This window comes from Pecten maximus, chromosome 4 (assembly GCF_902652985.1).
Source record: "Pecten maximus chromosome 4, xPecMax1.1, whole genome shotgun sequence".
Lineage (NCBI taxonomy): Eukaryota > Metazoa > Mollusca > Bivalvia > Pectinida > Pectinidae > Pecten > Pecten maximus.
Genome location: NC_047018.1, coordinates 32,448,105 through 32,505,273, shown reverse-complemented (window position 1 = coordinate 32,505,273; position 57,169 = coordinate 32,448,105). Strand labels below are relative to the sequence as shown.

General features: G+C 36.0%; 5 protein-coding genes and 1 pseudogene across 6 annotated transcripts; all 6 read left to right on the top strand.

Moving 5' to 3' along the window:
• The first annotated feature begins 3,770 nt into the window (after window positions 1-3,770).
• On the top strand, window positions 3,771-4,664 carry LOC117326507 (beta-1,3-galactosyltransferase 1-like). The gene has a single exon (XM_033883261.1). It carries the CDS (start codon window positions 3,771-3,773, stop codon window positions 4,662-4,664), a length of 894 nt encoding a protein of 297 aa, XP_033739152.1.
• A 5,504-nt stretch (window positions 4,665-10,168) lies between these two features.
• LOC117326506 (beta-1,3-galactosyltransferase 1-like) lies at window positions 10,169-11,062 on the top strand. The gene has a single exon (XM_033883260.1). The coding sequence runs from the start codon at window positions 10,169-10,171 to the stop codon at window positions 11,060-11,062; it is 894 nt and encodes a 297-aa protein (XP_033739151.1).
• Window positions 11,063-16,970: 5,908 nt separating this feature from the next.
• Window positions 16,971-19,491, top strand: LOC117325861 (annotated as a pseudogene).
• Window positions 19,492-25,640: 6,149 nt separating this feature from the next.
• LOC117325860 lies at window positions 25,641-31,901 on the top strand. 2 transcript variants are annotated; one of them, XM_033882358.1, is made up of 4 exons: window positions 25,641-25,973; window positions 26,723-26,880; window positions 27,372-27,448; window positions 28,571-31,901. In XM_033882358.1, the coding sequence occupies exons 1-4, from the start codon at window positions 25,758-25,760 to the stop codon at window positions 29,665-29,667; spliced, it is 1,548 nt and encodes a 515-aa protein (XP_033738249.1). In that variant the 5' UTR covers window positions 25,641-25,757; the 3' UTR covers window positions 29,668-31,901. The 2 variants fall into 2 exon arrangements, with proteins under 2 accessions (XP_033738249.1, XP_033738250.1); XM_033882359.1 differs by having other exon boundaries at window positions 25,866-25,973; window positions 26,701-26,880.
• A 1,441-nt stretch (window positions 31,902-33,342) lies between these two features.
• Window positions 33,343-35,110, top strand: LOC117325859 (beta-1,3-galactosyltransferase 1-like). Its single transcript, XM_033882357.1, has one exon. It carries the CDS (start codon window positions 33,634-33,636, stop codon window positions 34,525-34,527), a length of 894 nt encoding a protein of 297 aa, XP_033738248.1. The 5' UTR covers window positions 33,343-33,633; the 3' UTR covers window positions 34,528-35,110.
• Window positions 35,111-48,692: 13,582 nt separating this feature from the next.
• Window positions 48,693-50,075, top strand: LOC117326505. The gene has a single exon (XM_033883259.1). The coding sequence runs from the start codon at window positions 48,693-48,695 to the stop codon at window positions 50,073-50,075; it is 1,383 nt and encodes a 460-aa protein (XP_033739150.1).
• Window positions 50,076-57,169: the final 7,094 nt, after the last annotated feature.

The following is a 57,169-nucleotide window of genomic DNA, read 5'->3' as shown; positions in this document are numbered from 1 at the left end:
CTTCGTCGCAAAACAAACATGGTTGGCTTGAGTTGCAAGTGGTATGCTGCCGTATTATCCACAGTTGCCGCTAGACCACAAAGAGTGTCAATGGCGTGTAGGGGGTCATCGACGTGTTTCAATCCTATAAAAACTGGTTTTAACACTACATATAACAATTGAAAATTGTGTATTTCTCCAATTTGTTTGGCATTTTTCTAGCATTTTGGTGAGAAAACTTCTTGACCTTCATTTGTCTCAAATCTTTCAGTCTTTCACTGAGCATCTGCGCAAATATCCTAGTTTCGTTTTTAAAGGAAAGCCATGTCTAATTCAGAACAGTTCCTCACATCGGAATGACCATACGAAACTAGTTTGGAAACTCGTTCGTGTAGATAACAAAAAGATTCAATTTCAAATAAACGTGTCTGCTTGTCTTCTAAAGTACAGGTGGGTTCTCATAGCTCCACAAGCGAATTTCTCCTTTAGAACTGGGGTTAATCTTTTTGCCATCTACATATAGTATGTATGTTTAGCTTGACTCAAGTCATTATGTTGTGTTTCATCCCATGCATGATCCCTGGGTTCTTTTCCTCGACAAATTTCGTTAGGTCTTTGGAGGACCTTTCTGTCCGGAACGACGGAATTAACATTGGAATTGTAGGGAAAGCATAGACCAGGAGCCTCCTCCTCTCGTTCAATCTGACCACAAGAGAGAATGATCTGATTTCAATATTTTTTATATGGACTATTTTTTGGAACTTTGAATGGTCGAGATAGATGGAGCTTTCCTTTGGTTTCCTTAATTCTGATCTCTCTACCCTATTCCCTGTACACTTCTGGAATTATGCTGAAATTTCACATCTTGACTGTGTTTTTATCGTCCTGTCGTTTTTCATTTAATGTGTTCAGAGCTGTGATTTTCAACTAGATGTTGTCAAGTAGTTGGAAAAGTTCAATGATGCATTGATACCATTATATTAGAAAAAAAGAAGCAATTTGAATTAAGAAAACGAATCTCGTTTGAAAATAAAATCCTCTTGCTATTCGCTATACAAATAATAATTCACAAATGACTATTCACTAAACTGTGTAGTTCTATTTACCGAACACTATTGCAGAATTAATAATGCTAATGTTTATGAATTGAGGCTTATACATGAACATTTATATGGTTCTACGATATGTAGGCACTCCATATATATCCACGGTAGGGTACGCAATCATAACTGAAGGCAAATGGTGTGTATAGCTAATTACATGCAGTTTTATTTTGGAAGGGAAAATTTAGCGGTACACGTTGGTTTTTTTCGCAAATAAATTGAAAACACATGTACTTTTTTTTACATTTTTTTATCAGGACATGAACAGCTTTATGTTCGACTGTCGTGCAAATCTACAGGTCCATACAATACCAGAAAATGTCTCAAATAAGGGGACAACTTACCGTGTTCTGTCCGCTTCGGTACCAGCTATATCCGGTGTCGGTCTCATACAGTGATCAGCATATTTTATGAGCTTAAAGATACAAAAAAATGACCCATGACCCTGACCTGTGGTCAGTTTACTCAATGTTTCAGTCCGACCAACTGTGTGCCATAATGTCAAAATAAAATATATATTAAAAAGACCAATGTGAATATGGTTATTTAATTTCTGTGATACAGACCGACCGCTTTCCGACAGTTAATTATTCTCTTTAATAGCTTCGAACATACGTTTAGACATGTTATGTTGTTGTAGAAATTGTCTGAGCTTTTAGATCAATACAACCCAATAAGATGATTTTTAGGTGTTCAGTACACTTGTACCGAGGAAAACTTGAGAAATAACCAATGTAATCAATGATGAACCCCTCCACAAATGTTTTGATTTAGTAAATTTGTTAAGGGATAGTTACAGAAACATTTAAAATGGGTAAATTAATATATAAGATAATTTGATAATTGGTCGATAATCAGAATGTACAGAATTCAGAGAGCTGATCTAAATTATTTTTTGTGAAACATTTACAATGATATCATTGTATTAGTGTTTATCTATGTCGTGCCAGACTTGTTTTTGTTCAAATGATCACGATAGTGATTTATTGATAATTTTCATGATAAATACGGCTATTTATATTCATGTTAAACTATGTAAACTCTGATTTGAGCTTTTTCACAGTGTTTGTACAAATAATAAGCTTGTCACGACTTCTGGCTTTACACAGTAAAATACAATTACGTCGAACAAGCTTGAATCGAATACATCCATCGGATGGGTCGATTGTTTTCTTCTGTCCTGTTATTTGCTTTTCATTATCTTAATTAATTTTACACATGTGTTGCGGAAATTGTATTCCAATACAGCGGTTATGTCGGATACATTTTGTCGTCCGTCTAAAGTATACATTTAGATTGCCAATAGATATCAAACATAACATATCCAATCTATCGTACAACAACTATGTTACCATATGTCGCTATCTTCTCGTATTTTGTAATGGCCGACTACCTTTACAGGCTGACGCAATACAAATATTTATCATCTTGATGTAAAATAATAAAACCCGTTTTATGGTCAATATTGAATCCAAACTGCAGATACATTCATATCTATAGAATGTTGTTAATTATTAATAATAGAAAATGTCATTGCTATTTTCATCCTTAAGAATTAGAAAGAAAACAAACATTATTGTTGGGGGTTTTTAATTAGTAAATTAAGCTAACCGAGCTTTTATGTGCTTACACCGTGTATCAGTTGTTAGTGTGGTATTGATTCTCAAATAAAACATTTATAGGACTCTGACAAATGTTCCAATGTACATCTGTAATGTTTCGTGAACGGCTTACTTGTACAATTGTGTTTTATTTTGTTAAAGAAAAAATAAATTCAAATAGTAGTTACGTTTTAATTTTAATGTATTCATTTATGTGTTATGTCGTTTTGATCGTTGTATATCGGATACGTATGCGGATTGACAAGGATACGCTTGATACAAAATTTGTATGCATGACATTTATCCCGATGTCAACACGGCTGCGCGTGTGAATTCACGTGACATGATCATTGCTATTCAAACAACGTTTGTTTTCTTCTGAAGTCTGTACATATATTGGTGTTCAAACGGCATGCTTATGGTGATTGTGTGTGTTTTGGCAGGCTGCGATAGATTGGAGTTAGGCTCCTTGTGATTACTGATGCTGACTTTATGTGCTACCTCACTGAAGCGTACTGCCGCATACACGCAACAGGACACAGCACCTGGTCACATTATACTGACAACTCAAAACACGTACAGTTATATTACATGCCTTTAATATCGGGTAGTATTGACACAAGTAAGAACTAAATATCCACTCTCCCTACATGACTATGTTTATTATGGGATTCTGTGTTCGATATTCCTTTCTCACTGAAACAGCCTATAAACATTCTCTGCATGAGTAGCGCGAAGTTGAAAATACGATACCATCCTGCACGCACTATTTACCCACCTATTCAACTGTGAACTACAGACAAGGTAGAACATCCCGACAATGTGGTCCATCAGGAGAATCGTCTGTGCAATATGTGTAGTGATGGCTATGTATCTAATCACAAATCTTGTTATTTACAATTTTAATTTTAAAATGTCACATTATTATTTATCATCAGACAATGCCGCGCAATTTATATTTTCTGGAACCGAGGATATCAACACCACTGTAGGAAGGAAATCAATCATAACATCTGTTCTAACTATGACTTTAGTGTACCACACTAATATGTCATTTAACAACTTTTCCTACCCACTGGACGTAAATATGGTAAAACTTGTACAGGAATACAGGCGTACTGGATATGTAAAGAATCGTGTCATCAACAAGTTCACATACCGTTACCTTCATAATCCGACCAACAGATGTGCGAGTAATGGTGGAGGGCTTCAAAATCACACGAAGGACGTATTTGTGGTGTTCCTAGTGAAGTCAAAGAGTAGTCATTGGCAACAAAGGAATGCGATTCGGCAGACATGGGGTAATGAACATTATTTCAATAATATTTACATCAGAACAGTATTCGTGCTAGGTACGCCTGTAAATGAATCTCTTAATCCCATTTGGGATGAAATTAAACAATTTAACGACATTATCTTAATGGATTTTCACGATACCTATTTCAACAATACATTGAAAACATCTACCTCATTGAACTGGGTACCAGAATTCTGCCCTAAAGCACGCTTTGTTGTTTTAGTTGACGACGATATTTACGTTTCACTGAAAACTTTGGTTTTGTTCCTTAACCGCCTACCAGCTGGTAGGCGTATCAAGTTGTATATGGGACGAATATACGATGGTTATCAACCCCATCGTAACACTAAAAGTAAATGGTTTGTCCCCATGTCTGAGTACCCATGGGACACATATCCACCATTCGTAGCAGCCGGAACAGTCATCATGACTATGGATTTTGTGTCGGACGTACGGACAGCATTGCCGTATACCAAATTGTTCCGTCTAGACGATGTCTACTTGGGCATCATCGCATACAAACTTGGTGTATCACCTGTTCACAGTTCTAACGTATATGAGTATCGGACTACGTCAAGACACAAATTTGCTCTGACCTCACATGGATTCACGCCAAAGCAAATGAAACTGGCATGGCAAATGCACAAATCTAGAGAACAAAGTAAAAATATAATGATACCCTGAGGATCGAAGAGTTACAAAAAGCCCATATGTTTCGTTTCTGTATCGTTTATACCAAAATCAATTATCAGTTTTGACTCCCTCTGTTTTCTTCAGAGTCTTAGAATATCAATACATAAAATGTCCTCTTTCTGACAATTGGTAATATGTTGGATTCCTGTACATACTGAGTAATAGGAAGGCCGACAAATAGGCCTTGGCATTACCACCTTCAGTTTCCATTTTTTTTTTATTTTTTTTTTTTTTTTACAAATATTGAAAACATTTCTTACAAATTCAATGGCATTGTATTGTATTGTTTTACGGCCAATTTGAGTCATTAAGGGCAACAACAAAAGATAGGAAGGGCGATCACAGAAAGAAAAAAAAACTAAAATGATAAAAGATAGTAATCTAAAATTCATTGATATCTGGTTACAAAGGAAATACATTAGATGGTAGAGTTATCTTGCATGTAAATAATGAAATATAAGCGATGTAGGAATATGATTCTCTAGGGAAAATTCTCATACGTATCGTTAGACAAGGTCTAAAATGTCATACAGTAAGAGGTTAATCAAAGTCATGACAGAAGAGGGGATCCTCTTTTCGTAAAATAAAACTGATGTATGTGTGGGCAGTGTGCAAACACATGAGGACAACTTCCACCAAACGATTAGCTCTATTTTACCACATGTAATGGCTGACTAACTTTCCACAATACAGATATCATGTTAAAGTAAACTAATTCAACCTGTTTTATGACCAATATTGAATTCAAACTGCACATATATCCATATTAATAGAATGTCGTTAAATCTTGGTTATAGAAAATGTCATTACTATTTTCAATCTTTGAGAACTAGAAAATCTTTACTGGCACTATTTCTTAATAAGAAAATCAAGCTAGCCAAGCTTGGATTGGATGTGCTTACACCACGTATCTGTTTTTAACTTGTTCTTGATTCGGCAAATCAAACATTTATATGACTTTAACCATTATACAAATGTATGTTTATTTGTTTAACGACTTACTTATACGATTGTATTTTTATTTCGTTTTAGAAAAATAATACATATAACGTTTCCAGTTTCTTTTAAGTGATTTGTATGTTGTTTTGACTGTTGCTTTTTGGATATGTATGCGGAGTGGTAAGGACACGCTTGATACAAAATGTGTATGCATGTCATACTTGCAGTCGTCCCGATGTCAACACGAGTGTACGTGTGTATTCACGTGATATCACTTGTGCTAATCAAACAACGTTTACATTATGTACAAAATGCATATACATCATACTGAATTAATTAAGAAATCATTTTTATGATAATAAATATTTGATGTCATATATTGTCCCAACTTGTTATAAAGGAAAAGTTACACGGACAACCGTTTAATGTGAGTCATTGATGCCATTGTATTTGTCCGTACGTGGGTCATATAAGGACGGGTGTCAAGGAGACACCTATTGACAAAAATAAAACACATAAATACAGAGCAGTGAGGAAAGAAAGAAATTATTTCAGATCCCAAATTTGACAATCGGAGCAAAAATCTATTTTTGTCTTTTTAAGTATCCCCTAAAAAGAGGACACGGAGAAAATTTTTTCAATTATTCAGGGGGCCACTCTAAGTCGACTTCTACCATCAACATGCTGTGGAATACAGTGGGCTTTATTATGGGGCTTACCACAGTCCCCTGAAACATTCGAGAAGTTCACCGCAACCCTACAGGGGACCCTACCATTACTATTTGCCTTGAGATAGAGTAGGCATATTATTTCTTCGGCTGAAAGCACTACAAAGTCGACATCAGTTCCAAGCTATCACAAGAAAACAAACACTTGATTATCTCAGCCTCTCAAAACACTATGGCCGTTCTGTTCAAGTCTTCAAGGGTCATGGAGGAAGTTCATAGGACTCAAACTAAGATGTGAAAAAGGTAAAAATCTAAACAAAATATCAAAGATATCAAACGAGCTGGATTAAAAGCACACAATAGTTTATAATAGTCATCTACTGCACGTAAATAATCAAATATAACTGATTCAGTATTTTGATAGTCTAAGCATTTCATAGACATTGCGTTCTAAAAAAGGTCTCAAGAGAAGTAGTATACTTCAGATACCAACTGTTGTTGATTACAAGTATCACTGTTTTCAGGAGAAAATAGGCCACCAGGGTAAGGTTTGAATATTTTATGTTGCTCTTCAATTTCTACAATGGGCATCGACCACGTTACAGGCGTAAAAGGTGTTTTCACTGCAACATGCGACATGCCTTCTTGAAGATATGAATCAACAGCTTAGGCCATTTAAGGACGGGCTCCTGTGCGTGTAACTTGCATGAGTGTGGTGAGTTCGTATGTGTTTTGGAAGGCTGTGGTATATTCGTGTCAAGTCTCCTTTTAATATTCCGATATTTTTTCCGATTTATAGTGCTTCCTTACTGAAGCTTTCTTGGTTAGGTATTTATTTGTTTGATTGTTTTTGTTTAACGTCCTATTAACAGCCAGGGTCATTTAAGGACGTGCTAGGTTTTAGAGGTGGAGGGAAGCCGGAGGAAAACAACCGGCCTACGGTCAATACCTAACAACTGTCCCACGTAGGTTTCGAACTCGCAACCCAGAGGTAGAGGGCTAGTGATAAAGTATCGGGACACCTTAACCACTCTGACACAGCAGCCCTTTTTCTCTAAAAAAACAAATGGAAAATAAAATAAATACCAGTGATCATTTATTTGACAATTTTACCACACCAACTACCAAGGATACCTCCCAAATTCATCAAAAAACTATCTACACTATACAGTACACTACATGCCTACTACGTTACCAGCTCCTTTTATACCTACCATTTCAATATACCTGTATTCTAGCCAAAGTTATGGTATATCCCCCTTTTTTCTCCCGCCGTACTGTGCGGCTGAATATAAATTGTATTTTACATCTTTTTATCAAAGACAAGAAAACAGTGCCATCTCATATAGGATGAGTGGCTCGTGTATTTTCATTTCTGTTTTATGACCAATTAGTTTAGTTTAAACATATTTTATTGACATAAAATGACAAAGGGATTGGTCGTGCTACGAAGACGATGATTGGCTGTACTTGAAGTAGGTGGAGGTCGAATTAAAATGTTGATAACACCGGGAAATGAAACATAAATTCGACAAGGGCTGTTAAACGGTAATGCCGCCGCCCGGGATATCCACGATCTACTATGTAGCATGGAAACCTGTCTTCGATGCTATTGAAAAACGTCTTTACTGTACAACAGCGAGCCTCGCAATTGCTCACGTGTGCGAACCGACAACTTCACGTGTAATTTACATAACAATATCATACCTATACAGGTAATACCGCGTATAGTCTCATGAAGGGAATTAACTCGATAGACCTTAAATACCTAACTGAAAGAATACCGTATGAAATCTATTTGATTACGTAACCACTTATACAGTACTCATTGACGAACATAAAAAACAGAGCGGAAAGGTAATTACATGATTTCTGAAATATTATATAATGCTTTACATCTAAACATTCCATAAACAGATCTTATACCTATTCTTACTTAAATATATATATCTATATATGTTTGACCTGTCTGTAATTCCCTGTAATGTATTTAATAACAGTCTGTGCTTTAAAAATGTATAACAATAAACCCGTTTGCAATAAAATTACTAACCACTTTTCAATGCGAGGGTAATTAAAACCTCCAACAAGTAGAAATGTTAACAAAGAAGCTGAAATCTTGTAGTTGTTTCGATAGCGAGTCAATGCGGTGGATGGGTCCAAATTGCCATTTTGTCCGTTGTTCCCAGCAACATAGTTCAATTTTTAATTTGATTGTGGATATATACATATATTTACATCTCTGACTGATCAACGAATTTTTACCCGATCATCTCTGCACAAAAAGAACGTCAAGTGAGAATTTTGTCAAAACCTAAACAGAATATTGCGGAAATGGACGCATATGTAACTTCTCCACGAGACAAGCTAACAACAAATGGCTGAAGCGCACAGTTCCTAGAGAGCACTTGACCACGTCACTAATAAATCTGTGTCAATACACCCTGTGCTTGACAACCATAGTGAATCTGAGACGGAAATTATGGATTGTGAATACATGTTTATGAATAAATTAAAAACATAAAAGGTATTAAACTAAAATGTTGAATTTGTTTCTTATAGTTTTGTTAACAGTACTGGTGTTTTTACGTAGATTCACTGAAATCTTTGAAACCACTGCTGCCGTAGTTACCAACGTCGCAGCACACCCTGAATGTTATTATCTTCGTAATTTATTTTAACGAGTTGCTTGCTGTAAACATAAGGATTGTACCTCATTTTGACTGCGTATACGGTAGTATGCCCGCAGTTGGTAACGAACATATCCTATGGAGCGCTAACCATAGGAAATGTTCCTTGCCAATTGAGGGCATACTACCGTATACGCAGTCAAAATGAGGCACAATCCTTAAATAAATCAGTGGTTTAGTGTTAAAAATAAATTCATCCCACATTCTGTGTGACTATTCGCGATCCCAGAAAACATTCAGAAATGCGAAAAACACCTCAAAGATATGACTTACATTCACTTTCCTTCACAATTGTCGCCATTTTTTACTACAGGCCAGCTTTAGAACAACCGGTGCTTTTTTTTTACCAGTGTGTAATCATACCTAGCAAACGCGAGGACAGTCGTTTTCCAAAAATGGTAGGTTAATGCTTGAATAAACTCTGCACATTGAACAGGAATTAACCTGACGTCAGTTTATACAAAGTAGATTTACTAATGAAAAAACGAAAGCGACTCTGGAATACCCCAAATTACAGAAAAGACTATTTGAATACTATAGATAAACAAGACATTTTCGGAACCAAATTATTGGACATATGAGTGTTGTTTTGTTCATCCAATCGTATAGTGCTTGTCCTTAATAAAAGACTTTTATCAAGTCAACTTAACATCGCACAAATTTTCAAATGCCTTAAAATGCTAAATATCCACTACAGACAAGGATGAACCTTGTAATACACATAATACTGGCTGTCCCTACCTGGCTATGCTTATTATGCGATTATCTAACGATTCGCTTCAGGAAGAAATATTTTTCTTTACACACTGAAACAGCTTGTGTATAAACATCTGCATGAGTCACGAAATTAAACATACGATACCATCCTGTCTTCAATATTTACCTACCCAATCACAAACTACAGACAAGGTAAAACGTCCCGACAATGTGGTCCACAAGGCGAATCGTCTGTGTGATATATGTAGTGGTGGTTATTTATCTAATCACAAATCTTGTTATATTTAATTTCAGATTTAAATTGTCACTGAAGGAACGTTATAGTTCAACATCAAACTGTACCGAACAATTTATATTTTCTGGAACAAAGGATATCAACACTGTAGGAATGAAATCACTCGTAACAGCTGTTCTAACTACGACATCAGTGTACAAAACAGAGATGTCATTTAACAACTTTTCCTACCCACTGGACGTAAATATGGTAAAACTTGTACAGGAATACAGGCGTACTGGATATGTAAAGAATCGTGTCATCAACAAGTTCACATACCGTTACCTTCATAATCCGACCAACAGATGTGCGAGTAATGGTGGAGGGCTTCAAAATCACACGAAGGACATATTTGTGGTGTTCCTAGTGAAGTCAAAGAGTAGTCATTGGCAACAAAGGAATGCGATTCGGCAGACATGGGGTAATGAACATTATTTCAATAATATTAACATTAGAACAGTATTCGTGCTTGGTACGCCTGCAAATGAATCTCTTAATCCCATTTGGGATGAAATTAAACAATTTAACGACATTATTTTAATGGATTTTCACGATACCTATTTCAACAATACATTGAAAACATCTACCTCATTGAACTGGGTACCAGAATTCTGCCCAAAAGCACGCTTTATTGTTTTAGTTGATGATGATATTTACGTTTCACTGAAAACATTGGTTTTGTTCCTGAACCGCCTACCAGCTGATAAGCGTATCAAGTTGTATATGGGACGTACATTCGACGGTTATCAACCCCATCGTAACACAAAAAGTAAGTGGTTTGTTCCCGTGTCGGAGTACCCATGGGACACCTATCCACCATTCGTAGCAGCCGGAACAGTCATAATGACTATGGATTTTGTGTCGGACGTACGGACAGCATTGCCGTATACCAAATTGTTCCGTCTAGACGATGTCTACTTGGGTATCATCGCATACAAACTTGGCGTTTCACCTGTTCACAGTTCTAACGTATATGAGTATCGGACTACGTCAAGAAACGAATTTGCTCTGACCTCACATGGATTCACGCCAAAGCAAATGAAACTGGCATGGAAAATGCACAAATCCAGAGAACAAAGTAAAAATATAATGATACCCTGAGGATCGAAGAGTTACAAAAAACCCATATGTTTCGTTTCTGTATTGTTTATACCAAAATCAATGATCAGTTTTGACTCCCTCTGTTTTCTTCAGAGTCTTTGAATATCAATAAATAAAATTTCCTCTTTCTGGCAATTGGTAATATGTTGGATTCCTGTACATACTGAGTAATAGGAAGGCCGACAAATAGGCCTTGGCATTACCACCTTCAGTTTCCATTTTTTTTTTTTTTTTTTTACAAATATTGAAAACATTTCTTATTGAAAACATTTCTTACAAATTCAATGGCATTGTATTGTATTGTTTTATGGCCAATTTGAGTCATTAAGGGCAACAACAAAAGATAGGAAGGACGATCACAGAAAGAAAAAAACCCAAACTAAAATGGTGAAAGATAGTAATCTAAAATTCATTGATATCTGGTTACAAAGGAAATACATTAGATGGTAGAGTTATCTTGCATGTAAATAATGAAATATAAGCGATGTAGGAATTTGATTCTCTAGGGAAAATTTTCATACGTATAGTTAGACAAAGTCTTCTTGAAATTTAAAGCACTCAATCATAAAATGCCCTACAGTAAAAGGTTAATCAAAGTCATGACAGAAGAGGGGATCCTCTTTTCGTAAAATAAAACGGATGTATGTAAGGGCAGTGTGCAAACACATGAGGACAACTTCCACCAAACGATTAGCTCTATTTTACCACATGTAATGGCTGACTAACTTTCCACAATACATATATCATGTTAAGGTAAACTAATTCAACCTGTTTTATGACCAATATTGAATCCAAACTGCACATATATCCATATTAATAGAATGTCGTTAAATCTTGGTTATAGAAAATGTCATTACTATTTTCAATCTTTGAGAACTAGAAAATCTTTACTGGCACTATTTCTTAATTAGAAAATCAAGCTAGCCAAGCTTGGATGTGCTTACACCACGTATCTGTTTTTAACTTGTTCTTGATTCGGCAAATCAAACATTTATATGACTTTAACCATTATACCAATGTATGTTTATTTGTTTAACGACTTACTTATACGATTGTATTTTTATTTCGTTTTAGAAAAATAATACATATAACGTTTCCAGTTTCTTTTAAGTGATTTGTATGTTGTTTTGACTGTTGCTTTTTGGATATGTATGCGGAGTGGTAAGGACACGCTTGATACAAAATGTGTATGCATGTCATACTTGCATTCATCCCGATGTCAACACGAGTGTACGTGTTTATTCACGTGATATCACTTGTGCTAATCAAACAACGTTAACATTATGTACAAAATGTATATACATCATACTGAATTCATTAAAACAAACATTTTTATGATAATAAATATTTGATGTCATATATTGTCCCAACTTGTTATAAAGGAAAAGTAACACGGACAACCGTTTAATGTGAGTAATTGATGCCATTGTATTTGTCCGTACGTGGGTCATATAAGGACGGGTGTCAAGGAGACACCTATTGACAAAAATAAAACACATAAATACAGAGCAGTGAGGAAAGAAAGAAATTATTTCAGATCCCAAATTTGACAATGGGAGCAAAAATCTATTTTTGTCTTTTTAAGTATCCCCTAAAAAGAGGACACGGAGAAAAAAAATTACAATTATTCAGGGGGCCACTCTAAGTCGACTTCTACCATCAACATGCTGTGGAATACAGTGGGCTTTATTATGGGGCTTACCACAGTCCCCTGAAACATTGGAGAAGTTACCCACAACCCTACAGGGGACCCTACCATTACTATTTGCCTTGAGATAGAGTAGGCATATTATTTCTTCGGCTGAAAGCACTACAAAGTCGACATCAGTTCCAAGCTATGACAAGAAAACAAACACTTGATTATCTCAGCCTCTCAAAACACTATGGCCGTTCTTTTGTACTGCCCAACTATAATTTGAGTCTTCAAGGGTCATGGAGGAAGTTCATAGGACTCAAACTAAGATGTGAAAAAGGTAAAAATCTAAACAAAATATCAAAGATATCAAACGAGCTGGATTAAAAGCACACAATAGTTTATAATAGTCATCTACTGCACGTAAATAATCAAATATAACTGATTCAGTATTTTGATAGTCTAAGCATTTCATAGACATTGCGTTCTAAAAAAGGTCTCAAGAGAAGTAGTATACTTCAGATACCAACTGTTGTTGATTACAAGTATCACTGTTTTCAGGAGAAAATAGGCCACCAGGGTAAGGTTTGAATATTTTATGTTGCTCTTCAATTTCTACAATGGGCATCGACCACGTTACAGGTGTAAAAGGTGTTTTCACTGCAACATGCGACATGCCTTCTTGAAGATATGAATCAACAGCTTAGGCCATTTAAGGACGGCCTCCTGTGCGTGTAACTTGCATGAGTGTGGTGAGTTCGTGTGTGTTTTGGAAGGCTGTGGTATATTCGTGTCAAGTCTCCTTTTAATATTCCGATATTTTTTCCGATTTATAGTGCTTCCTTACTGAAGCTTTCTTGGTTAGGTATTTATTTGTTTGATTTTTTTTCTTTAACGTCATATTAACAGCCAGGGTCATTTAAGGACGTGCTAGGTTTTAGAGGTGGAGGGAAGCCGGAGGAAAACAACCGGCCTACGGTCAATACCTAACAACTGCCCCACGTAGGTTTCGAACTCGCAACCCAGAGGTAGAGGGCTAGTGATAAAGTATCGGGACATCTTAACCACTCTGACACAGCAGCCCTTTTTCTCTAATAAACAAATGGAAAATAAAATAAATACCCGTGATCATTCATTTGCCAATTTTACCACACCAACTACCAAGGATACCTCCCAAATTCATCAAAAACCTATCTACACTATACAGTACACTACATGCCTACTACGTTACCAGCTCCTTTTATACCTACCATTTCAATATACCTGTATTCTAGCCAAAGTTATAGTATATCCCCTTTTTTCTCCCGCCGTACTGTGCGGCTGAATATAAATTGTATTTTACATCTTTTTATCAAAAGAAAACAGTGCCATCTCATATAGGATGAGTGGCTCGTGTATTTTCATTTCCAGCATAATAGCAACATCATCTTACAAATCATTTACTGATGATACAATTACTGCCGTTAAACCCTATCTGTGGACGACAGAAGTACTTCACTACCTGAACGAATGTTGATTGTATTGAATGTACTGATACAACCAGTAATCCGCATCCTACTCGTGCTACGAAGACGATGATTGGCTGTACTGGAAGTAGGTGGAGGTCGAATTAAAATGTTGATAACACCGGGAAATGAAACATAAATTCGACAAGGGCTGTTAAACGGTAATGCCACCGCCCGGGATATCCACGATCTACTATGTAGCATGGAAACCTGTCTTCGATGCTATTGAAAAACGTCTTTACTGTACAACAGCGAGCCTCGCAATGTCCCACGTGTACGAACCGACAACTTCACGTGTAATTTACATAACAATATCATACCTATACAGGTAATACCGCGTATAGTCTCATGAAGGGAATTAACTCGATAGACCTTAAATACCTAACTGAAAGAACACCGTATGAAATCTATTTGATTACTTAACCACTTATACAGTACTCATTGACGAACATAAAAAACAGAGCGGAAAGGGAATTACATGATTAATCTGTGTTATACTTAATATTCTCATGAGACTTCTTATACAACAGTTATCATCGAGTCACTGAGCTTTGGTCAATGTAACTGACACACTTACCGGGGAAGGAAATAATTCCTGGGGTTGACAGTGTCCTCCAGGCCCCTGTTCTCCATTCTCATAAATATACAAATGTATCTTTAAAAGTTCCTTCTGACCTCTCCGATTTGTGTTTTTGACACACTGCACTCAGCAGTTGGGAGTCACTGTCAACCCGAGGCGCGGTTGACTTCCCCAATGTCCTGACTTCACATAATAAAGCTCAACCTGGCCACAGTATAAGCAAGAGTTTGTATTTAATTCCCATATAGATCAGTTACACATGTACTATCAAGATCAATCATCTTGTGCCAAGTCCGGGACTCTTTCAAAGTTAAGTTTACATGTTCAAGGCAGGTCTATGCATATGGTCATAGGGGCTTTGGTCCTCTTCAGTGGATCCCTCCCCTGGTCAGGGGTTGTTAGCAACACAAGATTTTACATGGAAATAATAGATAAATGTTCTTAGCACCTAGTTACACATAGAAAGATTATATAATGCTTTACATCTAAACATTCCATAAACAGATCTTATACCTATTCTTACTTAAATATATATATCTATATATATTTGACCTGTCTGTAATTCCCTGTAATGTATTTAATAACAGTCTGTGCTTTAAAAATGTATAACAATAAACCCGTTTGCAATAAAATTACTAACCACTTTTCAATGCGAGGGTAATTAAAACCTCCAACAAGTAGAAATGTTAACAAAGAAGCTGAAATCTTGTAGTTGTTTCGATAGCGAGTCAATGCGGTGGATGGGTCCAATTTGCCATTTTGTCCATTGTTTCGAGCAACATAGTTCAATTTTTAATTTGATTGTGGATATATACACATATTTACATCTCTGACTGATCAACGAATTTTTACCCGATCATCTCTGCACAAAAAGAACGTCAAGTGAGAATTTTGTCAAAACCTAAACAGAATATTGCGGAAATGGACGCATATGTAACTTCTCAACGAGCCAAGCTAACAACAAATGGCTGAAGCGCAAAGTTCCTAGAGAGCACTTGACCAAGTCACTAATAAATCTGTGTCAATACACCCTGTGCTTGACAACCATAGTGAATCTGAGACGGAAATTATGGATTGTGAATACATGTATATCAATTAATTTAAAACATAAAAGGTATTAAACTAAAATGTTGAATTTTTTTCTTATAGTTTTGTTAACAGTACTGGTGTCTTTACGTAGATTCACTGAAATCTTTGAAACCACTGCTGCCGTAGTTACCAACGTCGCAGCACACCCTGAATGTTATTATCTTCGTAATTTATTTTAACGAGTTGCTTGCTGTAAACATAAGGATTGTACCTCATTTTGACTGCGTATACGGTAGTATGCCCGCAGTTGGTAACGAACATATCCTATGGAGCGCTAACCATAGGAAATGTTCCTTGCCAATTGAGGGCATACTACCGTATACGCAGTCAAAATGAGGCACAATCCTTAAATAAATCAGTGGTTTAGTGTTAAAAATAAATTCATCCCACATTCTGTGTGACTATTCGCGATCCCAGAAAACATTCAGAAATGCGAAAAACACCTCAAAGATATGACTTACATTCACTTTCCTTCACAATTGTCGCCATTTTTTACTACAGGCCAGCTTTAGAACAACAACCGGTGCTTTTTTTTTTACCAGTGTGTAATCATACCTAGCAAACGCGAGGACAGTCGTTTTCCAAAAATGGTAGGTTAATGCTTGAATAAACTCTGCACATTGAACAGGAATTAACCTGACGTCAGTTTATACAAAGTAGATTTACTAATGAAAAAACGAAAGCGACTCTGGAATACCCCAAATTACAGAAAAGACTATTTGAATACTATAGATAAACAAGACATTTTCGGAACCAAATTATTGGACATATGAGTGTTGTTTTGTTCATCCAATCGTATAGTGCTTGTCCTTAATAAAAGACTTTTATCAAGTCAACTTAACATCGCACAAATTTTCAAATGCCTTAAAATGCTAAATATCCACTACAGACAAGGATGAACCTTGTAATACACATAATACTAGGCTGTCCCTACCTGGCTATGCTTATTATGCGATTATCTAACGATTCGCTTCAGGAAGAAATATTTTTCTTTACACACTGAAACAGCTTGTGTATAAACATCTGCATGAGTCACGAAATTAAACATACGATACCATCCTGTCTTCAATATTTACCTACCCAATCACAAACTACAGACAAGGTAAAACGTCCCGACAATGTGGTCCACAAGGCGAATCGTCTGTGTGATATATGTAGTGGTGGTTATTTATCTAATCACAAATCTTGTTATATTTAATTTCAGATTTAAATTGTCACTGAAGGAACGTTATAATTCATCATCAAACTATACCGAACAATTTATATTTTCTGGAACAAAGGATATCAACACTGTAGGAATGAAATCACTCGTAACAACTGTTCTAACTACGACATCAGTGTACAAAACAGAGGTGTCATTTAACAACTTTTCCTACCCACTGGACGTAAATATGGTAAAACTTGTTCAGGAATACAGGCGTACTGGATATGTAAAGAATCGTGTCATCAACAAGTTCACATACCGTTACCTTCATAATCCGACCAACAGATGTGCGAGTAATGGTGGAGGGCTTCAAAATCACACGGAGGACGTATTTGTGGTGTTCCTAGTGAAGTCAAAGAGTAGTCATTGGCAACAAAGGAATGCAATTCGGCAGACATGGGGTAATGCACATTATTTTAATAATATTAACATCAGAACAGTATTCGTGCTAGGTACGCCTGTAAATGAATCTCTTAATCCCATTTGGGATGAAATTAAACAATTTAACGACATTATTTTAATGGATTTTCACGATACCTATTTCAACAATACATTGAAAACATCTACCTCATTGAACTGGGTACCAGAATTCTGCCCAAAAGCACGCTTTATTGTTTTAGTTGATGATGATATTTACGTTTCACTGAAAACATTGGTTTTGTTCCTTAACCGCCTACCAGCTGATAGCGTATCAAGTTGTATATGGGACGTACATTCGACGGTTATCAACCCCATCGTAACACAAAAAGTAAGTGGTTTGTTCCCGTGTCGGAGTACCCATGGGACACCTATCCACCATTCGTAGCAGCCGGAACAGTCATAATGACTATGGATTTTGTGTCGGACGTACGGACAGCATTGCCGTATACCAAATTGTTCCGTCTAGACGATGTCTACTTGGGTATCATCGCATACAAACTTGGCGTTTCACCTGTTCACAGTTCTAACGTATATGAGTATCGGACTACGTCAAGAAACAAATTTGCTCTGACCTCACATGGATTCACGCCAAAGCAAATGAAACTGGCATGGAAAATGCACAAATCCAGAGAACAAAGTAAAAATATAATGATACCCTGAGGATCGAAGAGTTACAAAAAACCCATGTTTCGTTTCTGTATTGTTTATACCAAAATCAATGATCAGTTTTGACTCCCTCTGTTTTCTTCAGAGTCTTAGAATATCATTACATAAAAATTCCTCTTTCTGACAATTGGTAATATGTTGGATTCCTGTACATACTGACTAATACGAAGGGCGACAAATAGGCCTTGGCATTACCACCTTCAGTTTCCATTTTTTTAATTTTTTTTTTACAAATATTGAAAACATTTCTTACAAATTCAATGGCATTGTATTGTATTGTTTTACGGCCAATTTGAGTCATTAAGGGCAACAACAAAAGATAGGAAGGACGATCACAGAAAGAAAAAAAAAACTAAAATGATGAAAGATAGTAATCTAAAATTCATTGATATCTGGTTACAAAGGAAATACATTAGATGGTAGAGTTATCTTGCATGTAAATAATGAAATTTAAGCGATGTAGGAATATGATTCTCTAGGAACAATTCTCATACGTATCGTTAGACAAAGTCTTCTTGAAATTTAAAGCACTCAATCATAAAATGCCCTACAGTAAAAGGTTAATCAAAGTCATGACAGAAGAGGGGATCCTCTTTTCGTAAAATAAAACGGATGTATGTAAGGGCAGTGTGCAAACACATGAGGACAACTTCCACCAAACGATTAGCTCTATTTTACCACATGTAATGGCTGACTAACTTTCCACAATACATATATCATGTTAAGGTAAACTAATTCAACCTGTTTTATGACCAATATTGAATCCAAACTGCACATATATCCATATTAATAGAATGTCGTTAAATCTTGGTTATAGAAAATGTCATTACTATTTTCAATCTTTGAGAACTAGAAAATCTTTACTGGCACTATTTCTTAATAAGAAAATCAAGCTAGCCAAGCTTGGATGTGCTTACACCACGTATCTGTTTTTAACTTGTTCTTGATTCGGCAAATCAAACATTTATATGACTTTAACCATTATACCAATGTATGTTTATTTGTTTAACGACTTACTTATACGATTGTATTTTTATTTCGTTTTAGAAAAATAATACATATAACGTTTCCAGTTTCTTTTAAGTGATTTGTATGTTGTTTTGACTGTTGCTTTTTGGATATGTATGCGGAGTGGTAAGGACACGCTTGATACAAAATGTGTATGCATGTCATACTTGCATTCATCCCGATGTCAACACGAGTGTACGTGTTTATTCACGTGATATCACTTGTGCTAATCAAACAACGTTAACATTATGTACAAAATGTATATACATCATACTGAATTCATTAAAACAAACATTTTTATGATAATAAATATTTGATGTCATATATTGTCCCAACTTGTTATAAAGGAAAAGTAACACGGACAACCGTTTAATGTGAGTAATTGATGCCATTGTATTTGTCCGTACGTGGGTCATATAAGGACGGGTGTCAAGGAGACACCTATTGACAAAAATAAAACACATAAATACAGAGCAGTGAGGAAAGAAAGAAATTATTTCAGATCCCAAATTTGACAATGGGAGCAAAAATCTATTTTTGTCTTTTTAAGTATCCCCTAAAAAGAGGACATGGAGCAATTTTTTTCAATTATTCAGGGGGCCACTCTAAGTCGACTTCTACCATCAACATGCTGTGGAATACAGTGGGCTTTATTATGGGGCTTACCACAGTCCCCTGAAACATTCGAGAAGTTCACCGCAACCCTACAGGGGACCCTACCATTACTATTTGCCTTGAGATAGAGTAGGCATATTATTTCTTCGGCTGAAAGCACTACAAAGTCGACATCAGTTCCAAGCTATCACAAGAAAACAAACACTTGATTATCTCAGCCTCTCAAAACACTATGGCCGTTCTGTTCAAGTCTTCAAGGGTCATGGAGGAAGTTCATAGGACTCAAACTAAGATGTGAAAAAGGTAAAAATCTAAACAAAATATCAAAGATATCAAACGAGCTGGATTAAAAGCACACAATAGTTTATAATAGTCATCTACTGCACGTAAATAATCAAATATAACTGATTCAGTATTTTGATAGTCTAAGCATTTCATAGACATTGCGTTCTAAAAAAGGTCTCAAGAGAAGTAGTATACTTCAGATACCAACTGTTGTTGATTACAAGTATCACTGTTTTCAGGAGAAAATAGGCCACCAGGGTAAGGTTTGAATATTTTATGTTGCTCTTCAATTTCTACAATGGGCATCGACCACGTTACAGGCGTAAAAGGTGTTTTCACTGCAACATGCGACATGCCTTCTTGAAGATATGAATCAACAGCTTAGGCCATTTAAGGACGGCCTCCTGTGCGTGTAACTTGCATGAGTGTGGTGAGTTCGTATGTGTTTTGGAAGGCTGTGGTATATTCGTGTCAAGTCTCCTTTTAATATTCCAATATTTTTTCCGATTTATAGTGCTTCCTTACTGAAGATTTCTTGGTTAGGTATTTATTTGTTTGATTGTTTTTGTTTAACGTCCTATTAACAGCCAGGGTCATTTAAGGACGTGCTAGGTTTTAGAGGTGGAGGGAAGCCGGAGGAAAACAACTGTCCTACGGTCAATACCTGACAACTGCCCCACGTAGGTTTCGAACTCGCAACCCAGAGGTAGAGGGCTAGTGATAAAGTATCGGGACACCTTAACCCCTCTGACACAGCAGTCCTTTTTCTCTAATAAACAAATGGAAAATAAAATAAATACCAGTGATAATTTATTCGCCAATTTTACCACACCAACTACCAAGGATACCTCCCAAATTCATCAAAAAACTATCTACACTATACAGTACACTACATGCCTACTACGTTACCAGCTCCTTTTATACCTACCATTTCAATATACCTGTATTCTAGCCAAAGTAATAGTATATCCCCCTTTTTTCTCCCGCCGTACTGTACGGCTGAATAAAAATTGTATTTTACATCTTTTTATCAGACAAGACAAGAAAACAGTGCCATCTCATATAGGATGAGTGGCTCGTGTATTTTCATTTCCAGCATAATAACAACATCATCTTACAAATCATTTACTGATGATACAATTACTGCCGTTAAACCCTATCTGTGGACGACAGAAGTACTTCACTACCTGAACGAATGTTGATTGTATTGAATGTACTGATACAACCAGTAATCCGCATCCTACTCGTGCTACGAAGACGATGATTGGCTGTACTTGAAGTAGGTGGAGGTCGAATTAAAATGTTGATAACACCGGGAAATGAAACATAAATTCGACAAGGGCTGTTAAACGGTAATGCCACCGCCCGGGATATCCACGATCTACTATGTAGCATGGAAACCTGTCTTCGATGCTATTGAAAAACGTCTTTACTGTACAACAGCGAGCCTCGCAATGTTCCACGTGTACGAACCGACAACTTCACGTGTAATTTACATAACAATAGCATACCTATACAGGTAATACCGCGTATAGTCTCATGAAGGGAATTAACTCGATAGACCTTAAATACCTAACTGAAAGAACACCGTATGAAATCTATTTGATTACTTAACCACTTAGGTAGCACACCACAGTAAGACAGCCTGGCCATGGGCAATTTTTTTGTTAAGCAAATAACTCCTGTATTATGATATGTATAAAAAATGAAAAAATAAATGTACACTATAATTGGTATATCCAGTATGAAGTAGTACATACAGGCTTCACATTTATTAAAACAAAAATCAATAAATTGGTTCCGGATTTTAAATATCCGGATTTTCCGAACGTGTGTTTACACAGGAAATTTAGTTTCGCCTACAGCGCAAAATGGAAGCCCACAGAAAAGGTAAGATAGCGGAAAAACTTAATTTACAACATATGTCCAAACAAGATTAATTCTGTCTTTGGGATAGAGATATTTAATTTTAAATAGGTTTCAGAAAAAAAATTGTGTAGAGAATTGTGCCATTTTGGGTCAAATATCATAATATTTTGCAATTTTTGAGAATTTTTTAAGCTGTTACCATGGTATTCACAGCTCTAATAATCACAGAAAATATCAGTTTACTTATCCTTCAGAGCTCTATTAAAATTGCAAATGTTGTACAGATTTCAAATATATATACTTTATTAGAGGTTATATGTAAGGTTAACTGGCAATGTTTACATATCTAAAGCATGTGCCATATTTTTCAGAATTTGGCATTTTTACTGTACACTGCTACCTTATAAGGGCTGAAAAATGTTATTTTTTGGAAATTGTGCTTAATTATGCTTGATTAAGCTTCATTTTAGTTCATTATTGCTCAAAAATGCATAAAAACAATTTAAAACTTGTTTATTATCAGGCTTGTCATATTAGAGGAATCAAGGGAGGTAACTCGCATATTTACCCATTTTAAGGGTGGGTTAATTAAGCATAATGTTAATGAGTCAGTGTAAATTGAAAAGATATTCTATGTTTTATAACAAACCCAAAATAACTTATTGGGTATCTAACAAACCATATAGACCGAATTCTGGTTTGTTTTACCTGATTTATTACCCCGTATCCATGGAAACTATTTCAGTAAGTGTTATTTTTTGAAATATTTGGTGAAACCATTATTTTCAATTTATTTATACATTGGTAAGCATGTAATTTCAATTGATGGAGTGTACGGTTGATACAATATTGTCAATTATTGTCACTTCCTTCGGTAAAGCAGAAAAAATAGCATTTTCCGCATAAAATGGGATCAGCGGACACTTTCATATGATCATTGGTACATATCTGAATTACCGGGGTGGAAACAGATGACTGTGATGTCATAGGCATGACATTTTGAAATCTTGGATGTCATGTCATGATTTATCAGTTAGAATATTGCATGTGTTGCTAAGCTGAGGTTTGGAAAGGAATTTGGTTATTTATTATGACACCATTGAGTATTTATGACGTCATAGATACCATCTGATGACGTCATAGTTACTGATGACGTCATGGTAACTATGACGTCATATTACAAGGCTAAATTTGATAGTTGTATAGTATTTTTTGCTTGATTACATGCACAGAGACTCAAAGTACCACATTCAACTCAAAACACAACTTTATTCAAGAGATATACAGAATTATGGGAGTTTTCATCTTTAAAATTACCTCCCCTTATTACTGGATTGGGAGAAAAAGTTGTCAAAATACACCTCTCAGGGAAATCAGCAATACTCTGTGACTATTAAAGATACACAGTAACCCGATATGTCATTTTGTTCGTCGGAACATATTCTAGACATTCATGGGGTTTTTAGTAAAATTAGAATTAACGAAAGTGATGTATAAGGTAGCACACCACAGTAAGACAGCCTGGCCATGGGCAATTTTTTTGTTAAGCAAATAACTCCTGTATTATGATATGTATAAAAAATGAAAAAATAAATGTACACTATAATTGGTATATCCAGTATGAAGTAGTACATACAGGCTTCACATTTATTAAAACAAAAATCAATAAATTGGTTCCGGATTTTAAATATCCGGATTTTCCGAACGTGTGTTTACACAGGAAATTTAGTTTCGCCTACAGCGCAAAATGGAAGCCCACAGAAAAGGTAAGATAGCGGAAAAACTTAATTTACAACATATGTCCAAACAAGATTAATTCTGTCTTTGGGATAGAGATATTTAATTTTAAATAGGTTTCAGAAAAAAAATTGTGTAGAGAATTGTGCCATTTTGGGTCAAATATCATAATATTTTGCAATTTTTGAGAATTTTTTAAGCTGTTACCATGGTATTCACAGCTCTAATAATCACAGAAAATATCAGTTTACTTATCCTTCAGAGCTCTATTAAAATTGCAAATGTTGTACAGATTTCAAATATATATACTTTATTAGAGGTTATATGTAAGGTTAACTGGCAATGTTTACATATCTAAAGCATGTGCCATATTTTTCAGAATTTGGCATTTTTACTGTACACTGCTACCTTATACAGTACTCATTGACGAACATAAAAACAGAGCGGAAAGGGAATTACATGATTAATCTGTGTTATACTTAATATTCTCATGAGACTTCTTATACAACAGCTATCATCGAGTCACAGAGCTTTGGTCAATGTAACTGACACACTTACCGGGGAAGGAAATAATTCCTGGGGCTGACAGTGTCCTCCAGGCCCCTGTTCTCCATTCTCATCAATATACAAATGTATCTTTAAGTTCCTTCTGACCTCTCCGATTTGTGTTTTTGACACACTGCACTCAGCAGTTGGGAGTCACTGTCAACCCGAGGCGCGGTTGACTTCCCCAATGTCCTGACTTCACATTATAAAGCTCAACCTGGCCACAGTATAAGCAAGAGTTTGTATTTAATTCCCATATAGATCAGTTACACATGTACTATCAAGATCAATCATCTTGTGCCAAGTCCGGGACTCTTTCAAAGTTAAGTTTACATGTTCAAGGCAGGTCTATGCATATGGTCACAGGGGCTTTGGTCCTCTTCAGTGGATCCCTCCCCTGGTCAGGGGGAGTTAGCAACACAAGATTTTACATGGAAATAATAGATAAATGTTCTTAGCACCTAGTTACACATAGAACGATTATATAATGCTTTACATCTAAACATTCCATAAACAGATCTTATACCTATTCTTACTTAAATATATATATATCTATATATATTTGACCTGTCTGTAATTCCCTGTAATGTATTTAATAACAGTCTGTGCTTTAAAAATGTATAACAATAAACCCGTTTGCAATAAAATTACTAACCACTTTTCAATGCGAGGGTAATTAAAACCGCCAACAAGTAGAAATGTTAACAAAGAAGCTGAAATCTTGTAGTTGTTTCGATAGCGAGTCAATGCAGTGGATGGGTCCAATTTGCCATTTTGTCCGTTGTTCCGAGAAACATAGTTCAATTTTTAATTTGATTGTGGATGTATACACATATTTACATCTCTGACTGATCAACGAATTTTTACCCGATCATCTCTGCACAAAAAGAACGTCAAGTGAGAATTTTGTCAAAACCTAAACAGAATATTGCGGAAATGGACGCATATGTAACTTCTCAACGAGCCAAGCTAACAACAAATGGCTGAAGCGCACAGTTCCTAGAGAGCACTTGACCACGTCACTAATAAATCTGTGTCAATACACCCTGTGTTTGACAACCATAGTGAATCTGAGACGGAAATTATGGATTGTGAATGCATGTATACCAATTAATTTAAAACATAAAAGGTATTAAACTAAAGTGTTGAATTTTTTTCTTATAGTTTTGTTAACAGTACTGGTGTCTTTACGTAGATTCACTGAAATCTTTGAAACCACTGCTGCCGTAGTTACCAACGTCGCAGCACACCCTGAATGTTATTATCTTCGTAATTTATTTTAACGAGTTGCTTGCTGTAAACATAAGGATTGTACCTCATTTTGACTGCGTATACGGTAGTATGCCCGCAGTTGGTAACGAACATATCCTATGGAGCGCTAACCATAGGAAATGTTCGTTGCCAATTGTGGGATCGCCAGATTTTGATTGACAGATCAGTTCGACCAATCGCGTGACGCGTTACAAATAACTTCGGCGACACATGAAACCGCCGCCATTTTGCCCGTCACTGTCGGACTTTTCTGAAGTGTCACAACAATGGTGAAAAGATGCTGCTGGGGTACCTGTAACACGGACAGCAGGTTCCCCGACCGTCTGGAAGGTGGGGTGACATTTATACCCTTTCCTAAACCCGGCAGGAGTTTGGAAAAATGCAAAGAATGGATAAGACTGTGTGGCAGACCACAATCACAACTGAACGAAGAAATCTTGCGTGAGCGTAGTAAAGCCAAACACCTGTTTGTCTGTTCTAAGGTAATATTGATATTTCAATGTCATATCCTCTTTATATAAATGATAATGTAGTAACTACTTTAGATGACTGCCATGCTCACAGAAATAGGTCGTATGTAGCGTATGCGTACATGTGTGTGTGTGTGTGGGGGGGGGGGGGGGGGGGGGGGGGGGGGGGGATGTACGATACCATACGAATTGTAAAGTATTTCTACCGAGTGTTTGAACATGTTTAGCACAGTGCATGTTTCTATAAGAAAAAATCAGCCACAGGGACATGCGTACGCTTGAATCACAAGGACATGTCTAGTCCTTATATACAGCATAGGTAATTCTGACTATTTTTTAATATTAGCTGTTGTTTACATTTTATGACTGTATATATATCCTATTTAAAGATTTATTTTAAAGGCTAAAGCAGTTCAGCTCTATGATTTAATAACAACTAACTCTGGCATGAATTCATTTCAATAACAGAAATATTTGTCAGACATACCGGCACTTGTCCAATCTATAGATCTATCAAAATGAATTACTTTTAGATGGATATGACACCTGAGACAGCATACATGTATTTAAAAAAAAAACAACCAGTAAATGAAATAAAATCCCTCTCTGCATGCACCTTACACATATAGTACCATAAAAATATAACTATTTATTATAATATATTATACTATTTTAATAAAATGACTTTTACCTGTGCCTTTACTGGGAATCAAATTTTGTATTTTTTTTTCATTTAAAGTATCTTCATTTTCTTATTGTAGCATTTTGTTGATGGGAAGCCATCCGATTTGTATCCAAATCCAAGGTCTGCACTTCCCTATGACAGGATAACACCAAGCAGAAAGAGACCAATGCCAAGACCTGATTTGACAAAAAGTACCAAACGAAAAATTCTGGATATCGTGGACGAAAACGATAAGTTAGTAATGTTGATTATTTCTATTTAAAAAAAAAATTAAAACACATACATTTATAAACATAGTTATTTCTACATTCTTTTGTATCAAAACAATTATACAGATCAGGCCTTAATTGAAAAATTGTTTTTTTTTTTTTTTTTTTTCAAACCTGAGCTATGTTTTTTTCAATGGGTAGGTAAAAAAAAAATTTGTATATGGTTCAGGGCCCACATGAGGCATTTTGGCAGGTAGTGTTAAAACACAATATTTGAATTTCACCTTAGTCTGGGTGGGAAAATGGAACAAACCTGGCACATCCTCAAATGAACCTAGCTGTTAGTTAATAGGACATGGTACATATATAACAAAATCAAAATATTGACACTTCCACACACTTTGGAGACACTCTGGACAAGGTGATTCATTTTAATATGTTGCTATGAATTCAACACAATATGTAACTCCAAATAAAAACAAATACTTGTATTTAATATCTTTATTTTGATTACAGCATCGAAATGGAGAGCATTGTGGTGCCATCTGAAGTGCAATTAGACATGCAGAAAGATGACAATTTGCTTATGAAAGGTAACTGTTTACAATACCCCATATTTTACTTTGCAAAATAGGTTTGAAATGGTCAACATAAAAATGGGTCAGTTTTTCCACCAGAGTTTTCATGGTTTCCTTATGTGGAAGGATTCTGTCAATGTTGAAGTCCTGTTTTGTGTAAGTTACAAAGTCACAAAATTGGGCACCTGTGACCAAAAGCTGCCCTTGCACTTGGAACCAGTGCATATGCATATTAGATAATTCATATTTCCCTCCATTTTTTTCTAAGAAGAATTTGTTGCTGTTGGTGCATGCATCTTCAATTGTCATGTCTCTCACAGAATATGGGCACTTGATTTCAACTAATCCAGTAACCATTTTGTCACAGACAATTGCATCTGGGGTAGCTCCTATAAAGGGTAGCTTGGGGTTTATCACAAGGCCAATATCATGGATATGGTTGCCACTTTGTTTGATGTACATTTGTTTGGCTATTAGTTCATTTGCCTTTCCATAAGATGTTGGAGCTGATGTAAAACTTCGCTCCTGAAAAGTGCTCATGAAAGCATCATTTATAATTTTTTTTCGAAGCATTATCCTACCAAAGTTTGATGCAGTGATTCTTTTCTTTCTCTCTGTGAACCACAGTTGTGTATCTGACTGAGAGCGAGTTGACTTTTCAATATCCTGTGCCTCTGTTTGGGTTAATGATACATCCCCCCATTCTGGTGTTGGTGCTGGTACATCAATACAGCTGGGTAGCTCCTTAGGAAATGCTATATCTCCACATTTGTCAGAATTTACCTCCCTTGGTTGAGTGACAGGTTGTATAAGGGGAGCCTGAAATTATAAGGGAAGTCTGCCTGATATTATACAAACTAAAATTAATGTGATCATCACAACACAAATATGTTAAATTGAATAATAAATTAATAATATTATGGATGATACAAGTATTTCATTGAAATAAGAGAAGATACACTGTAATTAAATCAATAATTTAAAGAAAATACTTTTAATTTTTGTTGTTTGATGTATATCATCCTCTCTTATCTTTGATTGAACAGTTGTTATCTGTGTAATATTTGCTATATGTACATAGCAAAAATTGCTATTAGTTTGTGTTTGTATTTTAAACAGATATTTCCTATTTTTCAGAAACACAACCTTTAGACCTACTGGCTCTGGCTGCTGAAAACAGAAGATTAGACCAGGAGCATGCCAAACTTATATCAAACAACGCACGTTTAAGTGAAGGTTATTCCAAAATGATACTTCAATATGAACAGTTATGTCGAAAGACAACTTCCCATGAGGTACAGGGGGATTCCAAGGCCATGTTCAGCTGTAATAATTTGAAACCATCAGATTACCAGTACTACACCGGATTTTCCAGTGACAGATTTCACAATTTGGTCAAGTTTTTTATCCCATCAGAAGAAGAGCCATTTACATTTACAAAAACAGTGAGTGGAACAAAAAATATTTCTTTGGAAGACCAGCTTCTTCTTGTGCTGATGAAGTTACGACAAAATTTTGATTTTGTACATTTAAGTAACCTATTCATGTTTTCTTCTCAGGCTTGCAGCACAATATTTTCCAATTGGATTAATTACATGTTTTTCAAACTTGGTTCACTTGTGATTTGGCCCAAAAGAGAGGAGATAGTGAGGAATATGCCATCGAAGTACAAAGAGGATTTCCCTGACACGATTGTTATCATCGATGGAACAGAACTCAAAATTCAAAAACCAAGTGCATTAAATCGACAGAGTCAGTGCTACTCGGACTATAAATCCTGTACTACCTTGAAAGCTCTAGTTGGTGTTGATCCCAGAGGATCGGTTATCTTTGCCTCAATGCTTTTTTCTGGATCTATTTCGGATAAAGTTTTAACCAAAGAAAGTGGTTTTCTTAACCTTCTGACAGACCTCATTGAGCAACAGAAAATAAACAGAGGGGATGGTATCATGGCTGACAAGGGTTTCCTTATTGAGGATGAACTGAAGGAACTTGGACTCAAGTTAAATATTCCACCATTTGCTTCAAGTGGAGCACAGATGAAGCCAGGGGATGTTTCAAAAACTATAAAAATTGCAAAACACAGAGTTCATGTGGAAAGAGCTATTGCACGTATCAAGCAATTTAAAATTTTGTCTGACAAAATAAGCCTATCTTTATTTGGCTGTATAAACCAAGTTTGGTTAGTTTGTAGTTTGTTGACAAACTTCATGCCATATTTAATACAAGACTGATCTTTTTTGTATTGTGCCTTGTACATGTTCCATTGATACCTCTTTTAGTATACAGTCTAAGATATTTCATGTATTTTATGTTATGCATGGGATATATTGGTTTGGTTTATTTTATTTTACCTAATACAACCAGGGTCATTTAAGAATGAGCTGGAGTACCCAGAGGAAAACGACCGACCTTCCATCCTAAGGTCACTTCCAGGCAGTTGCCACAGGGTTTCGAACTTGCAACCCAGAGGTGAAGGGCCAGTGATAAAATGTTATGATCAGGACACCTTAACCACTTGGCTTCCACGGCCCATTATGCATGTGAAAGATATTTGGTATGATGTTTAAAATCCCTAGAAAATCAAGTGTTTAACCTTATAAATAATAGTTATAAAACAATTACATTTGAATATCATGCAGCATACATACATGATAGCTTAGAGCTGAACCGATGAACTGGGGGCCTAATGGGGTATTAACTGTACTTGTGTCACTTCCATTTTCCACCAAGTATGAAATGGGGCTGTTGCTGAGACTCTTTAAATGAGCAATATCGGATGTCGTCAGGGGCATTTTCCTGCAATGTTAATATATGTGATAAATGATATTTAGGTTGAATTCTCTCAACTGTATATTCACATGTTAAACTTCTGCAGTTTAATTGATGAAATTGAAATATGTACATGAATGTATAAACAACAAAATTAACCAATTTGTCAATCAAAACCTCAAAGGAAGTTCCACTACACTCTGTGTGTTACAAATAAATTAAACGATATATTGAATGGTGCGACTCATCCTACCAAAGGAATATGTATCTCAAAGAGTATCATACTATGTATACCTATTGTCAACAAAAGAGGCAATAACTGGTTTCCTTTTCCGATTCATATTGAGTGGTCTGGATATGACCATCTGCGACACAGGCTCTGGCTTTATTTTATGTCCTCTCGGTTTATCCCACTGCTGTGGTAAACTTGTTGATGAAGGCTGAGAGGGAACTTCTTTCAATCCAGCGATTTTCCACTCCTCAATTATAACTATCACAGCAAGAATGTGTGCACACTGTCCAGATATTCTGTAAATTTTGGTTTTCAATTATTGATCTCTTGCAAACATATCGATGGCAATTGCAGTTGATTGTATTAATATTGACTTTTAAATACATTCCGGTATATACAATAAGGACTGCAAATAAAGAAGGTAAGATCTAAACAAAGATTTAAATGCTGTTATAAAAATGTACAGTAATTAAATTAGTTTTAAAAAAAAAACCAAGATTGATCAGATAAATCGATTTGTAATTTGAATCAAATTTTTATTTTAAAATGTCCTTTAATTCAGTGCCATAATTATTGAGTTACTGAAGTATGTCCACACATATATATATATATACATACCCATTGTTTAATGTTTAAAAATCTGTTTAACAGCTGCATGCATGTTAATATCAGGAACATCAAAATCCGTAAAAAAATCAACTGCTGGAAATGAAAATTTTACTTGTAGAAAATGTAATGTTGTTTCTGATAGGTAAAAGGAATAATCTTGGTTGTGTAGATGGACTGGACTGGGATGATCAGGATTAATTACCAGGTAGCTCAGTCATTAGTGTGTCTGGTAATTATAAGAGTACCGGCTGTCCCAGGTTTGAATCCTTTTTTCATTTGATATCTAATTAGGCTGTCGTGGATGTTAAAAACCTGATAGCCATACATATTGTAGTCGCTATCATGATATGTGTAATGTAGCCTATTTAGGGCCTATACATCGGTACAATATGTTTTGACATATTCCATCATTGCTTTTAAATCATTTCATTTTAAACGATATGCATGCACCATTGCAACACGAATTTAATTTTATGATTTAAAAAGAAATATTTTGTGCAAGGACCCCATAACTTGTTTTAACAGCTTTGGCTTCCATTGGATATTGTAGTGAAAATCCAGGGAGAGCGAGCTGTTTTCTCAACAATATTTTGAAACTTTTGTTCTACTTTGATAGATCTACTGATAGGCCTAATTTGGTTACATTGTTACAGTACTAGTCATCACATCAACTCTACTGTCAATAAGGCAAACAGAACATTCCCTTCTGGAATCAATTTATCTGCTTTGTTGATATCGATCTGTGATATATATTAATATGCTATGTGTACTAAACTGTAGGCCTAATTATTCTGAATTTTAATGTCTGTATTCATGTTGTTTTCACAATTTTTAATTAAAATGATTTTTTCTTAATTTACACTTAATATTGTTCTATTTTCACTGGATCAGAATGGGAGATGCAGTGCCATTTCTATTGCATTTGTGACTCCACTAACGTCATGCATATTTCTTTTTGCCTTTCGTATTCATTCACGTATTCATTCAACGTAACCTTGCACACATAGGCTAACATGTTAGGCCTAATTGATCACACACTGTACATGCACTCAAACAAAATACAAAAAGAAATAAAAACAAACAAACAACAAACAAATCAGAACATCTTAACTAGTTTATTATTCCTACCCAGCTTTACAGCTGCAATGCGCATCTGTGATCTTCCGTTGATCGAGGTCTATATTGATGACAGTTGAGTGAGGGTCCTCCGACTTCCTCTGGCTGCGGTAAACCCGGGCCGATATACACGCATTTCTGCTGCTTTCGCCGCTAATTGTTACACATTTGATGTAGCTACCTCTTGCAAAAGAAATGGCCTTTTGTTTCTGTCGCAAGGTAGGAGTATAAGGCAGGTATGCCGCAGAAACGTCGTCGGGTATGTCGCCGAAAGCGGTCTTGCCCGCCATATTTGTTTACGTTTGATGACGGGCCTTTCCTACTTGACAACCGTCGTTAAGGTGGGCGTGGTTAACTTTGATCTGGCGATCCCACAATTGAGGGCATACTACCGTACACGCAGTCAAAATGAGGCACAATCCTTAAATAAATCAGTGGTTTAGTGTTAAAAATAAATTCATCCCACATTCTGTGTGACTATTCGCGATCCCAGAAAACATTCAGAAATGCGAAAAACACCTCAAAGATATGACTTACATTCACTTTCCTTCACAATTGTCGCCATTTTTTACCAAAGGCCAACAGAACAACAACAACCGGTGCTTTTCTTTTTACCAGTGTGTAATCATACCTAGCAAACGCGAGGACAGTCGTTTTCCAAAAATGGTAGGTTAATGCTTGAATAAACTCTGCACATTGAACAGGAATTAACCTGACGTCAGTTTATACAAAGTAGATTTACTAATGAAAAAACGAAAGCGACTCTGGAATACCCCAAATTACAGAAAAGACTATTTGAATACTATGGATAAACAAGTCATTTTCGGAACCAAATTATTGGACATATGAGTGTTGTTTTGTTCATCCAATCGTATAGTGCTTGTCCTTAATAAAAGACTTTTATCAAGTCAACTTAACATCGTACAAATTTTCAAATGCCTTAAAATGCTAAATATCCACTACAGACAAGGATGAACCTTATAATACACATAAAACTGGCTGTCCCTACCTGGCTATGCTTATTATGTAATTCTCTAACGATTCGCTTCAGGAAGAAATATTTTTCTTTACACACTGAAACAGTTTGTGTATAAACATCTGCATGAGTCACGAAATTGAACATACGATACCATCCTGTCTTCAATATTTACCTACCCAATCACAAACTACAGACAAGGTAAAACGTCCCGACAATGTGGTCCACAAGCTTAAGGCGAATCGTCTGTGTGATATATGTAGTGGTGGTTATTTATCTAATCACAAATCTTGTTATATTTAATTTCAGATTTAAATTGTCACTGAAGGAACGTTATAATTCATCATCAAACTGTACCGAACAATTTATATTTTCTGAACAAAGGATATCAACACTGTAGGAAGGAAATCATTCGTAACAACTGTTCTAACTACGACATCAGTGTACAAAACAGAGGTGTCATTTAACAACTTTTCCTACCCACTGGACGTAAATATGGTAAAACTTGTACAGGAATACAGACGTACTGGATATGTAAAGAATCGTGTCATCAACAAGTTTACATACCGTTACCTTCATAATCCGACCAACAGATGTGCGAGTAATGGTGGAGGGCTTCAAAATCACACGGAGGACGTATTTGTGGTGTTCCTAGTGAAGTCAAAGAGTAGCCATTGGCAACAAAGGAATGCGATTCGGCAGACATGGGGTAATCCACATTATTTCAATAATATTAACATCAGAACAGTATTCGTGCTAGGTACGCCTGTAAATGAATCTCTTAATCCCATTTGGGATGAAATTAAACAATTTAACGATATTATTTTAATGGATTTTCACGATACCTATTTCAACAATACATTGAAAACATCTACCTCATTGAACTGGGTACCAGAATTCTGCCCAAAAGCACGCTTTATTGTTTTAGTTGATGATGATATTTACGTTTCACTGAAAACATTGGTTTTGTTCCTTAACCGTCTACCAGCTGATAAGCGTATCAAGTTGTATATGGGACGAACATACGATGGTTATCAACCCCATCGTAGCACTGAAAGTAAGTGGTTTGTTCCCGTGTCGGAGTACCCATGGGACACCTATCCACCATTCGTAGCAGCCGGAACAGTCATAATGACTATGGATTTTGTGTCGGACGTACGGACAGCATTGCCGTATACCAAATTGTTCCGTCTAGACGATGTCTACTTGGGCATCATCGCATACAAACTTGGTATATCACCTGTTCACAATGCTAACGTATATGGGCATCGGACTACGTCAAGAAACAAATTCGTTCTGGCCTCACATGGATTCACACCAGAACAAATGAAAATAGCATGGAAAATGAATAAATCCAGAGAGAAATTCCAAAACAGAATGATACCATGAGGATTCAAGAGTTTCACAATTCAAATATTTCGTTTCTGTATTGTTTATACCAAAATCAATTACCTTATTTTTTACTTCCTCTCTTTCCTACAGTCTTAAAAACAGATACTTTGACACAATTAAATGCGTCAAATAATATTACTTCATAGCATTTCCTCTTTCTGGCAATTGGCATATGTTTGGTTCCCCGACATACTGAGTAATAGGAAGGCAGAAAAATAGACCTTGGCATTACCACCTTCAATTTTCAAAAATCATTTTAAAGATTCTTTAGGCTGATTTATGTAATTGACATCAATGGTTTTAGCGATGATCAATTTACATTATAATAAATGCCGTTGTGTATTTCATAACAAAATTTGTTTCCTTTCTTTATGTTAGTCATGTATATGTTAGATAAATGACATTGTTTAATATGTTCCCCATCTTCTTATAAAGAGGTTCTGAATATTGTTTTTTCCTCTTGTGTAACATATATCTTTGTACACGTTTGTACAAACAAGTTAAGATGAATTTATGTCGTCATTTATATTTATATTAAATAACACGTAGGCCTAAATAAATGACATTCTTTCGCTTTCAATCTTTGATGTCTGTTATATTTTACCTTTATACAAACAGGCCACATCCTTATATATTTTGATGCAAAGCTAAAACACTTGCTACAAATTCAATGTCATTGTATTGTATTGTTTTACGGCCAATCCGCAATTCGAGTTATTAAGGACAACAACACCAGATTAGAAGGACGTTTACAGAAAGGAAACACCCAAAACTTAAATGGTGAAAGACAGTAATCTAAAATTCACTGATATCTCACGAACTGGTTGCAATGCAAATTATATTTTATGGTAGAGTTTGCATGTAAATAATGAAATATAAGCGATGTAGGAATGGGCAAAAAATATTTCAGACATTTCGTTATACAAGGTCCCACGAGTCTGCTTGAAATTTACATGTATATATGTCATATTGACTTTTTCAAAAAAATTATTGTTGTGATCATAAATGTTTGGTTTCATTTATTGCTTTGGTCCAACTTGTTACAGATGATGTATAACGTAGACAACCGTTTAATTTGAGTCATTCGTGTCATTATATATGTCCGAATGTTTAGTTTTAAGGGGTCTAACGTCCATGCAACAGCCAGGGTCATATACGGACGGGTGTCAAGGAGACACCTATAGACAAAAAAAGCATTTAAAAATCAGACTAGTAAATAATATCCTATAAAACATATGTGTCAAAATATAAAATGTATATAAATTTAAATTAACAAGTTTGTCTGATCATATCTATACACTAATTTGTACATGTGTGTTTGTTGACTCATATCTGATATTTATATATATATTTATTTCTACCACAATACACTCAAGCCATTATATAAATGTGCCGACTGTTGGATATATATATGTTATATTCCACTAGTGGAATAGATCTTCCGGTCTTTTGATTGGTCAAGAATTCGAACTTTGACTCGAGCTGCAATTGTTATTGACGTCATCCATAATCAAATGACGTCACATCATCTGGTCCCGGCCGTCACCTGTACACCTTATTTGCATAAGCGAAATAAGACTTGACCACGTTTTTTTTTTATTCAAGCCAATATTTTTTTTGTGGTAGAAACAGATCACTTGGCTCGTGATTGTTGAATATGGACTATATTTCACACTCTCTAAAGCTCGTGTCTTTTGTAACTTTTAAAAAATAACTTAATCGTGTGAAATAAATTCCATTTCCAACAACCACTCGTTGTGTTACCTCTATGTATATAATGATGAAACTAGTATTCAATTGGTATAATTGGTATCAATTTTATAATAGTCTTACCTCCTATCATTTTCCTACTTTACCCTGGAGTTATTGAAATGACAATATTATTGTCCAAGTTACATGCTGAATAATTTGCAAAAGTGCTGACATGTACATTATCATGTACTCAATTTCATGCCACATAAATCCATATGATATTTATAATACGACAATAAAAAGTACTGGTATAACTTCAAATATTTACATTCTGTGTGACAGTCTCCCATTACTCCTGTGTTAAACAAGATGGTATTAATCACCGTATAAATGCAGCCCAGATCACATGACGTCACTTCCGTCAGCGTCAAAAAAATGTTTGACTGCGTTTCGGGTGAATCAAACCTAGCAAAGATTTCGACTTAGAACAATCGCGTAATTATGACGTCATTTTGGTGCTTTGTTGATCATAGTAACGCGAAGGCTTTGTATTTCACATCAATTTGAATGCAAACTAAGCACTACAATGAAATCGCTTTCACATGTGCCGTTCTTTCAATTGAACAAACAGGGGAAAAGCTGAACTTAAACCCCAGATTTAGCAAAGAGAAATTGAAGTTTAACGTATCTTAATGTAAATATAACAATTAAACGCTTGTTAGATTGTATTTATTGTCAATATCAATGCAATCTGGGTGGCAGATAAATATTCATGACGCCCTCTACTTATTTGTCACCCAGATTGCATTGATATTGACAATAAATACAATCTACCAAGCGTTTAATTGTTAAATATTATACCGTATATATTCATATATCTGTGTACTATATCCCATAAATATCTGATGCTCACTTGTATTTTCACAAATTTCATCTAGTCCGATTTTTTATATTACTTTTATACCATCACATTCTTATGCAAACATTGTCAAGTATAGAAATAATGCTTACAATGAACGTTTCTATACCCGCTGTTCAGGTTATGAGATCCCAGAGATATATGCCTACTGTTTTGTATAATTATGTCCCGCAATCATATCCCGAAGTAATTTGTTCTGCATTTCTTTTGTCCTCTTATCACTATCTCCATAATGAACTTCTATTCACATTCAATATCGCTTCAACACCAACGTGCATGTACTCTGTCGGTTTGTTATGATCGGCGTGCTTACTCTTATACCCCATTATCATTTTATTCAAAACTTGTTTTATATCCTTATCTTAAACTATATAAGTTTAGTCTTTGTCTCTACCATATGAAGATACGTTTATACCTTAATAAACTCATATAGTATTATTTATAGCTAATGTATGTGTTAATCCATAATTTCCAATATTGAATTTACTTATAACCAAGTGAGTCTTATGTTCTGAATAATTCGATCTAGCCAAGTAATAGCATGTGCAAGCGGTCCGGTGACTATTATGTAACATCATGTATTGGTTAAATATTGTGCGTCGTTGGTCTGAAATCAATACAAAATAGCTGAGTCGTCTGTACGTACATGTAATTATGTCCTTGTTCATTTATATATATGTTCTGTTACTTGTTATTTTGTGTACAAATCGAATGCATTTCCATGTAGTAATAACATATATGTATGCTAGCCCAGCCCTCAACTTATTATAGGTATGTACTTGCTATATCATACATTATGTCCTGTTCACATTATACCACCTTATAACGAACCATGGCTATGGTTAATACAGTAATAGGTCCATTACGTGACGGGACAAGTATGAACACCATGGGGTGTACATTTCTAATAACATGTTTTAATAAGATGTTGGAGGAAATAAATATCTTTATGATTACATATAAAATTACAACAAAACACCAGTCTGGTTTTACACCTAAAGATAAAACTGTAAATCAATTATTATCTATTTACTGTACCATGCCATGGTTAATTGCCTAGATGAAAATAAAGAAATCGATTTATATTATGTGACATAAGCAAGGCTTTTGATAGAGTTTGGCATAATGGACTGCTCGACAAGTTAGAATCATATGGTGTTAAAGGTAATCTACTAAAGTGGTTACAATTTGTTATCAAATAGAAAACAGAGAGTTCTAACTGAAGGTCATGCATCGACATTTTACCCTGTTCAAGCAGGGGTTCCACAAGGCTTGGTCTTCAGTCCATCGCTGTTTTAATATATATTAATGGTATTGTTGATTGTGTCTCCAGTAAAATTAAATTATTTGCAGATGACACTTCTCTCTATGATACATGTGATAATAATCCCATTGAATTTGCACAAAATCTTTCAGATGACTAATATTAAGCGTTTGGCCGCTAAATGGGACATGAAATTTAGTCCTTCCAAAATTGAACTATTATCTTCTCAAGAATAATTCTTTTTTTCTACATTGTTTAGCTATATATATATATATATTATTATTATCAATTCTTGATAAAATCATGCTATCTACTGAGTCAAACATCTGGTGTACCTTACTTTAATGATATAGCAGTACACAGTATACCTGGGTTATCCATTTGGTAGATACTTACACTATTCCAAAATTTGTTACAAAAAAGGTTATGCCTGATGTCTAATCCTTTTGACTATCTATGTCACTAAAATTTGTTGAAATTGAAATTGAGGACACGGGGAGTACATTCACGATTCATCAGGGGGACCACTCTAAGTCGATCATCAACATGTTGTGGAATACAGCGGGCCTTAGCATGTGACTTTCAAATGGCCCCTGAACAGACGACATTGCACAAGCCACCCGCGTCCCTGCAGGGGCCCCCACAATATGTCGCCTCTTGCTTCTTGCAGTGAAATACAGCGGCATATCCTTTCTACGCTTCTTCTCGGGTTTTGTCCAAAACTACAATAAATGGAAAACCAATAATTCGCCCGTTTTCAGTATAATGTGAGCAGATGACACGGCTTCGGTAGTATGCTTCGGTAAGAAAGCACTACAAAGTCGACATCAAATCCTCGCTATCACAAGAAAACAATTTATTATTGCAGCCTCTAAAAACACAATGGACAAACTGAAAGGACAATATTGTATCGTTTAACGGCCCAACTACAATTCGAGTCTTCAAAGGTCAAAGAACATTAGCTATGGAAAAAGTTCATAGAAAGGATACACCTCAAACTAAGATGTGAACAAGGTCAAAACCTAAACAAAACAAAATATATCAAACAAACAAGCTGAATTCAAAACACATCATAGTTTATGATAGTGTTCTACTGCACGTAAACTATTAAATATAACCGATTCCGGGTTTGTTTAGAACAAACAATTCATAGACATGCATACCGTTAAAAAGGGTCCCAAGGGTAGTAGCGTACTTCAGACACCAACGATTGTGAATTACAACTATCACTGTTCTTATCAGAAAATATGCCATCAGGGTAAGTTTTGAAAATTTAATACTGCTCTTCAGCTTCTACAATGTGTTTTGATTACAACATGCGACCTGCCTTATCGAAGATGTGAATTAACATTTAAGGACGGCCTCCCGTGTTCTCAACTCGCATGCGTGTGGTGAGTTTGTATGTTCGTGTGAAGTCTCCTTGTGATTATTCCGGAGTTTTTTTGCAGATTTATAGTACTACCTCACTGAAGTAGTATTAATTGAGTGTGCCCCTCAGTGTTACACAATGATTTTTCTCTGATAAACAATTGGAAAATAAACACTATGGCATCATCAATCTAAGCATACAATGTACACATGGTTCTCTTTCCTATTGTAAAATAATGCATTTAACCTATCTCCTACCCATGGAGGCCGACACGATGCCCATTACCGACTGTAGTCACATACTTAAAATATCAGTGATCGTTTAATCACCAATATTGCAATATTAATTTATCCTACCACGGTTATCACAACAACTACCAAGGAGTCAGACTCAAACCAGAGACCACCTCCAAAATTCAGGCACATCCTTAAATGACCCTGTCTGTTAATTGGACTTTGAACCAAATACACCAAGTTTATGAATATTATATATAGTTAAGAAGTAAAGAAAAGTTTGAACAATTATGACATTTTTAAAACTTTGATGGTATGTCACTATTCATAGATTAGAATACTGCAAGTGCATTTGTTCCTAAGCTGAACTTAGTTTGGTTTGTTTGCTGGTTTTATCACCACACATATGGTTCAGTCATGCAGGATCATTTTGGTCTCCTTGTAGTAGTTGTTGACTACCTCATTGAACAACACACAAGAGGCCCTGAACTTATGATTGGATAGATGCCTGCAGCCAATTGATGTCTCATAATCAATTAAAGTGATATATTCCAGAAAATTAAAATTGTGAGAATTATTATTATATAGGAGGTACCTGGTATATATTGTATAGGAGGTATATATTGGTATAAGAGGTGACTACCTCATTGAACAACAGACAAGAAGCCTTGAACTTATGTTTGAATATATGCGAATTGATGTTTCATAATCAATTAAAGTGTCATATTCCAGAAAACTGTAGAATGTGGGAGAATTATTACACTGGTAACCCCAAAACCTTCAATTTCCTCGGGCCAGTATGAATTTTTAAACATAAATACATGTCGCGTGAGTGAATTAAGTGCAAGTGACTCAATTGAGTGCAAGTGAGGAAATTAAGTGCAGGTAAAGGAATTACTGCTAAAGGAAGGAAATTTATTTATTTGTATTCGTCTTTCGTGCTCAAACAGAGTTATCGCCCCTCACTACACTTCATTCTTTCTGTGACACTCCTTTAGGTGTCACCCCACTAGTATGCAGATCTTACTTACCCTGGTATTTCTTGTTACTACCAAACGTATATGTTGCATCCCTCTCAGAACTGTCACTCATTATTGGGGAGGGGGTAAACTACAGACTGTCAGCAACATCAATATTTCCAGAAACGTATCTCCCGCAACTACAATATTTTACAACACAGTCCCGCAAAATCACGTATACAGTTTCCGAGTCCCGCAAAATCATACTATTTCCACAGCCCCACTATAGAACGCCAGAGCTGTCTTATGTGTTTTACTTTAATCATATGCTGTTATTTATTAATTATATGATGCCGTTCAGTAATTATATTCGGTGGTGCTTTTATTATATGCTGTGCTTCAGTAATTATATTCGGTGGTTCTTTTATTATATGTTGTAGTCCTATTATTATATTATACAAGCTTACCGGTTATAAGTATTTATATATCAAAGTATTTAAAATGCTGAAGTATCCATCCACGTAAATATGGTATATCATATACACGTCTCTTTCAGAAGGTATAAAGTTGTAGTTACATTTATTATGAAGTGTTTACAAAGGGATGCGATAGTAACGGGATCCTGGGGTCAGGGTCTGCTGAGACTAGCCAGATCACACCTGCAGACCAGTCAATCTTAAACAAAGATGCACCCTGTAAATGAGAAGTACAAATATACTTGATAGAACTATCCCGTGAAGTAATTCGACTATGGTTGAGAAGATGAATTATTTATATGACCATATCCGTAAACTGTAAAACGAAAGTAGGTCTTGCCCAACTACATATAGATTACGATACGATAGCTATAAATTAAATCATTGTTACTTTCCATTGTAATTTAGCACAATGGTGTCTCAAAAAGTGCGAAAATAATCCGGTAATGTTCAATGGTCTTCTGTTTTTATTACCGTCGTGTTTTCTGGGTCACGTTCTACAGCTAATGGACCAAAGTGTTATCCACTCCAAGCCTCCACTTATCGACTATAGATGCCTGATTCTATAGCATGTGGGCTTCCTACGTCATCAAATTCATTTCCCGCGAAATTAATGGGAAATCTAAAACAATTATTTAAATGAAATGAAGCGAAAGAAATAGAAAACGTCTAAATAAAAGTAACGTGATCAGTATTGAGTACAACGTTAAAGTTCATTGTAAATAATTGCTACTATTTGCTAACCTAAAGCATAAGTAATTTAAATCAAATTATTTTAAAATCCATATTTCGTTTGTATTATAATCTTAAAATTTGTATCACAAGATCATTTAGAAGCTTTGCAGTACTTACTCTTCCAAACGCACAGATGCTTTGATTTTAACAAAGATGGCGACCTGAAGCTGGGAGGCGGTTTGGATTGGAATTAAATTGCGTATATTTCGGCAAGTAAACAACCTACAATGTTCCCGTATTGTCAGATCATCTAATTTTGTCATTATGTATTCAGAACAGTTGTTGTTTAGTCGCTACGGTCATTAACATAAAAATTCGGATTATTATATAAATACTTATTTAATTATTATTATATTCGGTTGTACAATAATCATATTCGGTGGTTCTTTTATTATATGCTGTGGTTCTAATATTATATTATACCATTATTAATTCAGTAGTACAATTATTATATTCGGTGGTTATAATGCTAGAATCATAAGTTTCAAAATCAAAACAACGTCAGAATCATCCAGGTCTATCGGAAAGGTTTTGAAAGATTTAAACCTACAAATGTTTACAGAGAGATTCGAAGTTAGAAAAAATAACACCAGGCCTGGTATGTTAAATGTCTGTACATGAAATGAAAGAGTTAGGAATTTCCAGCGCAGCAGAAATGTCGAGGTGGAGAAATGAATGTGTAAAATAGGGAACTGATAAACCAATAAGAGTACAATCTCATTGTGGTCCAGTCTATAACATTCCTAAATCAGTATTGGACAATTCCCTAGACAATGAATGCACAATTTCCTACATATCGAAACTGTTATCAGTATCTGAAAGTACCATTTATAGAGGAATGTGCCACTATGGGTTAAGTAAATTGATTTTTTTCTGAAAAAAAAGCGACCATGAGCTTGATTTAGAACTTGGGAGAAATTGTGAAAGATTTTCCAATGTGTGGAGAAAACTTCTTGAAACAAATGATAACTCTAAAAGGTATACGAGTACCAAGATGGAGGTTAGGAGAAAGCATACATAGAATGGATTCACAGGGTGTTCATGAACGACGAGTTGGTAGACTTCAAAGACGTGTGCAGTGTAATGGGACCAAACCATCTGTGGCACATCGACACGAATCATAAACTTGTCCGCTGGCGATTTATTATCGTAGGTGGAATCGATGATTTCAGTAGATTGGTAACGTTTCTTAAATGTACAGACAGCAACACATCCGAAACTGTATTGCAATGTTTTTTATCAGGCGTTCAAAAACATGGTATTCCAAACCGAGTCAGATCTGACAAAGGAATGGAGTTTCTGTGGCTGATTACATGTTGAATAAAATTGGTCAAGGAAGTATCATAACAGGGAAAAGCACCCACAACCAACGCATAGAGAGACTATGGAGAGATGTATACGATGGAGTTTTGATATATTTCTACCACTTGTTTTATTATATGGAGGATAAAAACCTACTTGATCCACTAAACCCAATTTATCTTGCTGTCCTCCACTATGTTTATCTCCAAAAAATCAACAGAAAGTTTGTGTTTTGGAGTGAGGCATGGGCTGGACATAGAATACGCACTGTAAAATCTTCTTCGCTGAATATATGGACATCAGGACAGCTTCAAAACCCTGTTGGATTGGATAGTTCCGAGGATCTACACAATATGGGGTTGAGGGACTTGTAGATTAAGACAGCGTTGAAGAAGACAGGCATTTTTTGGATCTCTGTCCACCTTGATCAGTGACGAGTGCATGGATGTTTTGGCACAAAATTACAGACGGAACGACCAAAGGATCGACATCGAGGATTTAAAAAAATGTTTGGATTTTGTTGAAAGGCACAACTAGATCACGATCTACGGCCTACGCTTGTACACCGCAGTGTGGGATGGACCATGCACAGAATTGGTCAGATCGTGTGGTCATGTCACTCATTTCAACAAACTTGCTCCTTATTGAGATTGAAGATTTTAATACATTTGAACATTTGAATTATCATGCTCAGGAAAAACAAATATTCAAGTTGATTAAAAAAAACTAACAAGATAAATAATTTGTTTGTAGTGGCATGTATTGTCAGGTAATTTGCAAACAAGGAGTAAATTGAGTTTTTATTGTGAAAAAAGACCAATGTCTCAAAAACAACCACTGATCAGGAGGAAATAAACTGATTATATGCGACCTGTAATTATATCAATTTGAACAATCTTAATATGATTTTCGATTTAGTTAACTATTGAATGTGTCTCAGATTGCATTCATTGTCAATATGAAAGTAATCTTGGTGCAAGATAAACAACAGGACATCTGGTGTTATTTGGCACCCAGATTACATTTCATTTTGACAACAAATACAATCTGAGACACATTCTACGGTTATATTTTCACCTCAGGTATTTTTGCAAAATCTTCAATATTTATGTATCACACATTGTAAGCAAAGAACATTATCACTGTAGTGCTATTATTGCGACAAACAAAGTAAAACATAAATAAAAAGCATGCAGACAACCATTTAAAAAGGGTGCAAGCAAACATCACAGGAAACAAAAACTTAATAACATTCATGTACACAGAGTGAAGTAGCAGAAAACGAAATATCACAGTGATTGAAAATAAGATTTAGTAGATAAGATCTGAATACTTGTATGATCAATTGAAGCAACATGGAAGTCAAATATGCATATATGCTGATATTGCAAAGTGTAAAATTTTACAGAATGTACACCAATATAGTGTGATTTAAAAGATATTTATGTCAGCTAAGTAAAGAGTTGGGCTATAAACTTTGGATTAAACAAGAGGCCTAAGGACCTTAACAATCATCTGACAAACACTTACAGCAGCGACTCACCCCTCAATCCTAAGGGCTCAAACCAGCATCATTACCTAAATTGTCTGTTCGCAGCCATTTATGTTTCAGATCAAATTTCGTTTCATCTATTTTGGCTTAAAGGATGAGTAGCACCTTAAAGCGAAATTTCAGCCGAGTTTCTATTTTGGGGCCTCATCCTGGTCCAATGGGTCGGACCAGCCTCAGTTATATAAAATGCCCTCCCCAGTGATGTTTCACGCTAAATGTGGCAGTAATCCGCTTTAGGGTTAAGGAGAAGTAGCGTTTTGAAAGTAAAAGTCTAACGGCACACGGCGTATGACGACAGACGAAGCACGATGGTAAAAGGTCATCATGACACTTCAGGTCAGATGACCTAATAGAAGTGGCAAAAAAGCCGTGTAATGGATGCAACTTTGGCATAAAACAAAGAGAAAAAGAAAGGTAGCTATTGGGAGCAGATCCTACAATAGCACAGATCGCCATCTAAGGTGCGGAGCAGCCTAAGGAACATAGCGTATTTTTCCGACTTTAAATGCATTCAGTACTTCAGGACTAGTAACAACTGTTTTCCCCATTGGGCCCTGGCCTTGATACCCCAGGTCAGAGTCACCATTTATACAAATTCTGTTCCCCTTCCCCCAGTAATATGTTCCTGACCAAATTTGGTTAAAATCCATGCAGCATTTTAAGACTAGTAGCGCTTTAAAGAAAATGTTGACGGACTACGGATAGACGACGCGCCATGGCATCAGCTCACCGGGCATTCGGTCCAGGTGAGTTAAAAAAGTTTTAATGTCGTTTAAATTAACCCCTTTTGACCCTTCCCACCAGGGGGTTTGCCCCTCCATTTGTACAATTTTGAATACCCAACCCTTAGTGATGCAACCAGACAATTATGAACAATATCCATTGCTCGGTCTCAGAGAAGAAGACGTTTATATCAATATTTTGAATCCCGGCCTCATAGGGATGATTGCAGCCAAATTTGGTTAAATTCCGATCAGTGGTTTTGAAGAAGAAGTCATTTGTATAAATTGTTCATGGACGGATGAACGGGCGACAGGTGATGGATGTCACAGTATGGCATCACCTCTGGTCCTTCGGATCAGGTGAGCTAAAATACGTTGTAATCAAGTAATTTGTTGAGTTGTATATTATGTCAAGTTTAGAGAGGTCAAAATAAAACCAAAAAAATGTAACAATCAAAAACTTTTTATTGAATTTTTACTCAACTCATTCTTGGTCAAAGCTAAAATGCATTTTCCCTCCCCTAAGTGTGGTAACATTTTGGAACTGTAAATGTGTAAAAATATACAAGTCTTTGTATTCCTGCTGGAAATACCAGTCAAAAGTTTTCTTAATGAGAAAGTTGTTTAAAGGCTTTAACAAATTGACATATGTGAACTTAAATGATTAAGGGTCTACATGTAGGTCATCTCTAATTCGACCTAGCGCCCGCCATCATCTCGGCAGCGGAAGTACATGTAACAAAAAGACAGCTTTCCGTACGGATCCGGATTCAACACCTCATCAACATAATAATATACCTGCATATAATATTAAAAAACCACCACATATAATATAAGGGCCACATCATATAATAATAGAACCACAACACATAATAACATAACTACAACATATAATAAAACAACAGCATCATATAATATTAGATCAACAGCATATAATAAAAGAACCACCGAATATAATTACTGAAGCACAGTGTATAATAATTAATAAAAGAACCACCGAATACAATTACTGAAGCACAGCACATAATAAAGGAACCACTGAATACAATTACTGAAGCACAGTGTATAATAATAGAACCACAGCATATAATAAAAGAACCACCGAATATAATGACTGAACGGCATCATATAATTAATAAATAACAGCATAATTATGATTAAACTAAAACACAGACAGCTCTGGCGTTCCATACCCCACCATAGGCTTCAATTGTAAGGCACAGCACGTGCACCGCAGGGCTTCAACTTGTATCAACCTGTTACCAAGTCTTTGCCCAGGGTTCGACTACCACACCAATTAGGAAGTAATGAGTTAGACTGATAAGAATGAAAATGGGGTCCTCAAGTGAAATTCATAAACATGTGTATAATAACCAAGTACAAAATTCCCGCGAGGCGCAGTGAGGGCTGAAATATGTATCACTTGACGTCTTAGCGAAATCTTTCAGATGTACAATTACCAACTATCGATTAATCAATAGCTTAATATAAAGTAACGACTTGCTAGCAGCTCGTTTGTGTCTACTGTGTCTACTTACAAGCAAGGTTTCCCAACAAATACCCCTCATCTTACCCGTAAAGAAACCGCCCGAGAGGCGGAAGAATTCACTATTCACACCGCGAGTGCTCTTAAAACGGAATAATTCCTTCAAGCAACAAGCTGACATTGGACATGACACAGGCTGATGGGACCTACAGTAAACACCAATTTCTACCTTAAAATGCATCGAAATGTTACTTGAAACAAAACAAGCATTCTAATAGTATTGCTTCCGGACCCATGGTAACATACCGTACTGAGCAAACGTCACATATACATACTCATTGGTTTTGTAACGATTCTTACATAACAGACATCAACGTTAGTCTGAATATGAACATTCCCTGCGGGAGTCACGAAATTGAACATACGACACCATCCTGAGTAGTCTATTTACCCACCCATTAATATTCATACAACAGACAAGAACGAACATAGCTATACACATAATACCCGCTGTCCCTACCTGGCTGTGTTTATAATGCGATTCGGTGTCAGTACTTTTTCGGCATAGCCGTCTAATTTTGTTTTGGCCCCGGATATGACGCGACAGGTGGCGTTACTGGTCAAGATGAAGTATGTGATTGGTCAATGTAGCGGTCAATGCAAAATGCAGATATACAGTTAAAAACGAAACAAAGTTAAAGGGACCTCACGATAAACCAATATTTATTTTGTATTTTTTATCATATTATTGGGTATATCTTTAAAAAAAATAACCTTCTGAACAATAACCATTCGAATTCGATGATGTATGTACATAAAAACATCAATTATCAATTATTAAAAGGTTATCATATCAACAATCTGAATATGCAAAAATTTTGTGACATATACGATAACCGCATGCGCACAACAAACTAAAACACATGGAAACAAAAATGGCTTCCAATGTGAATCGACTGCGGTTGAAAACGATAACAGCTTCCGCAATGAAGATAATAATAGGAAAATGGGTCAAACACAATCCTAGAATTAAACATGGGAAGCAGTACAATAGACTGTAACAGTTCAAACATGAAAACAGCAGTAATACGGACGTGTAATGTCCATTCAATTATCTATTACGACCGTAATAAGATCGGAGTGAGACAGGCCTGTATTTTGATTAACTTCACTCGTGTCAAGGCTTATCAGCCCAGGCCCCGATCATGTAAATTACACAGGTGTATACCGACACTGTATTCTGTATCTGTATCAGAAAGCACCATAGCCATGCAGTAATAAACATGTAAGTTAGCATACACAACAGAGTCAGTCATTACTTTAATTACGGCCACACAAACGCAATATAACAATGGCGACCAGGATTAAACTATGAAGAAGAAATACATGGACTAAAATTTTCCAGTGTTAGCTACCGTGCAGTACACATGTAGTTTTATCACAATTTGGAAAAATGGCAACTGGATTACCAACATTCCCGCAATTTTCTGTACACGAAAATGCTGTCGACATCAGATGGAAAAAATGGGTGAAGAGGTTGGATAACCTATTGGTTGGTATGAACATCAAAGACAAAGACAGAAAACGTGCATTGTTCTTACATTTTGCTGGAGATGAAGTCAATGACATTTTCGATACTCTACCCAACACAGGCAACGACTATAAAACTGCTGTTGAAAGATTAACAGAGTACTTTGCGCCGAAGAAAAACACAGAATTTGAAGTTTTCAAATTTCGCCAAACAAGACAAATGTCCAGTGAGAATATTGACAGTTTCCACACCAGACTGAGACAACTAGGACAAAACTGTGAATTTGTTGATTGTGACAAAGAGATCAAATCACAAATAATTCAGGGATGCAGTTCAACCAGACTTCGGAGGAGAGCGCTACAGGAGGACATGGATCTTCATAAGTTAATAGCGATGGCCCGAAGTATGGAGATTTCACACCTACAAGCTCAGGAAATTGAAAAAAAAACTGATCGTGCCTACCCACAGAGAGAAGACACGAATGCTGTAAAAAGAAAATCTAATGGCGGTTGGAGTAAACAGAACCGAACACACTCAAACAAGCCATCACAGGTATGTCGAAACTGTGGAGGAAACTTTCCTCACGAGAAGCCCTGTCCAGCAAAAGGGAAAGTATGTCACTCTTGTAAAAAGTACAATCATTTTTCAAAAGTATGCAAATCGAAAAAACTTGTCAAACAAGTGGAAGACAAATCAAGTCAACCAAGCAATGAAAGTTCATCAGACGAGTATCTTTATGGTATACAGACAATCAACCAGGTTAAATCAAAACAACCTAAAACTGCGGTAACTGTTGATGGATTGACTCTTAATATCCTTGTAGACACAGGATCAAGCATCAATGTCATGGAGGAAACAAGCTACAACAAAATGAGAAATAAGAAAAAGCTACAGAAAGCATCAACAAAACTGTTTGCGTATGGCTCAACAAAACCTTTACCTGTAATTGGAACTTGTGTTGCAAGCATAGAAAGTAAACAGCGAATTGTCACTGCGCTATTTTATGTAGTAAAGGGATGCAACGGAAACTTACTGAGCTATGAAACGTCAGTAAATCTTCAACTCATACCCGTTATCTCTGCTGTATCGGAACAGAGAGAAGAGAAGCTGTGCGAGAAATACGCATCAATTTTCGAGGGTATCGGGAAATTGGAAAACACCCAGGTAGATATACACATTGATGACAATGTAAAACCTGTGGCTCAACCACTCAGACGTATTCCCTTTCATGTTAGGAAACATGTAGAAGCTGAGCTAGACAGACCACAGGTCCTAGCCTCGTCTGTCAATACACCCAATATATAATCAAGGTCAATAACTCGATCGGCATAGATAACCCACCTAATTTCAGGAAAATTGTAATTGTAGACAAACCATCGAAGATGTGCCGCTGGTAATGGTCTCAATCGACAGACAAATGTCCCCCCTTTAATTTGGTATATAATTCACTATATATATAGTCATAGAACTATCACTAGACGTCACAAAACATCGAAAATTAGTCAGATTTTATTTAGTCGGACACTCATCTGTCCAGCGAATAACACGAAATGTCTCTAGAGAGTAGCTTCAACAGTACCGCATGTCAGCACTCCAGTCTCTAAACGATGAAACTTAGGCAGGAAACAAACTTACTTGCACATGTGTTCCTATCTAAAAATTACCCTGTTGCTCGCCTCTGGCTTTTGTTGATAACGCATCGCTGATTTTATGCCTGAAGCCGCCATGTTTTCCGCTGTGTGAGAAGTTGTTATCTCAACGCTGATTGGTTCGTTATTTTCAGGTAATTCGACCTTCACATTCGCTAATTCTCTCGAAACTCTCGGGGTTTTTCATATCACAATCGCTAAACGGAAATCGTATCCGAACAATGTAATTGGCGGACTTTTCGAATGGTGTTATTTAGCGGAATTTTTTTAGCAGACGAACTTTAAGGATGGCAGTTGTCACTTGGTAATTCTTAATTATTTATGGAAACCATTATATCATAGGCATGAGACAGTTAAGAATTTTCAGATATTAATCATGAGTTAAAAACTATATTACAGACAAAAAATATATGACTATATGTCTTTGATTGATTACACATAGATGCATCATTACTATGTTACTTAATAGCAAACTTAATTAAAGGGCCGATGGGAATTGTTTAGACCTATGACAGGCCATAGCTATCATAGTGATTTTTTATGTATATTTTAAATTTTTAGTAATTAACTGGTGTTATTTATTTGATAATAGCACAGCATGTTTTATGGTTCAGCAGTTTAATTTTATCTGAACTTAAAATTGAAAACAAGATCTGTCGGAGGACCGCATCTTTTAGTTAGACTCATGAACATGAGGAGATAGTCTATTCCCTCATGGGGACCATAATACCAAATATAAACACAACTAGAAAATAGTCTGCAAGATATGTAAGCCGCAATGTGAAAACAAGTCATGTGACAACCATTGTTGAACATGTACAGATCATGTGACTTATGAAGATTGTCCAGCTGATTTATGTGACACACCATAAGCTTGATCAACATATATACAGTACTACTTATGAGACATCCATTGATCAACAGCTTACACCAAAACTGTAACATTTGAAACAATATATATAATATTATTGCAATGAGAAATAAAACCCATCCAATGATAAAATTCAACAAGAGCAGGAGGTACATTATGAAACTGTAAATACCAGCAGCAATACAGAACAAATAATAAAATGGAAAAAGATTGATTGAATGTTCAATATGAAAATATACATAGTGTTAGTGTAAATCAGACATATTACATACCATTTAAGAAGTATGACACTAGCTACACCATATTGCATCTCTAGATCTATTAAACACAAGAAGTGAGTGTACATGCATGTGAAACTATCTACTTACAATGAGGAAGTATACCACAGCTCTTTCATTACACACTGAAGAAATGTGGCACTGTTCCTCAATTACACACATAAGTGTGGCACTGTCCCTCCATTACACACACTGAAGAAGTGTGGCACTGTTCCTCCATTACACACATTATAAGTGTGGCACTGTTCCTCCATTACACACATTATAAGTGTGGCACTGTCCCTCCATTACACACACTGAAGAAGTGTGGCACTGTTCCTCCATTACACACACTGAAGAAGCGTGGCACTGTTCCTCCATTACACACACTAGAAGTGTGTTCCTCAATTACACACACTAGAAGTGTGGCACTGTTCCTCCATTACACACACTGAAGAAGTGTGTCACTGTTCCTCCATTACACACATTATAAGTGTGGCACTGTTCCTCCATTACACACACTAGAAGTGTGTTCCTCAATTACACACACTAGAAGTGTGGCACGGTTCCTCCATTACACACACTGAAGAAGTGTGTCACTGTTCCTCCATTACACACATTATAAGTGTGGCACTGTTCCTCCATTACACACACTAGAAGTGTGGCACTGTTCCTCCATTACACACACTGAAGAAGTGTGGCACTGTTCCTCCATTACACACACTGAAGAAGCATGGCACTGTTCCTCCATTACACACACTGAAGAAGTGTGTCACTGTTCCTCCATTACACACACTAGAAGTGTGGCACTGTTCCTCCATTACACACACTAGAAGCATGGCACTGTTCCTCCATTACACACACTAGAAGTGTGGCACTGTTCCTCCATTACACACACTAGAAGTGTGGCACTGTTCCTCCATTACACACACTAGAAGTATGACACTGTTCCTTTATTACACACACTAGAAGTGTGTTCCTCCATTACACACACTGAGAAAGTGTGACACTATATATATATATATATATATATATATATCACACACAATTTGGAATCCAGAAAAATATGTTTGATTTGTTATGAAATAATGGTAGTTTTAACATTTCTAAATCTAATTTATTGACAGTCATTACAGAAAAACCTTACTCCTTCTTGTCTTGCATTGTCCCACTTTTTTTTTGAACGAAGCTCTGCACAGTTCCTGTGTAGCCATTTAGAGCAGCTTTCACAGTATATCCAATACAATACACTACCAACTTTATTGCAAACTTTGCAGATTTCCTCTTCTTCAGGATCTTTTTGAAGCATTGCTTCATCCTCTTCAGTCGAGGTACCTTTAGGTTCTTTCTGAGTGTCCTCAAAAGAATCTGCTGCAGAACTTGGTCCTGGTTGAGGATCTGAAAGAGAAGTTGTCTCTGCCATCTTGGATTCTGTGTCATGGTGAATGACGTTTGGATTTGGCATGGCATTACTGGCGAGTATCCTTGCTTTCAAGTCCTGCATCAATTTTGCTTTTGTATAAACCCTTGATACCTTCAGAGAGTATGCCTTGCATAACGTTTGGAGGTTGGTCTTGGTAAATGACTTCAAAACATCTTTCTGTTGGAGAAGTAAACCTTTCAGTAAATTGTGTGACATATCTTTACCTATGGAGTTATCTTTACTGATACTATCAAAGCTGACTGTTCCCTGAATATCACTTTGTTTTGATTTCTTGATCAAAATTTGCTTTCTGTGAGCTAATGTTTTCTCCACTGAAAATGCTTGAAGCAGGTCTTTCCTAAATTGATTAAGCATCACCATGACAAACTTCTCAACAATATCCTTGTAAATACACTCGGTCACAGAGACTTCCAATGTGAGTTTATTGAGAATGTCTTCAACGACTGATGAACCCACATCACATGTATTTTCATACAAAGAAAAACTTTTCATAGGCACTGTCTTGACAACTTTCAGAAACTGTTCGTAAAGTTGAATATTCCCCATGATTACATTAAAGCATTGACTGTGGAGATGTTGACCGTGTTGATGGAGATGTTGATCAGTCAGGTTTGTAAGACAATGTTCACACAGCTTCATGAAAAATAAGAATAGTTCATCTCTGATCTGAGTTAACCCCCTGCTTACATTTTGTTTCCTGATGACATCAACCAATGTTTCAGGAAGAGCAGAATGTTTTTCCAACACAACCTCATTCTCCCTTAAAGCATCCAGTATGTTGATTGCCATTGTTGATTCCTCATACTGTTGCTGGTCTTCAATGCTGACTTTGGTTGCTCTTGTCTTCTGAAGCTGCAGATTGCGATATCTGACCTTACTGATACAATACCCACCAACATAACGGATCCTCGCTTTTGATGCACTGGTCACAAACCTCTGGTAAGTGGATTTCTTGGTTGTCTGGAAGAGGTCAACCTTCTCCTGAAGCAAGAACTTCCTTACCTCCACTGTCAACTTGTAGCAGATGTGGGCTTGGGCATCAGAATGTATGGGCAGGTCTTGAAACAGTATCATGGTAGTCAAGAGGTATTCCTGGCTTGTTTGATGCCGATTGCATTTTTCATAAAAATGACAAAGAGCCTCAGACTTTACTGGACCAGAGGCAGTGACGTTGAGGTCTTCCATAAATGCAGACAAAACTAAGAATTGTTTTTTGCAGAAGTCTGCAACCCTCTCAACATGAAACTTCAGCAAATGGTCAATCAATTCATTTGATTCCGTTTGTATAGCTGTGGCTTCATGCTTTGATCGCATTGTTTGAGAGAGAGCCCCTGGGTCAAATGAAGCCGGCAAAGTATACTCAGATAGTTCATCAGTTGAGAATACACTGTCAGATACAATGATTTTGTTGAAGTCATCATCAAAAGTATCTTCATCTTCCTCTTCTGTTTCTGCTTCACCTTCACATCCGAGATTCCCATCAACAATGAAATCGTCGTCGTCATCTGGCCCAAATATGGTCTGCCAATCCATGGACACCTGTCTGAAAAATTAAAAAATTGGTGATAATTATTATAAATTTTACAGTAAATGTCTGACTCCCCAAGGTCTACCAGCTGAACATTTTCCATTAAAATCTCTTAACAAAAATGCATTAAATCCTTGTTTATGGATAATGTATGATGAAAGAAATGACCTTGCACCATTTTGAAGGTTACAGTGGTATATATGTTTAAAAAAAAAAACATTTCTATATATAAACCAAAAGTTATGTTTAAGTTCATACAAACTTTTATCATTTCTTTATTCAACTTCAATATCAACAAACTTTATTAACACAGAAAGAAAGTCAATAGGATAGCCTATCTAAGTCTTCTCCTTAGTAACAACAGGTGGTAAGAAATACAGACAAATATAATGTATATGTACACATTGATATGACAAATTAACTTACATATATATATATACAATTGAAATCAAATATATCGGGGATAGATAACACATTATATACAGTCTCGAATATGTCATGACGTTTATTTGTGTGTATATATATTTGTGTGAAGGAGTTAAGGTGTGTATGATATAAATATAAAGTAAACATAAAAAGACCAACAGTACAAATGTGTTTACAGTTTGTAGGTTATTATTAAAGGCTTATTAACTAAATTGCTCATCTTTCTATTTTCAGGATGTTTTCAAGATTGATAGAAGAAGGCACTGTATCGGCAAATGTTTTGTTTGAGACATATCGCTTGGAAATAACGGATCTTGGCTATAAAGAAACTGATGTTACATCTCCACAACTGTTTTCTCAATATGTTACACAGTTGTACCCCAATGTTAAGAAAACAAGACAACATATTGGATCTTTGAAACAAACTATTTATATTGGACTATCATTATCTACCAACTCTTTCCAAAGGGATAGAAAAATAACACCAGAAGAACTAGTAACTAACCTACCACTTGGTTTTATATTGACTAAAAAAAACAGAACAAAAAATTCAATGGTCATATCCAACACCTCACATTTCAAATGGAAACACTGTCTATAAAGATATAACTTTCAATAAAGACGGAAGCTGGCAGATGGTCATTGGGACGAAAGACATTGATTTGAAAAGCATTGGAATAGATAATAGTTTCATTGGTGATTTAGATTTGGTCTGTAAACAGGTGACTTCAATTAGACTGTGTGAAGGAATCGCTATTGACAAAAATATAGTATGTAGTCGTTTCCACATCCTTGATGCATGGCAAGACAGTGATGGCAAATGCGAGAAACATTTAAGATCAATTAACTGTGTCAAAGTAATTGGATTCATTCACAGATCTCAAGTGTGTAGAGTATGCCAAAAAATGACATTTGGGTCACAAACAGAGAATACCACACAAGAAAATTCAAGTCCTCAACTTACTCTTACTCTTAGGGAGCAATTTCAAAAGTTAATTCCAAATGCACCAGAAAACATGCTTGAACTTTTAATAAGTCAAGCCAATAACTGTGGAAAGGATGCCCGTGGTAGAAGATGGAGTCAAGTATTGATTTCAATTTGCCTTCAACTCTTCACAAGAAGTCCAAGTGGATACTGTATGTTAAGAAACAGTGGCATATTAATGCTTCCATCACCTTCCCTACTGATTTTGTATAAAAACAATGTGAAGCATGAAGTAGGGTTCAAAGAGGAGATATTTCATTGGATGTATAGTGAGGCAAAGCGGCTAAATATTTCTTCCGCTGGTATGATTGGTGGTGTTATACTAGACGAGATGGCTATACAGAGTGACATTCAGATAACCAAGAATGGTGACGTCGTGGAACTCCTTGGATTTACTGACCTAGGTCAAGAAGGAAACATGTGTGAGGTCCTCAAATCAGGCAAGAAAGAAAAGACATTAGGAACTCATGTACTTCAGCTGATTTTTCTGGGTGTAACAGGATTTCGCTTCCCTTTTGCACATTTTTTATCAACGACAGTACAAGCAGCACAGCTTCATGTTTTATTTTGGGATGCTGTGGATTGGCTAGGAATGTATGGGTTCCAAGTTGCCTATACTTGCATGGATGGAGCACCATGCAACAGATCCTTCATGCATATAAACTTGCAGCATCGCCTGGTTGAGGAATCTGTATGTGTTCCTAGTCCATGTAGATTCAATACATCGGTTATTTTTATGATGGATTTCTCTCATTCTATCAAGAAAATCAGAAAATAATATCATGAAAAGTGGAGTTTCAAAGGAGTCAACAAGATTATTGACACTTCAAGATGGTACCCAAATTCAATGGCAGATGTGGATAGAGTGCTACAGATGGGACCAACAAAATGGCCTCTCTCTCCACAGAAGTCTAACAAATGAACACATCTTTCCAAGTTCACAAATGAATATGAGAAACCACCTCGCTGAAGAAGTGCTGAACAATGAAATGCTTCATCTCTTTCTTCAGTACCAAGCATCTCTTGGCAAGAAAGGAGAAGTGTTGAACGGGGCTATTCAGCTTATTCGACAAACGTCTAAGCTGATAAGTATATTTCGGGATAGAAGACCAATTCAAACCAACGATGATGAGAGACTTAAAGTACTGCAAGAAGCTCTAAGCTGGTTTATTGACTGGAAATCTACAATAACATCAGATTCGTCATTGTCAAAACAGGTCAAGGCACATATGCTAATGT

Excerpts from the sequence above, each read along its gene's own strand:
- LOC117326507 (XM_033883261.1), top strand. The coding sequence starts at position 3,771 with ATGGTAAAACTTGTACAGGAATACAGGCGTACTGGATATGTAAAGAAT.
- LOC117326506 (XM_033883260.1), top strand. The coding sequence starts at position 10,169 with ATGGTAAAACTTGTACAGGAATACAGGCGTACTGGATATGTAAAGAAT.
- LOC117325860 (XM_033882358.1), top strand. The coding sequence starts at position 25,758 with ATGGTGAAAAGATGCTGCTGGGGTACCTGTAACACGGACAGCAGGTTC. Across the intron at positions 25,974-26,722 it reads ACCTGTTTGTCTGTTCTAAG|CATTTTGTTGATGGGAAGCC; the intron begins GTAATATTGATA and ends TTCTTATTGTAG. Across the intron at positions 27,449-28,570 it reads TGACAATTTGCTTATGAAAG|AAACACAACCTTTAGACCTA; the intron begins GTAACTGTTTAC and ends CCTATTTTTCAG.
- LOC117325859 (XM_033882357.1), top strand. The coding sequence starts at position 33,634 with ATGGTAAAACTTGTACAGGAATACAGACGTACTGGATATGTAAAGAAT.
- LOC117326505 (XM_033883259.1), top strand. The coding sequence starts at position 48,693 with ATGGCAACTGGATTACCAACATTCCCGCAATTTTCTGTACACGAAAAT.